Source organism: Chenopodium quinoa, unplaced genomic scaffold (genome assembly GCF_001683475.1).
Source record: "Chenopodium quinoa cultivar QQ74 unplaced genomic scaffold, ASM168347v1, whole genome shotgun sequence".
Classification (NCBI taxonomy): Eukaryota; Viridiplantae; Streptophyta; class Magnoliopsida; order Caryophyllales; family Amaranthaceae; genus Chenopodium; species Chenopodium quinoa.
In genome coordinates, this window is record NW_018743783.1 from 358,053 (window position 1) to 430,141 (window position 72,089).

Below are 72,089 nucleotides of genomic sequence, written 5' to 3' on the forward strand. Positions count from 1 at the left end.
CTTCCCAATTCATCAAATTTCAACAATTCCCTCACTTTTCTACAATTTTTCTCACCAAAAATCTAAAATTTCATCCTTTAAAACCCCCAATTTCGGTATTCCTCTTTGTGTGGCAATTTCTTTCACCATTGGAGGGTTCTTGGAGGAAGTCTTGATTTCTTCTTCAAGGGGATAGTAGGAGCAATTATTGGTATCCATTTTGGTATACATTTCTTCCTCACTCTCATTTACCTTTGAATTTGAAACATGCTTTTGGTTGAGAAATTGTATGTGTATGAATTTTCATGTTGAAATTTTTGATTGGTGCATGCCTATATTGAATTCATTCATCATCTTAAGCATTATTAATTGTTGAGTTGTTGTTTGTGTTAGTTTGTTCCTTGTCATAGATTGCTTGCTTGTGGGTTGAACTTGGTGAATCTTGGTTTTGGAGATTGTTGTAGTGTCATTATTGTGAGTGATTGTTTTGGAATTGGATTGCAATTTGATATTGGTGACAATGGTTTTCGGTTCTAAGAAGAGAAAAAGTGGGAAGGAACTCCAAGGTTCATCCTCTTCCAACCCCCAACAAAATGAACCTACACCCCAAACCGCTCCACCACCTCTACCACCCCTCAAATTCCACAACAAAAACCACAAACCCATCTATGACAACCTCCTAAACAGAAAACTGAGACCAACCAAGCATTACCATCACTCCACCACAACCAAGCTTGGTATCGGTGAGGATTGTTGGTTCTTGTTCAACAACCTCGGACTTGGTTCCTTTGTGTCAAGTGCCTATCGAACCTACAAAGAGCCTACCCCAGAGTTTCTTGCTTCCTTCAAAACCCATGCCGCAGGAGATAATGATCTCTCCATCTCCTTCCAACTCTTTAACAAAAAAGAAACCTTCACCCTCCGCCAGTTTAACCAACTGCTGGATTTCAACCCCGATGCCGATATGTTCTTCCCCGAACATGCGGGCCTCCATGCTTATGAGCCCCTTCACTGGTGGAAGGTCATTTCGAGAATGGACGCCTTCAACTCCAAGTACTCTTTAGCCAGTCAGATCATGCACCCGGCCATCAGACTTCTGCATCGAATCCTTGGGTACACGATCTTTAATAAACAGGACTTGGGGAAGATTACAACCAAGGAAATCCGACTATTATGGCTAGCTACGCAGCCGGAAATTGGGCACAGAATGAACTTCGGGTTTCTATTCACCAAATGCATTGAGAGTGTCCTGTCGGGTACAAGGAAAGGTGAAATTCATTTTGGAGGGATGGTAACTCGGATAGCCGAGAAGCTGGGGCATTTGGCTAAGCTCGAATCTTGCACCCCCGTAGGGAAGAGTGATGGGAGTGATATCTGGCTCGACCTCGACCAACTAAAAACCATGAAGTTCATCGCAGATACCGAGGATCGAGGAAAGACTTGGAGCTTACTTGTCTCCCAAGAGCACCACTGTTTCTTGCCCAAGCCGGAATTCACTTCTTTCACAAGGGAAGGAGTCAATTACCCATGGTGGGTAAAGAAGGACTCAGGCGTCCTTCCTAGTGCTAGGATGGTCACGGGGGAAGGGTCCGGCCAAAGCAATGAGGGCACAGAGGATGAGTTCCACCAACAACAACAACAGCAAGGATCAAGGCAACAACAACAGCATCATCAACCTGACTACCAACAACAAATGGAGGCAATGCGAGCCCAAATGGAAAGCATGCAACTCGGCATGCAAGGTATGTTTGCTTCCCACCAACACCTCTCTTACCAAACCAACGCCTTATATGATTTGAGTGTGCGTGATGTGGATTTAAACCCCTTAACTTAATAAAGAATCTAAAATCACACAAGTAAAATAAGCCTTTCGAATCTCCTTAGAAAATCGAACAACTTAAAGATAACAAACCGGATATGACTTTGAAAACGACCACTCCTGGAACGAATTCAACGCCTCTCAAATTACCTAGACCACTCCTGGAACTAAGTACTTTGATGAACAAAACTTAGACTACTCCTAGAACTAAGAATTGAACGTTCTAATTATCAAAACAACTCCTTGAATTGAAAATTAGCAAAAGAATTTGTAAGCAATTAAGCAATTAAGCAAAACAAACAATAAACTTGTATTGAATTTTCTGGTTGTGTGTACAAAGCCACAAACAATCCCTTATTTATAGACTAAAACTAACTATTCCTAAGTCTAATCGAACTAGGAAAAAACCCTAGCCTTAATCCCCAAGTATCCTAGATAGAATAGGAAAACCAATTCTAATGGAACTAGGAAACTAGTAATAAGACTAATTCTACTTAACCTAAAACTCCTTAAAACAATTCCTAATTAACTTAGAAATTCTTTTAAGCTAAAAACAATTCCTAATCAACTTAGGAACTTACTAAGCTAAAACAAATCCTAATTCAAATAGGAACTCACTTTGTCAAAAGCAAGTTCTAATCATCTTAGGAACTCACTTAACGAGAACAATTCCTAATTGAAATAGAAATCCTATGTGCTTAAAACAAGAAAAACCCTTTCAAGTGAAAGGTAAAAACTTGTAAGCAAAACTCTAAAAACTAAGTAATGAACTACACATCTTCTTCAATGGCTACGCATGTTAACCATTCGTGATTCTCCCCTCCAATTTCGAACCCTATAGGACTTAAAACCAATATGATTGGCTCTTCAAAAGAATTTCCCTCTTGACTCACATCAGTGCGTAGAGGGGATGTCACTCCCCCGGTCAACTACCCTTATGTGCCGGCCCAACAAGGGCCCGTGCCATCTTGGGGGGTGACAACCTACCTACGTACCCATACTGGCAAGGGACCTCGGACCCTACTGTGCCTAGGCGTGATTTCCCTGATGAGTCCGGTCATTATGATTATCGGGTTTTGGGTGGGAGTGATTACAGGGGTGATCCTAACTACCCCTATGTCGACCCCTCTCACCCCAACCCCCTTGTCCAGCCCAAGCCATATGACCAGTTGTCCGCGTCCCAGCTCGACCTTTTCAAAGGTCACTATGGGTGGCCACCTGGCTACTCTGGAGGTTGGGACCCCTATGGCCCCCCATCGGGTTTCTCCTACGACGATGGGAGCGCGGATAACGACGGTGCCGGCTCTAGTGGCCATTAGTTTCCCCCTTGTTCTTTTTGTTCCCTCCCTTTGTCTTCCCCCCCTATTACTTGTCCTCACGCCGCATCGAGGACGATGCTTTACTCTAGTGTGGGGGGGTGTCTGAGTCAAAGGAGAGTGTTAGGGAATTCTTGAGGTGAGTGTGGGGGAAGGCACCTAGGACTCAAGGAACTATTTAGGAGTTTTGGGTGTAGGTGTCGTTGGTAGCGTTGTTGTTGCCTGGTGTCTATGATGTCCGTTTCTATGATGATTATGATATGATGAAAATGTTTTGATGATGATGACTCTATAATGATGGGATGTTTGGGTAGTAGGTCATACCCAAAGAATTAAGTTCATGGATTTTTTCTCTCTCTCTAGTTCTAACGTTCTTTTCTTTGTAGTGCTTGCCTTGTTTTTCTTTGTTTTCCTCTCTTTTGTAGCTTGGAAGAAATTAAAAGCGACATGTGGAGGCACGGTAAATTGCTTGGTTGCTTTATTTTTTCTTCAAGAGACATTGGTGAGATCTTTCCTTTACTTTTATTTTCTTTTCTCATGTCGTGTTTAGTTTAGGCTTTAGCTTAGGAAAGAGTTGAATGGTTCGAGGATGTTTGCATGCGGTTCCAAGGAACCTGGGATTGTTGGTATTGAGACCGAACGATCGCTTGTATGTCGATTGGGATTTATTTGAATCTTTAAGCCTCTCATATGAACCTTCTTGATTCTCTCTTTCCTTTGTTCTACTTCCTTTTGTGTGATAAGCATAATTATGGCATGATGATATGAATGTGTTTTGGAACTTGCTTGCTACATTTGGATTCTATCTCCGTGATGATGCATCCTTGAATGTTTGTCCTTTTTCTTAACTATGTGATGAGGTGCACATTTCGAGATTTTTGTTGATTGAATTAGACGAGCCTTAGTTAAGGTAGCAAGGGTAAGAACTTGTGAGGGCGTTTGAACCCCTAGTTCGCGGGATGTGGTAAGATGGAGTTGCTCCTTGTAGTGGATTTGAAGCCCTCTAGTTGGTATTTGCTTACTTTTCTCATCCCTTGTGAGGTTCTCTTGTTCATGCCTTCATCAACTTGTTGAGCGGCGTATTAGGATCCTCGACTATGCATGTTTGAATCCTTGTGTTGACTATTAGCCCCCAAGATCACGACCTTGGACTTTTGAGGGAGGAAAAGGGCACCATTTCTCATTTTTGTTTATTTTCTCTTTTATTTAGTTACAAATTTGATTTTTCTCTTTGCATCATCCCTCTTGCCAACCAATTTGAGCCTAATGTTTTCCCATTCTTGTCTCAACCTCATTACAAGCCTAGCGACCTATGTTTACTAACCCCTATTAGTTAATGAAGCAATGGCTTTGCGAGGCGAGTGTGAAAGAGCGTCATGAATGTGAACATGAATCATTTGTGGAATTGGTTTGTAATTCTAGAGTTGAATATGTAAAGAAGTTTGAAAAAAAAAAAATAAATAAAAAAAATAAAAAAAATCTTTATTTGATGAAATGAGAAATTTATTTATCTTGTATATATACTTGAATAAAGGGTGGTGATGCGAATGAAATCAAAATGTTTGGATATTCGTTTGAGTTGTGGTTGTGTTTTGAGTTTTGACCTTGAGGATCCCCCTTTCTCTTGCTTCACTTAGGAATTACCGCCACTATTTCAAATTGAATATTCCGCCCTCTACCTTAAGCCGTGTCAGTACAACCCTTGTGAAGCCCCTTTGACTTTAAGAGTGCATGGTCAACAACCGGTGGAGGGAGATGGTTCTCAACCCTATGGAAAGAACGTGCATAGTTGAGATGTCGGGATGATCTTTTACCTCCTCAAATTAAATCTTTTTCCGGTTCCTTCGTGGAATCATGAGGAGCCATCTAAGGGGGCGATTTGAAGCTAGTGGGGAGAACGCGGACCGTTTTAGAGGGGATTAGGGCGGAAGATGACTCACTAGTTCTCTGTGCTTAGTTGAGGCTCGACTCTTGCAATCTCTAACATCTTGAGGCGTGTATGCATCACGTAGTTGAGAATAGCTAATATTCTTTGACGTTTTTGACATGGTTGAGCCCAAATAAAGCAATTGTTCTTTTGATCTCTTATGCTGTTTTTCCCAAAACCATGCCATATTATGTTTGTCTTTGTGGTGATAGATTTTTCTTTCTCTCTTTGTCTTGCTTGAGCACAAGCAAGAGGCAAGTGTGGGGGATTTTGATGTGTGGCATTTATGCCACCATTTTAACCCTTTTTACTACCGATTTCCCCCAGATTTGTCACTTGCTTATGCCTATTTTAACCCCTTTTATCTTGATTTTAGTCACTTTAGCCCCCTCTCGTATTTTTCCTCCCCTTTTGTCTTTTCTTCTAGTTTTTACCTCCTTTTTATGTGTTTTGACAGCTCCCAGCGCTTATGTGCGACTCAAGAATCAATAGCTCGAGTGGAGATGCCAAAGGAGCTTGCCAAAGGAGTGGAGATGCCAAAGGAGCTTGCCAAAGGAGTGGAGATGCCAGGATGGAGAGGGCGCGCTGTTCTGATGGGCCGCGGGCGCGAGCTTGTAAGCCGCGGGCGCGGACAGGAAAAGTCTGAATCCAGTACAAGAAAGTGGAGCTGGCGAGCCGCGGGCGTGGAGCATAGGGGCCGCGGGCGCGACAGAGAAGCCCCGCGGGCGCGACACTTTCCCCCGCGGGCGCGGCTTTCTGGGTTTTACGAGGCTATTTACCCAGCTTGGAGAGGGCGCGGCTGCCTGTTCGGAGAGCCCTCTCCCTTGCCCTTTTTCTTCCTTTTGGTAGAAGACTATAAATAGTCCCTTGCTTGATTTTCTTAGCATCCACTATTCCATTGGCCCCAAAAATCATTTGTAGAGAGAGAAGTTCATGGTTTCTAGAGAGAGAAAACACTAGTGTTCAAGATTCAATCTTTGTAATCAAATATTCAAGCTTTCTTCTAGATTGTTGCTACTACTTTGATGATTTGGTAATCTTTCATCTTTATAATATCAATCTTTACTTTTGTTTCTCTAGTTTTTGATCTTCTTTGTTTTATTGCCTCTTACTTAAGTTTATTTCCATAAATATTCAAGCTTTATTAGTTTCTTTGATTTTTCTTTCAAGTTAGAATCATGTTAGGTTGTGTTGGTATTGAATACATGCTTATGCTAGTTGTTATGGCTATTCCCTTCCTTCTAGCTTAGGTTTTTAGATAGGGAAGGGGGTGAAAATCATGTGTATTTGAATATCTATTGATTATTGATTGGGATTTATTCTTGAGTTGATGATTTGAGCTATAATATGCTTGGAGTTAGTGTGTGCACCTCTAATCCCAAGAATCTAGCCCTTGATTGAATGCATGAGAATGATTTAATCAAGGTGTGAATGATTTCATCGACTTGCTTGAGTAGTTGCATGAGAATGAACTATTTTAGGTAGAGTTTATACTCCTAGAATCGGTTTCCCTTTTGTTTTCATTAGTACTCTTTGTTCATGATTGAATCCCCCTCTTCCTAGTGCTTTTGTCATTGGTATCCCTCTAATCTTGTCCATTTATTTGTTTTTAAAAGTGTTTAATCTATTTCCCTTATTTCTAGTTTATTCTAGGCTCAATAGTAGTTGGTTTGTCCATAGAATTCTTCAAACACAAATACAAATACCCTCTTTTGTTACTAGCAATTTCTCCTCGATTTCGTATTAATTGTGCTAAACCCGCGTTTCCTTGGGAATCGACCCTAACTTACCGCTATCTAAAGTAAAATTTGATAGAGCTAGGATAGGAGTTATAAATTTTAATTTTGATCTAGGATAGTAAACTAACGACCCATTGTCCGCCGATCACCGACCCGACCCGAATGACCCGACCCGTGACCCAAAAGTTGACCCGAAAATGACCTGAACCCGACCTAACTCGACCCGACCTAAACCCAACCCCGAATGGAGTTAACCTGAACATGACCCGATGCCCGAAATGACCCGACTCGAAATTGACTCAAAACCCGAACTTGACCCGACCCGAAGTGACTCGACCCGATTTAAACCTGAATTGATTGACCCGAATCGACCCTACCAGAAGTGACTCGACCAGAATTGACCCGACCCGAAGTGACCCGATTCCTGAAGTGAATAGGGTGAAATGGTGAATTACTTATTTTAGGGCTTCTTTGTTTCCTAAGTAATAGGTACTCACGATTTTTTTATTTTCTTAACGATTTTACTTTATTTTTCCAACTATTTTTTTTAAGCGAATTAATTTTGGTGACCCTACCCAAACTGACTCGACCGAAATTGCCCCGACCCGAATTGACCCAACCTGAATAGACTGGACCCGAAATTGACCCGAAAATTGGTCCTAAAAATTGACCGACCCGACTTGACCCTATCGAACTTAACCAGAAACCCGAATTGACCCGAATCGATCCGAACCCGACCCAAATATTTGCTGACCCAAAATTGAATGGACCCAAACCCAACCCAAATGACCCGTTTGCTAGGTCTACAACCAAGTCAATCAAAATTCTCAACTGAACCAATTTACCAACAAAATTACGGCGAATGTGAATATGGTCCAGGGAGTGGTTTAAATAGTTCTCGTCAGTTAACACTCGGAGGAGGCGGGAGCACAGACAAAGATTATGCAGTTGATGACGATGAAGAAGACGATGATGAGGAGGAGGATTTGGATGTTCCATGCACCCAAATGAATTTCACCAACTCCTAACAAAGCCGACCTTCCAATCTGCACCTTATCCCACTGCTAAACCCACTGAAGAGCCCGATAAAAAATTTTGGGATAATGTAGAGACAACTGCTTTAATCTCTACGTACATAAACACAACCAACAATCAAATTACCGGAATCCATTGAGTTGGCAAATCTACATAAAATTATATTTAATTTTTATGTGATGCACTTGTGCATTCACATCATTTTTATGCTACGAAAGTGCAATCTCTCTTCATCAAAACGATAATCTTATTCTAAAACTAACAACTTTTACTCTTTCAAATAACAAACAGAGAAAATGGATTCCTACAAAATTAATATAAGCTCCACTAATAGCTCGGATGATGATAGAAGGGGAGCGCTATATCGAGAAAAAAGGGAAATAGATTACATGATTGACACAGTCACCTCCACTTACCTCCCAATCTTAGCCACAATGGCAACCCCTCTAGCCGGCGTTCGCGCAAAGATGTTCCTCACGGTGTTAGTGAAGGATTTATGTCTTTGTCAAGTGTAATTACTAGATATATAATGGATCAAATTATGGAGATAATTAATTTCGTTCTTTTGGGTCAACGTTATATCATAGCTAGAGGTATTGACAATTTTTGGGCTAGTAAAATAATGTAAAGCCCAACTAAACGGACCCTATAAGGTCACACAAAGAGCCTAGATTAGCATAAGAGGAAGAGGCCCATGATAGGCCTTCTCTCTCTAGGTGGCCGGCCATATGGAGGAGTTTAGAGGATTTGGGCTTTGCTTCCTAGTCTAATTATAATAAGATTATAAATAGACTAAGTGCCTAGGGTTGAACACACAATTTAGTGATCTATTGATCAAAACCCTAATTAGTAAACACAAACCCTAACCTCTCTCTCTCACACATCTCTCTCCCCTCCTTGCGTCAGTGTCCGTCCGTGATGGTTGTGGTGGTGTTCGTTGTGGTGGCCAGTTGTCCATAAAGGTGGTGATCGTGGTGTTTCTCCTTCACTCAACCAATCTAGTATTAGTGGACAGCTCATTCGAATCTCGTGGACTAAGTAAAGGAGCAACACTTAGGGCTCTATTCTCTCCCTAATTGTCAATCAACTTGCTACGTGGAGATCACGCTTCAAAGGTAAAACTATGTGATTCTTGTGTGTTATGCATGCGATCTTGTTTTAGGTGCGTATGAATATGATTCATGAAATTCCGCTTAGAGAACCTAAATCCCTTTAGTGGTATTAGTTAGCCTCTTGTATGAACACGCTTCATTATAATTATACGATTATTTGAAGTCCATGTTCATAATTTTATAATTAATTAAGAGGAAAAATTAATTTAATTACAGTTTAATCATTATATTAAATGTGATTTAACTCTTGGAATTGATTACATATGATTTAATTTGCTCAATATAAGCCATAAAGAGGACCGATTATTTCCCTATTATGCTCGAAAATTTCAAACACCCTAACCCTAATTTTCGAATTTTTCGAAAACCCTAACCCTAAATTTTGATTTTGTGCTTGAGTTTTTGTTTTGATTCACGCTTGATAATTTTAATTAGGTTGATTTATGTATAAAAATGTTTTATGTATGATCAATAATTTCATTTTAAGAGTTAAAATTAAATTGGAATTAATTTTATGATGAACCCTAATTTAAAATTGAATTGGGAATTTAATTTTATTCTTGGACAATTTTAATTTAATTTTACAAAAGTTGTTTAATTAAATTATAAACACAAAAAAAATATATATATTTAAAGTGGCCGGTAGCCACGACTGGGTGGCGGAGCCACGGTGGCTGCCAACCAGGGTGTTAGTCCAGGAGGGAGGGGAGGGAGGGGGGGCGACGGTCCATGGCAGGGGAGCAGCCATGGAAAGGGTTGCATGTTGCTGCCACGGACACTGCTGCCGCAAGGTAGTGGGCATCGTAAGGTACCAACCACCATGGTCAGCTTCGGCTGGCCACGCAAGGTGGCCAATGGCCGTTAGTGCTACTGTTGCACCGCTGCTTTGGTAGCGTACACCATCAGGTGTGCAGCCACCGTGGCCGGCTTTGGGTGGCCACACCACGTGGCTGGTGCTTGGCTATTTTCAAAAAAAAAAAAATTATTTTAAAAATATTTTTAAAATAAAATCAAATTTCAAAAGTCGTTATTTGGTTATCATCCATAATTAAAGTTATTAATTTTAAATAGGATTTGTTAGGAATTTTTTAGCATATTCCAAATTAATTTTAAATAATTGATTTAAATAATGTGATTATCCTATAATTAATTTTGGATATAATTGATTTTAAAACTATTTAATTGGCTAGTAATTAGGATAGAATCTCCTAAGTTAGTTAAGATAATCATAGAAAATACATATGATTTATTTTTCCATATTAAAATAAGATTTGATTCTATCGATCATGCCAAATTTAAAATATATTATATTTTATAGATGGTAATGAATAATATATGATATTATCTAATTACAAATTAAAAATATGAGATATTTTAGGAATTGCGTTGCCTTAATTTAAGAATTTTCGATATTTTAGTTTAGGCAAGCATGTTGAGTGATCTATTATATGGCACCTTTTATAATATATGATATTATTATGCTATATATAGAATAGTATGGCCCATAGATTCTAAATACGATCTACGCATCGTGATGTATTTTTGTAATCTAAATACGGTCTGCATACCATTGAGTATCTTTGTAACTTTTCATTTAAAGTAAATAGATTAGTTATTTAAATAGTTTAGTCCAAAGAACCCCATGAAGTGAAGGCCCAAAGGAGCAAGGTGGATGGAGATCCATGAAGGTTCAAGTGAGAGCATTTCAAGATTAGTTTCTCAGGACTAAGGGGTTATACTATTTCATGTTTTATTTTATGCATTAGTAGATTATGCATGCTAAGTTTTTATTTATGTTGTTGATGATGCGTTAGAGTTCACTAAATTAATCACAACATAATAAAATCTAGGTCCCGGTAATATTGAGATTGTTTTTCCAATTAAAACGTACCAACAACCCTTCCATAATTAATGATAGGTCATGCCAAAGTTGGGTGTCATTTTTATATCTTAGCTAACTTGGGAATCAAGTTTTACAATTTTAATTGATTGTGCTCAACAAGATTACCTAAAGAGTGTAGAATCTTGAAGCAAAGGGTAATAATTGAACATGAGATGGTTAATTATTCAACCAAGAGTTGCAAGAGTTGCAATCAGTATAGAGTTTACTCACCTTAAAAATGTAATGGTTGATGGTAGGGCCAAAGTTCGGTAAATTATTACACGAATAAAGGATCTAGGAATCACTTAATTCAATTGTGACCATTTAATATTGTAAAGCGTTAAAGTTACATATGAGTTTAATTTAGGTGCTTGAAAGATAAACATAGTTGAATTTTGGTTTTATTAAGTAAGATATATATATAGAAATAGGATCATATGAGACCACATCCCTTATGTGAAAACCTGGTATATGTGAGGACATATTACAACCATTGGATCAATTGCATCCAATGGCTACCATTTATCCCAGTCAAACATAATTTCAAAAAAAATAGCGTTTTCACTCTCCTCCTTCATTTTGCAAGTTATTTTCTCTCTCCTACTTCAATTTCTCAGTTCTCTTTGCTATTTTCTCTGATTCTTCTTCAAACTTCATCAATTCTTCGTCAAGGTGAGTTTCGCTTATGTTTTACTTTGTGTTTTTCGTTGATTTGGTTTGATTTTCGTTTTTTCAGTAGTAATTAAGTTGATTTTAGTTTTATTTTTTGCTTTACTTTTGTTATCTTTGAATTTCGGCTTGAATCTTCACCTATTACTAGGTATTTACCTGATTTCTATTAATTTGTGCTATTACGTTGATTTTAGTTTGATTTTTGGTTTATTTGAATAATTATTAAGTTGATTTTAGTTTTATTTGAGTAATTATTTTTTACTTGTGTTTTTACCTTGATTTTTGTTTGATTTTTGGGCTTAATTTCTTCAATTGTGTTTAATTTTTCTGGTTAATTGTATTAAGTTTGTGTTCTTGTTCTTTGAATTGTTTGGATTTTGAGGATTATTCTAATTGTTACTTGCAGGAACTCCAACTTCTCCATTTAAGTAATTTCTGAGTTCCTCTTCTAATCCATTGAAGTAATTCATGAGGTAAGATAATCTCTCGACCTTTTATTTTTAGTTTTTTCCCCCTATCTACTACTACATGTCGCTATGTTGCTGCGTCCCTTCTACTTCCCTGTTGTTTCATCCCTTCCTGTCTTTTATGGTGTTGTGCGGTTATGTGATTGTGTGCTAGTTGCACTTGGTTTAAATTATAGAGATGATGATTTTTATAAAGTTAATAGAATTATTAGTCAAGCAAATATTGTTTCTAGTTATATTGAATCCTGAGTTTTAGTCCGATTAAAATTATGGATGACTACTGATATATGTGTAATTGAGATTCCGAATGGCATAAATAGTTGATTTTTTTTACAGCTTTAGAGAATTTAGTTATAAAACTATATTTGAATTTGATTACTGAAGGTTCCCAACCACAAGTGGAAACGACCTATGGATCTCTATTATATGAACTTCAGGTGTAATTTGTGAATATTTTGATGCAATGTTGACAGTTGTATCGTTATGGTATATATAGGCAATTGAAGTTGTTTGTTATTTTATTGTGTTCAGATTATATGGGATGAGGTTGGTGAATCTGAAACCACTCGTGATAAGATGTTACTTGAGCTGGAGCAAGAGTGCCTTAAGGTATACGGGAGAAAAGTTGATCAGGCTAACTACTGCAGAGCTCCGCTATTGCATGCTATTGCTGATTCTGAGGCGGAGCTAGCCACCATTTGTTCTGCAATGGGTGAGAGGCCAGTCCATATTCGACAGGTAACAAATTCTAGTACTTGATCATACATGTATACATTAAATTGATACCCTTTTTTCAATTTTTTGTATACTTTTATTAGTCACCATTGTTTCCTCTATGCCTTTATTTAGCTCCATAGATCAGTATTAGATCATGTGGAGAATAGAAGTGTTGATACCTCATATGCAGAGGATGATGGAAGTGAATAGAGCTGGATGCTTAGGTCTTTATCTAATTCAAGTGTTGCTTGTATCACTAGAGACTTTGCTATGCCAAAATGTTATTCTTCAAATGGGTTTACGTTTGCTAGCCCCTGGAGGAATGCAGATACGTTGCACAGGTAATGTAACTCCTTAATAACAACATCTCCATGTTCCCGCTTAGGGTACTTAATAGTCATATAATATAGCAACATAATCTGAAGTTTTAATGAGACTTGATTATAACATATGTACATTGTCCTGCTGGAGGAATGGTCAAACACCAACTATCAGCACTATCACCTACTAATAATTTTGTCAGTATGGGTGGGGTGGGCAACCTTCATACTTGAATGAGTTTTAATCCCTTGTAGTGTAGTTCATAGTGATTTTTTAACGACTCTCAGAAGTTTTGATATTGGGGTAATTGTCTAGGTGGGTGCTAAAATGTCATGCCTGCCAGCATGTAACCGCTGAAGTTGGTCGAATCTTCTGTCCAAAGTGTGGCAATGGTGATACCTTAAGGAAAGCACCATATTTTAGTTCCTGGTACTGTCTTAACTGTCATGTTGACGCTACTGTATTTTGATCATTTTATATGTCGTGCTGATATTCATAGCATGTAATTTGCAGGAAAAGGTCTCCCCAATATGAGTTCCATTATAAAGCAATTTAGGGATGTGTTCGATTGGGTGGATGCTAATAGTACAGGCCGTATAATTCCTCTTGAAGGAGCTGATGTCGAATATGATTCTGCCAGTGAAAAGATTGAGGAGATTGAATCTGATTTGAAGAAACATATTGTGGAACAAAAAAAGTTGCTTGGCATCACATCGGTAATGGACACTTTATTAATTTAAAGTATAAACTTTCTCATCGTATCTTATGTGCTTCATTAATTTGTCTCCTTGTGCTGTTTGTAGATTACATATGTTACCATTGGAAAGGACATATATCTGTTACAAATGAGCAACTAACTATTTGCTCATTTGCTAAATGAGCAAAAAATTGATTGCTCATTTCCCAAATGATCAAAGAAATGTTTGCTTATTTTACAAATGAGTAACTAACTACTTGCTCATTTGACAAATGACCAAAATAATGTTTACTCATTTCACAAATGAGCAAAGAAATGCTTGTTGATTTAATGAATGATTAGCAAAAAATTGATTGTTCATTTCCCAAATGATCAAAGAAATGTTTGCTTATTTTACAAATGAGTAACTAACTATTTGCTCATTTGACAAATGATCAAACTAATGTTTACTCATTTCACAAATGAGCAAAGAAATGCTTGTTGATTTAATGAATGATTAAAGAAATGTTTGCTCATTTGACAAATGAGCAACTAACTATTTGCTCATTTGACAAATAAGCAACTAAGTTTTTGCTCGTTTGTTAAATTAACAAATAAGTATTTGCTCATTTGACAAATAAGCAACTAACTATTTGCTCATTTGCTAAATGAGCAAAAAATTGATTGCCCATTTCCCAAATTAAATGATCAAAGAAATGTTTGCTTGTTTTACAAATGAGTAACTAATTATTTGCTTATTTCCTTCAAAAAAAAAATATTATTTGCTTATTTGACAAATGAGCAAACAAATTAAATGGTTGCTCATTTCACAAATGAGCAAAGAAATTAATTGCTTATTTGACAAATAAGCAACTAAGTTTTCGTTCATTTGTTAAATTAGCAACTAAGTACTTGTTCATTTGACAAATGAGCAACTAACTATTTGCTCATTTGCTAAAAGTTGATCTTTCTTCATTGATGTTTACAAAAAAATACAGGTTATAAAATTGCTAATTAAAACAACTCTTTGCTCATTTATCAAATGAGCAAACTATTTAATGCTTATTTGTCAAATGAGTAGATAATTTTGGCTCTTTGGGTGCACAAGAAACCATTATATGTTGTTTGAATGGAGAGGTTGTATTTAATTGCCTCTGTAATATGAAATGCAGTGCTTATATAAGTCTGCAGATTTTAAACAGTACACTGTTTTGTAGTTTAAAATTTTGGAAAATTTTGGTGGGAAATGAAATTTCTCCAAATTTCAGCCTAGAACAAAATTTCGTTGAAATTTTGGGGGGAAATACAATCCCTCCAAAAGTTGTACAGGTTTTCCCACTACTTTTCTTAGTGGTGGGTCAAACCTTTCTCTCTCCAAACACTTTAATCACATTCAATTAACCCCACTAATATTTGCCCCTTAACTTTTGCCTCGTGAACCGCAATTTGCCCTAAAGTTGCAAATAAAATTAACGGAGGGTGTATATACATACATACATACATACATACATACATACATACATACATACATACATACATATATATATATACATATATACATATATACATATATATATATATACATATATATATACATATATACATATATACATATATATACATATACATATATATACATATACATATATACATATATGTATATACATATATATACATATACATATATATACATATACATATATATACATATATACATATATATATATATATATATTCTAGTTTTATAATTATATTTTCTCTTGATTGAAATAAAGTTGAGAAACGTTCTCAAAAGTTCAAAGATAATCCGTAAACCTTTATTCAAATTTTGCTAAAATGGTTCTAAAAGGTAAGTTTTAGAAACCCATGTCACGTGTCTAAGTTGGTTTTCTTCAACTCAAAATGTTTGAGTAAAACGCCAACACCATCTTCATTTTGAAAAGTGTTTCAAGGGATATAATGAAATGAGAGGTACGAACACTCTATAAGACTTGTATGGAATTCCAATAAAATCTCTGATCTTCAATGTGATTGAGCATAAGAAAGTAATTGGAAGTACTTGTGATCAAAAGTTGATCAAATAACATTATTCTTCATCCATTTCATATGGAATTAAATAGTTGATTAAACTCTACTATATGAATAATGATTGGATAGACTTAGTAAAATCATGAAAAGTGCTTAAAGAAGTTAAGTAAAGTATTATTTTGAACCTAAGAGAAATGTTCTAAGTGGCCCATAAGGGAAAGGTTTAAGAATATATGAGGACGGTATTAAGAAGCTATAGGCTAAGAAATACAAGCAAGTTGCTACTTCTCAAACCTAAACCTACTTATGCTAAAAGTTGTTGTGAACGAAAAATGTTTCCAATTAGATAGACCAATTCCAATTGATTAGAAACTACCTCATATAGTTGGAAGGTAAAAGAATGGAAATATTCCAATTTAAGAAGTACATTGTAGAAACTAATTTAGCATATTACTACTTCTTGGACATACGATGTCATGTTTAATTCTCTCATTGAGAATGTGGTTAAACTAAAGGAAGAAGTATGGCTAAGGGTGAAATAAATCTACAAGTTTAGAAGCAAATGTTGCTACTTCACAAGTAAAATCTACAAGTTTAGAAGCAAAAAGTTGTAACTTTACAAGTAGAACTTACATTTCACCTTACCTAGTAATTGTCTAGAATTAAATAAATGTTATTTATTCTTGCCATTACCAAAACACCAATCAATGTTAATAATGACTAAGCATTGAAGATTCAAAAATATGGAGTAAATGTAATTCTATGCTTTATTGAGTCACAATGTGTTTTAAATAGCTAATTAAATAGGTTTAAAGTTCTATATGGTAGATATAGATAACCCATTTCTATATATATAAATTGTCTCTAAAATGTCAATTAATTCAAATGAAAATGCACATTACATACGGAAGATCTAAAGGGATGGACTTTCATTACCATTAGATTATGAATCTATCGATATATGTAAATATCATTCTAATTTGACAATTTACAAAGTTATCCTTTAGAGAAATGATGACATGAACTCAAGGTCAAATACATATCGATGTAAGAAAACTTAAGGTTCAAAGGCTAGAGACGGACAATGAAACTTCATTTGTGATACGATCACTTATGCTTATTGAAGCATAAATGTTAAAGTTTTGAAAAGTTCAAAAAGTCCATAATTCAAAATCAACTTGACAAGATAATAAATACATAACAATATGAATGTAATGGTGAAAGTTTGAGTCAAGACATTTACTTGGCAATATATTCAAAGTATTGCGATATGATCGTAATAATGAGAATTCGAGCCAAGAACTTAATGAACATCCAAGAGTTGTGAAACTTTTTAACAACAAACTCCGAAAGAAAACTGTTAGGGGGTTTTTTGGAATCCCTCGAGATATAGGTTTTGAATATAGCCAGACGGTCCTGGAGACCTTCAACAAATATTCTGTTTGACGGAATATTCGCCTCTGACGATCAGGTTAGTGAGCGGAAAACGAAGTAATCTTAGAGAGAGAAAGTGTAGAAAAGTTGGAGCAAATTGCTTATGCAATGAATGAGATGTTTCTATCCACCCCTCCCATCATAAATGATTGGGTATTTATAGGGGTGAGAATGTGTGCCATCTAGGGTTTAGTGACCTAGAATGGTGTGCTCTAATTGGCGACGCAATCAGGTAGGGACAACTGGACAAGTGTCCATTGGGGGCGCCATTTTAGCCGCTTTTCTCGGGATTTGGGCCTCCTGATGTAAGGAGGCCTTTCTCTCATTCAGGTGCTCTTTTGTTTGACACGTGTCATCTTCCTATTAGGACACGTGTCGCCCTGCTATTGGGTCACGTGTTACTATAGGATTGGGCCACGTGTTGGGGGTATTTTTACCCTAAACATTTGCCTTTCATAGGGGGTGGCTCGTAACTTACGGGCCGCCTCCTCTGATTTTCAGTCGTCTAGGGATGTCTGAGTATAGGGCTGATGGAGCATCGTTATTAAAAGGAAGCGGACTGTACCTTCTGTTCATGGATTCCTTTTTGGGCTAACTGCCTTAGTCAGTCCGCCTAATTACATTTGTGGACTTAAGTCTTGAAATAAGTCGGACGAATGGTGCCGCCTGGTATCAGGTGGGACACCTGTCTTCCATATTTCTCAGGCCAATGGCTTGAAGTTGCTGACCTGACCGTCTATTTTGATGCGTCGTTTAGGCAACCGTACGTCTTCCCCGTCTATATTGACGGAAAGGTTAAATTAACCGTTTAGGCTTCTAGGTTAATTTTCAAAAAAATAATCGTTTGAGCTTCTAGGCGGGAAAAGCGGTTTTTCCATTTTGCCCCCATAAATTTGCCTATAAATAAGACTTGTTTGACTTTATCTTGTCACTTTGGAAACTTGCGATTTTTAGAGAGATATCAGAGCTTTTTAAAGATAGAGAAACTAATTTCCTCAAATCTTTAAGAGCTTCGCGGTGTCTTTAAACTTTCCGTTCGAGTTTCTTTGAATTTTCCGCTCAACCCTCGAAGATCTTCAAAGTCTTCAAAGTTTTCTACTTGTATAGAGGTAATCACCTGCTTTTTTTTTTCTTTTCTGTACTTGTTTCATTTTTTAAACACAAACTTGCACAATATTCGACTTCGTCCGTTTCTCCTCATGAGGTTGGTCGTTCGCCTGGGACTGAGGAGTCTAGAGTGGACGGAGACGAATCCTTCTCTCTTTAGAGTTGGTCCATTTGTAGTGCGTACCAACTCACCCCTACCTATTCTTCTCTGTCCCTACTGTCAAACATGGCGCGTACGAGACAAAAGTACGAGCGAGATGCCCCTAGATATCCAAACGGCAATATGGTGGATCCCCAAGTCCCTTTTGACCCAAGTAACACGGACGGGGAAAGTACGAGCGCCACAGTTGGTGGTAGTGCTTGTTCTGTAGTGGAGGTGACTGCCTCCATTTCTGAGCGACAAGCTCAACAAAACACTTCTCAGACCTCTTCTAAGCAGGCGTCCGGGCAAAATCCTGTACAACGCCTTTCCCAATATACCAGCTCGGTCCCGATGTCGTCCGAGCTGTCATCTTCTGAAAGGCATCCTTCAACAAATCAGGCGGACGCTAGGTCCGGCCGAAGGTGATCGTCCGGCCAAAATCCCCAACAACCCTCAATCCAAACCACCAGGTCGGCAGGCTTAGGAGTGGGATTCATGTTTATGAGCCGTCCGACCTGCCCCCTCGCAGCGCTCCTCCTTTAGGAAATCAAACAGACGCTAGGGGGAAGAAAGATAAGGGTAAAAAACCCTTGGTGCCAGAGGGCACCATTGTTATTGAAGCCGGCCAGGGCTCTAGGGGAGAAAGCTCGGCCGAGGCTGCTGCTTTGGACATAATGTTGTCTTCTGAGTTCGGCTCGGCCAGGGCCCCTGAACCCAGGCCGTCGAACAAGAAGCTGAGAATCCGGACGCGGATCAGGTATAATATGTGATTCTTTTCAATCAACTTGCTACGTGGAGATCACGCTTCAAAGGTATAATTATGTGATTCTTGTGTGTTATGCATGCGATCTTGTTTTAGGTGCGTATGAATATGATTCATGAAATTCCGCTTAGAGTACCTAAATCCTTACAGATAGACGATGTGAAGAAGGTCATGTGCGGTTGTACAATGATTACTTGTAGAAGTTCTAGTTTACCCAAGTGACCTTTTCTGACGTAGATTCAAATGCGCAAGCATGTGTTTGAACGTGTTATGTATGCAGTAATGGAAAATGATACATGGTTCCAATAAAAGAGAGATGCTACTAGGCGACTAGGCTTGTCTCCACTACAAAAGTGCACTGCAGCAATTAGGCAACTGTCTTACGGTTTAGCCGCCGATGCTTGTGACGAGTACACAAGAATAAGCAAAAGTACTGCAAAGTTAGCATTAGAAAAGTTTCTAGAAGGTGTTATCAACCAATTTGGTGATCAGTACTTAAGACGACCAAATGGTAATGATATGGAAATGCTGCTACAAATCGGAGAGGAACGTGGATTTCCAGGCATTATCGGAAGCGTTGATTGTATGCACTGGGAGTGGAAAAATTGTATGACTGCATGGAAAGGACAGTATCAAGGCAGAAAAGGGGTAGCCATTCTTATACTAGAGGCTATTGCTGATCGAGACTTGTGGATTTGGCTTCTTTCTTCGGGATATGACTTAAACGTGCTACACCGATCTGTTGTGTTTGAGGATGTGTTGGAGGGGCGTACTCCTCCTGTGAGCTTTGTTGTTAATGGTCATCAATACAACAAGGGATATTACCTTATTGATGGTATTTATCCCAAGTGGGCTACTTTTGTGAAGTCTGTCACTAGTCCGCAGACTCAGGATTATAAATTGTTTGCACAACATCAAGAAGCAGCGAGGAAAGATGTTAAGAGAGCTTTTGGAGTCCTACAATCTCGATTTGCTATAATTAGAAAACCGTCTCTTGCTTGGGATGTTCAAATACTTCACAAGATTATGTTATCGTGCATCATATTGCACAACATGATCGTTGAAGATGAGCGAGATATGTATTTGAACAACTTTGACACGTTTCACTTCATTGACAGCCAAAGTGGTTCCAACAAGGATGCTTTCGAGTATCGTAATGAGCGTGTGGTAGACATCAACATATACTTGCAACGAAGAACAGAGATTGAAGATACAAGCTCACTTGCAATTAAAACACGATTTGGTTGAGCACATTTGGAGGAAATTTAGGCGTAACGAGATCAATAACAATTAGATTTCAATTCTGTTAACGGTTAAGTATGTGTATGTCTAGTGCACTTGGGTGGTTTTTTTTTTCAAATTTGCAATTAATAAAAAATTTGTATTCCGCATTTAAATTAACGAATTAATTAATAACGCTAATTATGCTAATCGTAAACAATTAAAAACGCTAATTACGATAATTTTAGCTAATTTTGCACGTAAATAACGCTAATTGTAATTTCCTAATACTAAGCGTTACTAATCACGATAATAATAACGGTAATAAGAATCAATTATATATCACATGAAATTAATATATTGTTAATTATGTATGTATTTTAATTTTTATTAAATGATAAATTGAGGTGGGGTAGGTGAATAGAAACATGAACAATTTTTTTTTTGGTTCATGGTTAAGAGGAAGATGTTGGAAATTATTTGTGTGGTTTATGTATACGAGAGAGAAATTATTATTTTTTTTTGTGAATAGTAACATGAACAATTTTTCTTTTTTTTTATTCATGAATAAGGATGCTTTTATATTGCATACAACATCTGATAGTGTATATATATATATATATATATATATATATATATATATATATATATATATATATATATATATATATATGTCATTTACATATGGTTTCAAAAAAAAAAAAAAAATATTCGGTTACATGTTCTTACCTTAGATAATTCTTTTCTTATTCTAGATAATTTTATCTAATTCTAGATTTTTCTAGATTACTATATTTTATCATTCTCCTTTTATCTAGAAAAATCTTGTACTCCAAGATATTTTTATGCCCTTGTCATCAACAACCTTGCTTGCATCACCAACCATCATTTCATTATTTTTTATCGTCTTTTCTTTTTGGTACCCATATTATCAACTATCTCACTGATGTACATGCATGTCCCCAATCATCTTCTCAAATATTTGTTTCTCCAAACTTGTGTCTATATTGTCGCATGTCACCAACCATCTTCCAAAATATTTATATCTTCACATTTTTGTTTGTTGTCGGTACCCATGTCACCAACCATCCTTGCTAATGCTCTTTGTTACTAGCAAACTCCGAATAACAATCTTCTTCAAAATAAATATTCTTCTTGATCTTATGTACCACAATTAGCAACATTACTCTTCTTGAACCTACAATTTTTTTCGACATGACCGAACTTCTTGCACTCTCGTGGTTTTCCTTTGAACCAATAATTTGCACTATCATGGTTAGTCTTTTTACAAATATTATTGCAAGAAGGTTTGGCTTCCAGACCTTTGAAATTTGGTGAGTTATCCCCATCTTCGCCCTCAACCTTCCTTTTTGAAATCCTTCCCTTCCTAGGCCTTAAATGACACTTTTGCTGTAAGAGCACTCTACTTTGCCTCTTTGTCGACATGACAATTTTACCTTCTTTAATACGAGTCAACTACTGCTTTTGCTAGCCTGGGGACAGGTTCAATCTTCCGACACGGGTTTTTGCGTTAACCAATTCAATGGATGGATGAACTGACCCTCATGGAATCAGACTTCTTATAGGTCGATCCGGCCGGGGCTGAGGTGCAAAGATAAAGGAATATGGTAGGTATAAGGAATTCACAACTTTTTTTATCCAAAATATCTTAGAATCTAAAAATGATGTTGACCTAATTCCAATTGGGTTGAAAGTAGACATCCAAAGCTTTCCAACAACATATTATTTGTCTTAATTCGAGTTTGGGATAAAAAAAAAATAAATAAAAAAAAACATATGAATAAAAAAAACATATGAAAACAACAACTACAAAAAAATTGGAGAAGAAACGCCTAGTTGAAATGTATGGCAAGAAATGCCTAGCTCCCCTGGAATTTCGAAATTTGTAACCGTTTTCTCCTTGGATTTTCGAAAAAACTAGCCATTTGGCCTCCACCTAAAAAAAAAAAAAAAAAAAAACATGACTTAAACTCCGGCGATGACCTTGCCCTCGGTCGATGGTAGATGTTAGGAGAATAGAATGTTAGATAGAGTTAGAGGGAAGAAGAATATAGAATACACGTGAGGGTACGTTCGTCCATTCAAGTTTAATTGCGGGCGTTACCTGGTAAAATGAGGGCGTTGTTTAACAACCCTAAAATTATCCCGTTGAAAACTGAACACTATGTATATTTTCTCTCTACCTTCAATTTCTTTTCTCTGTTTTCCTCATTTCTTTAGACCGGTAAAAAGAACTTCCATCACCATGCCCCTATTCCCAATTCTCTCATATATTTTTTATTTTCACTAGTTTAACGGCGACACTTTATACTTAGAATATTTAAGAAATATAAATAATTTAAAATGTCGTAATTACCCCTTATTAAGTTATTATATATTCGCCTCATCCATAACAATTCTCCGTAATTTATTACTATTTCCTCATGAAATAGAGGGAGTGACTATCTAAAATTTATTACACTTCACACGTCATCAAAAACAAAAAGGATTTTTTAGCCTAAAATTTATACGAGAGAAACTTCAAATTCCATTTCATTCCGCGCCTAATCATCATCTATAAAAAGGACTTCTAGAGAACCGAAGAGCGAAACCAATAATCTTAATTACAATTTCTCTCTCTAAAATCCTCAATTTTTCTATTTCTTTCTCTATATAGCTCAATCTCTCTCCTTCTCTCTCTCTAAAACTACACTTTCTTCAAAAAATCGTCGGAGTTTTCTCAATTTCTCTTTATAATGCCAGAAATGTACGCACTCAAGTAAGTTCTCTTCCAGAATTTGCAACTGGAAATTCACTGCAAAATGATACGAAGATCTTTTACATGTTGATGAATTTTTGAATTTTCGCGCAGATCTGAAGAACAGAGCCAGCAGTTGCAGCTTGTTGAACGAGAAGAAATCGAAGATGAAGAGGACTTGTTCGAAGCTATTGATAAATGTATGATTCTGTTTCTAAATTTATAGCGTTTTACTTGTAATTGGCTTGAAATTTGAATTTCATAAGAAATTGCCGAAGAATTCCAGAGTTTAATTCCAGTTGCATAAATTTGGAATACAGAATTGATACTCTGTTTTTCTATCTGTTATTGTTAGATTTTGTTGAAGCCTGGTTAATCGCTTAGTTCATATAGAATTTTCTCCGATGTTATCTGAAAGTTTATGTTTCTAGTTTTGATTGCTCGGTAATCTTGAGTATGAAATGCTTTTTAATACGTAGTATTTTTTTCGAGCTGTTTCGTATAATTTCAAAATTTTACGTCATTCGATTTTTCTCTTGAAATGCGTGCAAATTTGAATTCCTTAGAACTTCAAATTATGCGGTTCAATCGTTAATTTGTCGTGAAGCTGAAACAATACTTTGTTTTTTCGCGCTAAAAACGCTTAATTCGTTTAATTTTGTGTGTATAAATTTTTATTAAACAATCGTAAGATTACAGTTGCAAAAATTTTAAAAGTAGAATCAACACTCTGTTTTAGTTTATTTTAATTTTATGAAAAAAAAAATTTACGAACAAATGCTGACTTAATTAGTTTGTTTGAAACTTCCTCAAATTTTTCGTTTAATTTTTTTTTTTTTTTTTTTAAATTAAAAATCCTTAAGAGGTCCAGAGTTCTACTCTTTAATTGTTTAATCATCGTTAAGCTGGAATGATAACTATTGCGCCGATACGCTTAGTTCGTTGGAAATTCAAAAAATAATCGCGACTAATGCTTAATTCATCCAAATACTTCACAATTTTTGGCGCATAACACTTAACGTTTAAATATTGTTTTTCACTAGTGATTGCACATGGAATCAATGCTGGAGATGTTAAGAAGCTTCAAGATGCTGGAATATACACTTGTAATGGCTTGATGATGCAGACGAAGAAGGTATTCCATCAATTTTATTATTACTTTTTTGAACCTTGATTTTGAATCCAGTATTCTACAATTTCCTTTGAAACTTCTTAATTTATCTTTCTGACTTTTTGTGTGTGTGAAGAATTTGACTGGAATCAAGGGATTGTCTGAAGCTAAAGTTGATAAGATATGCGAAGCTGCTGAGAAAATAGTGGTAAGTGCACTGCAATCTGAATTGTCAATCATTCAGTCTCTCAGATTAATTTTTGAAGCCAATCAAATAGTAATGTTGTGCTTTGATTTATCCAGAATTATGGTTACATTACTGGAAGTGATGCTTTGCTCAAAGTAACATCCCATTCTCTATAAATTTTAAATTTCAGAATTCAAACTGTGTAGTTTTAGTTGTTTTACTACTTCTAACTCGATCATAATTGCCGTTCGCAATAGAGAAAATCTGTGATCCGCATAACTACTGGAAGTCAGTCATTAGATGAACTATTAGGAGGTGATATAATGCTCTTCTGATCATTATAAGTCATTGGTTTCTTACTCAAATCATTAGAATCTTGGCATTAAAGTTCATTTATACGTTTAACACTCTTATTATGCTTCATTGGAAAAGGTGGAATCGAAACATCAGCAATTACAGAAACATTTGGAGAATTCCGGTGAGGACCATTACTGTTGTGGCAATATTTTCAAGGTTTCTGATTATGTTGAACCAATTTTTGCTTATCTGGTTGCCTTTTGAAATGGTTACTTCTTTGCTTGGTTTCAATAGCTTAATGACAAAATTTTGCTACACTTTGTGGTTGATTATATACTTAGCTTAAGCAAATTTAATTATGTCAAAATTGTTGATCAGTTACCTATATTTTTTCTGACCTAATGGCTTGATGATAATTCTCAGCTCTGGAAAAACTCAGCTAGCACATACTCTATGCGTCTCGACACAGGTAAACCTTTTATATTATGCCAGATTCATGATCTTACACGGTTATTGTAGGCAGTAAGTAGATCAGCTTACTAAATAAGAAAAAATTCACTGGTTCAGACTATATTTCTGTTGGGATTTGGGAATGCAGTGTGATGGAAGAAGAAAAAGTGCTTGTGACTTCTTTCTGAGCTATATGGTTGTTAGCAACTTAGCAATCTGGTTTAAGTTTATATGCTACTTCAATTGAACATTTTAACTTAGCATTACCTCAGTTGCTTTTTTAAGAGGGTGAGAAATGGTTTCACGTGTTCTGTTAATGAAGGATATAGTCCTTGCGTGGATTTGATGTAAATTTGTGTTGTGACTTTTTTCAGATTAGAAGTCTCAAGTTAAACTGGTAAATTTTATTTACTATGCAATGTTTAAATGCAGCTTCCGACCAGCATGAAAGGAGGGAATGGGAAGGTTGCCTACATCGACACTGAAGGAACTTTGTATCCTCTCTTGTCATTGCATTTATTTTGGTTTACTGAAACGAAATCAAATTTCTGCGTATGAAGTACATATTAAATATGTTTTCTCTTTACTTACTACACTACAGTCGACCTGATCGTATTGTGCCAATTGCTGAAAGGTTTGGGATGGATGCTGCTGCTGTCCTAGACAACGTAAAAAGCAACCTGACAACTTGATTTTGTGTCTGAATTTTATAGCATATATGACAACTTAATTTATATCTTTCAATTTTTATAGATCATATATGCACGTGCATATACGTATGAACATCAGTACAATCTCCTCCTTGGTCTGGCAGCAAAAATGGCTGAGGAACCCTTTCGATTACTGGTGAGAACTCACAACTTACCATAAAGAAATTACCAGCAAAATCCTGTCAAATATTTTTGGCTAACATCATTTTTCCATTGAATTCCCTAGATTGTAGATTCTGTCATTGCATTATTCCGAGTGGATTTCTCTGGAAGAGGAGAGCTTGCAGAGCGACAGGTAATTTGTTGAAAGATTTGAAACAGTCTCCTTTAGTGAGCACTATCCAGGATACACCTTAAATGTGAATGAATTCTGGAATGATCTTCATGATGCAATGATTTCCCCATTATTTTTTCTGCTTAATTCATACCATGAATGAAATTAAATTGCATTTTCAGCAAAAACTGGCCCAAATGCTCTCTCGTTTGATGAAGATTGCTGAAGAGTTCAACATCGCTGTATACCTCACTAATCAAGGTAATAATCTATCTTTCATGAACTAATTTTCAAAAATCTGTAACCAACTTGACTTGGATTATCAAGAAATTTTCAAATAATTTATTTATCAAACCATTTAACTCCAAGCTAACTTGTCAAATATTGCTGCAGTTATTGCTGACCCAGCAGGAGGAGTTTTTGTTACGGACCCAAAGAAGCCAGCAGGCGGTCATGTCTTAGCTCATGCATCAACAATAAGGTTGATGTTCAGGAAGGGAAAAGGTGAACAGCGTATCTGCAAGGTGTTTGACGCCCCAAATCTGCCAGAGGCAGAAGCTATATCCTTTTACTATTGATACATTCTGCATCATCACAAATGCTCATTCATCACAGTACTATAAATATATGTTATCACCTTGACAACAGCACGTATTCCAGATTACACCAGGTGGAATCGCAGATGCAAAGGACTGAAGCTAGTAGACAATCAAATCAATTTATCTGATATCACTATACCAGACAGAGCAAAGGAAAAGTTGCCTCGTTTTCCTACTGCCATTAATTAGGTTTAACTCTTTAAGACATAGTTATCTACGGCCAGTTTATTAGCTTCAAGGAAAAAAGAAGCCATCTTACTAGTTTTTGTTGTAAAGTTGTTTGGCGCACAGCTATATGTGGAACGAGAAACTAAATCAAACGTGTAAAAATTTGCTGCAGCTTTAATGAAAACAGTTATCTTTCAAGGGTAAATCAAATTGCACACTGCTATTTTTTCCTTTCCCTGCTTTAGTGGTTTTTTTTTTTTTTTTTTTTTTTTTGACAAGAGCAAATGTATTCATAAAATCAGAGTTTACAACCTACAGAACAAGAACTAAAACTTAAAATATGGCTTTTAACACTAAAGCCGTTACAACAACTTTTGAAACTAAAGACGAAAATAAACTTGAATTGGCCGGATAAGTCGCAGATTAGGGACTCCTTACAAACCAAGGAGAAAAAACATACTACACTCCATGAAGAGAGCAACGGAGAGGATCGAAACTGTTTGACCATGGCTAGCAAATCCTTACCTGGCGGGATCAACTCATCACCAAGTAAGGTCATCAAACGGGTCACTTGAACTAGTGACCTTCCAATCAATAACTTTCCTTGTTGGCAAAAAAGCTTTGACAATGTCGAGGCTCGAGAAACTCCAAAACAAAGTTTGGGCGCCTGCTTCAGATAATAAGAATCAAGAGTAATGACCAAAAAAATCATTTCATCCGAGGGAAAAGAAACCAAACCCATACCACTCCAACAACGTACACACTTCACCTTAGCCAAGGCCAATTTCTTGTTCAAACCGCCAACAACCGCACCTGTAACCTCTCTTACCAGAATAACCACACCACAGTCCTTAACAAAGGATCTTAACTCCCACTGCACACAACCATCCAAAAAACTATAGCCAAAACAACTAAATAGCCCGGAAAACAACCAAAGGGGGCTAAAACATACCGTAACAAAAACTAAGGCAAGTAAACTCTGATAAATACTAAGAACAAACATACTTAAGAAAGGGAACAAACCAGAGGAGAGCACCGTCCAAACCGAAAACCCGAAACCACTTACACTAGGAACCTCGAAACCCTATCCCTAACTTCACCATTTCCGTCACTAACTACTCTTAACGTCGGCGTTAGACCTAGCCCTCCAGCGCAAGGACCCACGAAACCCTAACCCTAACTTTACCGTTTCCGTCACAGTCAAAATTATCGATGACCTTTATGATAGCGGCGTTAGGCCTAGTCCTTAGGCCTTGTTTCACCGGCGGAGAGACCCTTTGAACGAACACAAACCTTCCACACAAAGGTGGGCAACGGCGACGGAGGTGGACGATCTAAACACTCCCCTCGGAACCTTCGAAACTTAGAATAGGCTCTCACAAACACCTCCAAAAGGAATAAAATCAGAAGAGGAGGGGGGAAGAAGGCGAAGCGGCGGAGCTCCGGCGGTTCTGAGTTTGAAGCCGCCTCATAGCAGAACGAGGAGAGGAAACGATAAAGGAGGACAGAGCCTCGCTCGCCGGCGACCCTCGCAGATTAAAAGAAGAGAGAAGGGAGGAACCTCGCCGGATGCGGTGCCGGATCACCGGCGAGCACCTAGGTTTCCAGCAGAAGGTTTTCTTTGGAGGAGGAGAGAGAACAGAGAGTTTTGGAGGAGGAGAGATAACTTCGCGTCGCCCTTTCTCTGCTTTAGTTGGTAAGTAAAGAAATCAATATTGATGAAAGATGTTGATGATAGATAAACCATGCACAATCATGGTCAAGCTCTAGCATGATTCAATGAAACTTGTTCTATTACGAGCGAAGGTAACAAGTCTGTAACAATTATTTCCTCATATATGCTACTGCTAGGACTTTCAGTTTCGACACAGCATAAAAGGCAACTATCCTAGCTGGTATTACAGATGGTTTTAAAACCCCTTGTCATAAAGTCATTCACAGTAAAGGGATCTTAAGATATTATTACAGATCAAAAAACCCCTGCGATCAGTAGACAATCAGTAGTTTGAGGACCAGTCTGCAGCACTTCCAACCCTTGACATACCAAGTGATTCCTTCTTAGTTTCTGCATCAACCTTAAAGTTAGCACCACAGACTTCACCAGAACTGTCAACTCTGGGCACTGGCTTTAACTCGTTACGTGGATGCTCGTAACTTCTCAATCCTCCGGAACTTGTAAAGAAGCAACCTGGCAGTAACAGGGGTTAGTTTAAATACAGTCAATCCAAAGGCTAGAATAGTCAACATAACTTGAAAATTAATATTTTAAACAATTTATTAAAACAGGAATTTTTAAAAACTCAGAGTAGGCAGACAAGAGAACCATCTATCCCAATTTAATCTAAAGACCAAGGCCTTCAAAATTCAAGCGGCATTCACAACTTCAAAGTTTACTCAACAACAATTCCCCTCGATATCCAAAATAATTAAAATAAGAAAGAAATGCCTGTACAATTTACGGAGCTTCACAGCTTTTTGCATAGGTCTCAAAAGTAAAAGAAAAAGTTCATAAAAAGTAGCCTTGTTACTCTCATGGAATGTGGTAGGTAAGTTGGCCTTCACATGTTCATCAGAATCATCACCAAAAAAATATAAAGATACTCCCTCCGTCCCATAATATTTGACATAGTTCCTATTTTTGTCCGCCCCAAAATAATTGACACGTTACTAAATATGGAATGGATCCACTAATAAAAAAAATATTTTCTCTCTCCTCACCCCACTCCCACCCCATTTGTTGTTTTTTTGCAATATAAAAATACAAAAGAAAATCTTTTATACAATAAACTTGTCTTAAACTACGTGTCCACCCCAACATCCCAAGTATTATGGGATGGAGGGAGTCTATCCTAAAACCTCTGTGTAACTTAAAATGTTTTTTTTTACTCTCCAAACAACTACAAAAATAATTTTCAAACAGCTTCTATTTTCATACATACTCTATGCTAGTGAAATGTAACAAGGAGGAGGTAGGATAAGAAATTTAATCAATTAATAGCTACTTGAGACCAATTCCTCTACTCATTAACAACATATTCTAGTATATTTCATATAATGTTTCCATGTACCATATTGATAATTGGATATAATTATGATATTTAATTACATGTTTTACATTAACATTTTGACTATATCAGCATGTTTAGCCATCAAGGTTCGTGTTCTGCTCTCTTAATTGTTTCATCATGTAACTTTCTGAAGTTCAAGAAAAAGGTTAATCATCATAGAAAGAAAGTTGGAGTTTGACTTTAGAGTTGAAGGGAAGCAAAGGGGGAGAAAAAGAGAGTATACAAAGGAGTCACACAACCTTGGTGGTGTAATCAAAACAACCCTTTCTGGAATGCCTAAGAAAAAGAATTCTGGTAAACAGAACCAGAGGCGTTAAAGAACTTGATCATACCATCATCCCAGTTTACATTCTACTTCTATTCTTAGATTTCATTAAGCGTCATGCTGAGATGGAGATCAAGGTTTACTCTTCCCCTCATTAAAATCTTCCTTTTGTTTTATATACTTTTATACTTTATGCATGGAGTGAGTAATTCTTGTAAATATTGGGCAAATCATTATCAATCTCATTATTTATATTATTTGCTAAATATTAAATTTCTAACACTATTTGTGCTAGTCATTATGTTAAGCTTCATAATCATTAACTCTAAGATACCAGTTGAAAGTAGGCTTTCACATTGGATCCTTCATTTTGGAACCCAAAAAAAATCAAACCGTAAAAGAACATTTATTATGTGGGATATAATATTGGATCAACTTAACTCTTAAAGAGTCTTTACTCATTACCGCAAAGGGTAAAACTAATTGGTTTAGGGACTTCAGTTGTACTTTGAAAGTAGATATTATGAATGGAAGAATAAAATAAAAAAGAGTTGTAGGGTGTGGTCAAGGGGTTAACGCAAACATAGATGAGACAGAAATATTGATCTAATTATTTATTATTACCTGTAACATATTGTACAAAGCACTATTGTTTGTAAATACAATAAATATACTTTATATAGGTTTGAACACTTTGGAGTATGGATACTGAGGAGAAACCAAAGTATGTTACAGTAATGTGATCTAGAGGTATTCATGTACTATTTGACCTATAAGTTTTTGCATTCTTTAAAATCTAACCTAACTTTCTGTCTCAGATCAGCATTAACCCCTTGTGCATACCACACATATGCAAACTCTTTTAAATGTTATTCTCCCATACCTAATGAATATTTAAACTTTCCTATTCACCTTTCTTTCAAGGTCCAAGATATTTCATTCAACAGTTGAATCATTATATCCAAATTCTACAACAGGTTAAAACCACAAAGATAGATAAAAACCAACCCCTGCCACACACTAGAAATTTAATCCACCATAGATTTAACATTTAAAAGGTCATTTCCAAGACATCAAAATCACAATTGCAGTCTCACCAAGTGAGACCATCCATTTAAGGGACTTTTAAAAACATCCAGCATACGCAAACCAAATTTCAGCAACACTAATCACCAATAGCACAAAGAGGCTGCTCGTCGTTGTTATACTTTTCCTTTATTCACTAAAATATTAGAAAGTGGGAAAATGGGAGATCATAAGATGATGAGAGGTAGGAAAACTGGGGCTATGAAATATAGAATTATAAATATAGGTCTAGGGAGAAACACAACCACCAGTGATCTCCATACGGACGCAACCACTGCATAGATTAAACCCTTGTCCACTATCTCTGAATTCTCTCAACCATCACAAGTGATTGTAATTAATTGGTGCATAAAACAGAGGGGTGAAGGTCCACCAAAGGTTTCTGATTGATGAGAGTAAGGGCCAATATGTTTGATACAAAAAGAAGAAGGGTGAATAAAAGCAATGTATAAGACTTTCAGTAGAAATCAAATAATTTAAATTCTCTAGTTTTAATATAAAATGTGACTTTTACTTTCTTGTAAATTCAGAGTCAATTCATAACAAGTCATCTAACCACATGAGTTCAGTAAGGACAATGCCTATGTTATTCTACTAAATCAATTAATGCATTTCTATAAAGTTAGAGCACTGTCATGACATAACATCAGGAAAAAGATATGAAACAACTAGAAAAAGGAGGGAAACAAAAGACAGATAGTATACGGAGTGCACCTTTTGGAAATGGAGCAAAAGATTTGCCACATCCCTGCTTAACAGTCTCTGCATCATCCGATACAACAAGATGACCTTCAGAATCAGCTCCCCAGAACAATGGAACACTCCCATCAGGATCCTGCATTAAATAACAATGGTGCAAGCTCAGATAGGGTTGGGTACAGCACAGCCAGGGACAATTTCAACTGCAGATAAAAAACTCACAGCAGCGACAAATGAGTTCTTTGAAGCACTGTCATAAAGGATGAAAGCAAATTTCCCATGGATATCTCTTATAACGTGCTCTATAGGATAAGGACCTCTATCCCTCAGAGATCTATAAGCTTCAATGATAATGTTGACTTCATTGCCTGTTTTGCTCAATCCATACTGCTGCTTAAGAGGAGCAAAATTCTCAATATGGCCCTGGAACAAGCAGAATATGTCGTCCACTACAGCAAATAGTCTGTTCAGACCAAACAATGATCAGCTTATAGACAAAAAAATCATCACATTAACCGGAATGCTGGTTAGTTGCTCCAAAATTAAGCCAAGAATATGGTAATACAGCATACAGAATTTTGTAAGAGTCAGAAATTTTGAAACGAATTATGTCATCAATCAAAACATCGTAATGCCATGATTTCAACAACCAAAATGGAGGCTAATCATCAACGGTGCATTTCATTATTTTAAATTTCGGACTAGTTTACCCAAGAGCTAAAACCATAACCAATATTGATGACAAGCATTAGACTATCACATCATCAAGTTAATTTAGAAAATTAAAAGATAACATACTTTCAAAATCCAGACAAAATTTTCATATTGATGGTTCAAATTAACACTTGCAACTCATTTATAAAGATAGAGAGAAGGTACAAAATGTTAATTCCATTTCATAAACTGAACTCAATGATTTACAAAGGGAATCCATCCAAAAACTATTAGCTTCTTATTTATCAAGATTAACATCTTTGAATCGCTAATCACAATTTTTTTTTTTTTAAATGACAACTAAAATATGTCTAAAAACAACGGAATCAAAAAGGTTTCAAGAATAAGACCCTACACTTCGCGTTAACAGGAAAACAACAGCATTCTATTACGACAAAAGATAGATGTAACAAGATAGCCCAGAAAAATAGATTACTACGTATTACTTCGTATAATCAAAACAATAATAAAAACAACAAAACCTCGTTTTATTACGACAAAAACAGATCAATCACATAAATGATGACAACAATAACGTATAAAAAGAAAAACCCATTTGCAAAAAAAAATCAATCACATAAATAATACGAAGTAACAAAAAAAAAACCATAAAAGTATCAAAACCCAAGTGCAAAAACAAATCAACCACATAAATAATAACAACAAAAACATAAGATATATAAAATCAAATGCAAAAAAAAAAGATAAAACCCCAGAAAAAAAAAATGAGGGCAACATAATAGAAAAGAGAGTGAAATAACCTTGGAAGAAGAGGGTTCTGTTCACCGCTGGAATAAGAAATAAACCCAGATTGAGCAAGATTAATGGTGACAGCATTAGGATGAACAGATGAGAAATGTTGAGCCAAATTTCCATCTTTCAACGCAAAAACAGATTCTGGGTTTGGACTCTTTAATTCATCAGGAGATTGTGCAATAGATTTATCGAAAACTGCCAACATTTTTGCAATTTTTTGTCAGAAAATCGATCGGTTGAAAGATGATGATGTCTGAATGAAGAGAGTTGGTCAACGTTGGGGAAGAATGGAGAGAAAAAATGAGGGTGATACGATGGTATTTATGGTTGAGTGTAGGAGCGTGATTCCCGGTAATTAGCGAGATATTAGGGTTGAAATGGATAATCTAATTAATACGGATTAGATAGATAATCTCTTAAAAATACGGATTAGTGGATATTTAAAATGTCTTTTCTGTCAAGGAATGGAGAAAAGTGGATAATCTTTTTTTTGTCTTTTGTCTTTTTACAAAAATTATAATGAGCACTTTAATTCACGTGGAGTTTTATGCGATTGAGTTATTGGATTTGCTAAAATATTTGTAAGTGGGGTTAGAGTGAGGGATAGCTCAAGTGGTTAGAGCTTTCCTCCCGATTTCAAGTGATCCTGAGATTGATTCTCATCAGTCGCCCTTGTGACTCTCTTAACACCAAAATATATATATATATATATATATATATATATATATATATATATATATATATATATATATATATATATATATATATATATATATATATATATATATATATATTTATACTTGGTGTAAAAAGGTACATAGGGATGGCAATTCAATTCGAGTTTGAATCGAGTCCGACCCGATCCGAGCTTAAAAGTCCGATCCAAGTCCGAAAAAATAAAATTCGAGTTTGAATCCAATAAAAAAAATTCCGAATTTGAATAGGATTCGAATCGAACTCGAACCTTGCAAAGCATCCGACCAAGTCCGACCCACGAGGTTTTCAAGGTACGAACTACAGTACTAAGGAGCAAGATTAGCGCAGTCTTGTCTTAAGACTTTAATCCATTGCCACATCAAATATTCTATTAAATTTAATTATTTTCTTAAAATTTCAAATTATGTTAAGACCCTATAAGACTCAACTAGATTTATCTCTTTATTCCTCATACTCATTTTATATTTCTTTAAAATATTTATTAATTTTTTTCCCTTTTCACATATATATTTAATATAAAAATTCACGTTGGTGTTACAAATTGCTAATCTGTCATAGCTGAAAATTAATAGCTAAATAGATCATGCACAAAAATCAATTATAATGGAGTTGAGGATTGGGGGTTGAGATGGAGCTTGAAGAAAGTTGGCTAAATTTTGCGAATGATGATTTTGAGAATTCTGCATTGGTTGTGAGACTAGATTTTGATTTTGGGTGTTTTGAATCAAATTCATACAAGATTTCAAATCAAAATTTTGAATTGGACATATTTAGAACAAAGCTATAGTATTGTACGTTCTTTAATTTATTTCTTTTTTTTGTAGGCGGTTAAAGGAGACAAATAAACGATAAAAAAATTCAATAGGATATTTAGTTTTTATAATACATACATAGACTTATTATATTATGACCAGGTACATCGCACATCGATATTATTTATATATTAAAAAGCGTTCCTAAAATTGTTTATATGCTACGTCATTCCCTCCTTAACAAGCATTATGCCATGTCATCTATCACTCAATAAGTATTGTGCCAATAGATTAATATTAAAAAAAAAAAAAAAAAAACCTATCATGGGTTTCAAACACTAAACCTTAGCGAAACAAGATCAAACTCCTTACCATCTTAGCCAATAATAAATTATGTCATCTTTATACATACAAAAATACAACTATAAATGGCAGGCGCAAAATAAAAAGGAAAAACTGAATATGCAACTTGGGAAAAAAATTAAGAGGAATTTAATCAACATTTCCCAAATAATAGAGAGTTAAAATTGTCTTCCTATGCATTTTGTTAATTAATAGCATTTTTGTAACAATGTTAATTAGTAACATTATCGTCATTATGTATAACATTTGTGCACAACATACTCAAACAACCTATGCTTTATCAATTCATAGATAATCATAAGGCCAAATTAGAAAATAACACCTGCAAAAAGACCCGATTTTGTTTATAACACCTTAACATTTCGAAATTTTATTATAACACCTAAAAAAATCCCAAAATTTTGGTTTCACCACCCACTAACGGATTTTTGGATGGAAACCGTTAGTGGGACACGTGTCAGTTGTTTATTGGCTTAAAAATAAAAATTAATAAAAAAAAAAACCCTAATTTTTATTTTTAAGCCAATAAACAACTGACACGTGTCCCACTAACGGTTTCCATCCAAAAATCCGTTAGTGGGTGGTGAAACCAAAATTTTGGGATTTTTGTAGGTGTTATAATAAAATTTCGAAATGTTAAGGTGTTATAAACAAAATCGGGTCTTTTTGCAGGTGTTATTTTCTAATTAAGCCTAATCATAATACCACAAATATAATACATATTTGACCAAAAAAAAAAAAAAAAAAAAAAAAAAAAAAAAAATAGGATGATAAAAAAAATTAATCAAAGCGGTAACCCAATGCAACATTCGGACCACACACTAGTGATAAATATTAAAACCAATAAACAAACAAAAAATAGGATAATTAAAATATAACAAACAATAAAAAAAAATAGGATAATTTAAATATGTTAAATAAACTCATGATAGGTACATAATAATTAAGAGAACAATAACTTTTGTGTGCGGCTTGCCACACCGCGTGGCTAGCTGACACACACCAAGTAACCCCTGACCGAGTAACTCCTGACCGAGAAAGTAAACTCTGATCGACTTAGTAACCCCTACTCGAATTAGTTACCCCTGATCGAGTGAGTAACCCCTGACCGACCGAGTAGCCCCTGACCGACTTAGTAACCCATGAATGAGTGAGTTACCCCTATAGCACCAACAAAGTTACCTCTATAATGGTTGACCAACACGGTGTGGCCAGCCACTTATAAAAGTTTGTGTTAAGATAAAATGAAGCAAATAATATGATATATAAATAAATAAAAATAGAAAAATAATAATTTTTGTATATAAAAATTAAAAATTAAAACAACGTACATATAATTTTTGTATATAAATCAAATTATTAATGTATTTAAAAAATAAAAAGTTAAATATTTTTTTATCAAAACGTTGTGTTTTAATGTGTTTATAGGGAAAACACTGTGTTTAGAGTGTGAAGTTGAGTCTTGAGTTTTCAAACTCCACTTCAGATTTTGTTAAGACTCAGCAGCTTCTTTAATGCATAAAAAAAAATAAAAAATAAAGTTTTGTCTTAAGACCAAAAAATTTAAAAATGATGATGTCATCATAAGTCTTAATTTTATTCATTTTATTATTATTCTTAAAATGTTTATAAGTTTGATGAATGTTGGTTATCAAATGCGCTAGAGTTCACTAATTTATAACAACATAATAAACTTAAGTCCGACAAATATTGAGGCTCGCTTTTCCAAATATAAAGTACTTATTAAACCCTTGATTAATACTAATAGGTCATACCTCCATAGGGTGTTATTATTAATATTGGGAGGTAAGGTGAAATTGCGAATTTTGCACACTTAATTTTTTTGGTTATCCTCAACAAATTCATCAAAAGAGTTTTGGATTTTGAAGCAAGGGGTTAGTTGAACATGTGATGTTATCTATCCAACCAAGAGTTACAAGAAGTTGTAATTAGTAAAGGAGTTTACTTACCTTGAAAATGTAACCTTAAGAAAGGGCCTACGTTCGCTTAATGCTACATATATAGGGATAGGATCTTGGAATCACATTATTCATAAAGGGACACAAAATGAATATAGTGTAAAGTAGCTAAAATGATTTCAAATGATGTTTGATAAACATAGTTGAACTTTGTATTTATTTGTATATATTATCTCTTTATTGACAAACTTTCGTTTTATATATGTTATCTCCTTGATTGAAAGAAATATTGAGAAATGTTCTCAACACTAAAAGAATATCCGTAAACCATTATCCAACTTTTGCTAATAGGTTTTAAAGGCTAAAAGGAGCATTAGAAACCTATTTAAGAATGTCACACGTCTAATGATAGCTTCCAAGAACTCAAAAGTTTGAAAAATTGAATGCCTACACCATTGTCAATTTTGAAAAGGTTTCAAGGAATTAGATACGATGGAGAGGTATGAGACCTCTAAAGACATCTTGAGTGCGACTCAAATGAAGAATCCAATAAAATTTCCTATCTTCAACATGAATGAACATAGGGAGGGATTTGGATTTTCATACCGTCAAATGTTGACTAAGTGGTGATATGTTCATTTTATATAGTGATTTACCCCCGTCCCTTGGTCATTTTTAGGAGTATTATGGGCTCTTCGGAGTCACTTTTATTACTAATATGCGTTTTCTAGTGTTTTTGTAGTTTTGGTACTGTTTTATAGGAAATTGCAGATTTGGAGCATTTTCCCGAACTTATGATAAGCCACTAAGAGCATTGGAGAATTATGACCATATTTCATAGCCCCAGGATCGGTTAGAGTCATCAAATTGGTGATTAAGGGCTCGGCAAAGAAGAGATCGAAGCAATGGACCAAGTATTCAAGACCTAAGAGGAAATTCGGAATTGGGCCAAGAGAAATAGCCCAAAAGTGAAAAGGTTCAGCTTGCCCGAACACTCGCCCGACCGGGCAAGCCCTCTCCCTGAGGCGCGCCCGGCCGCGCGAGGCATATAGAAGAAAAAGAGGCTTCGCCCTGACGCGCGCCCGACCGGGCGCGAGTGAAGACTAAAGGATAAAAAAGGCGGGCCCGGTCGGGCGGAGCTCTGTCGACCGGGCGCGTGTTTCTAAAGAGTTTAATCATTTAATTTGTTTTATCTTTTTAGTCTAAGCATAAGTACGTTTTATTTTAGGAAGTTAAGGACGTTTTTTTATTCTCATTAGTTAATTTCTAGATTTTTTGTTTTAAGCTTTTGGTGAATACTCTTACTTTCTCTCGATCTCTACACTCTTGAGATTTATACAATTCATCATTTTTGTTTATTTTGGTAACGATTTCTTCCCTTTTTATTTTCAGTAATTTAATTGCTTTGATTAATTATGTCTTGCTTAATTGCTTTGATTAGTTTAGATTTAATTATGTGTGAGTAGTTTAATTCTAGGGTTTGTGGGGATCCATAAATAATATGAAGGGGTAGTTTATTATTGTTGATTGTAAATGCTTGATTGATTTCCTATTGATTGATTTAATGCTATGCAATTAGATTAGGCCTGGTTTAATTGTATGAGTTATGCAATATTGATTCGAGATTCGAGAGATGAGAATTGATGTTTAGGCTTAGTTTCAATAGGCAGATTAATTTATAAATGGTTAAGTCAAGATTCGAGAGATGCGATTTAATACCGGTAGATTAATTCTGTGATCGTAATACGTAGCGAAAGCCCTTTATGATCTGATTAATCTATGCATTGATGATTGATTGTTATGTTTTACCCTGGAATATTATTTATTGGTGAACCTATACCCTAGGCCTTTTATTATTGTTTTCCTCCCTTATTTAATTTGCTTTAGTTTAGTTATTAGTTTAATTCTCACCAAAACAATTTGGTAATTTAGATTAAATTAATTAATTAGGAATAGAAGGACCTGTTTATCTGTGGATTCGACCCTACTTCCCTATCTATATTAGTTAGTGGTTTTAGGAATTAATTTTGATTAGGTGATACGACTATAGTATATCAAAATTTGGCATCATTCTTCACTTATTGCATGCGGCGTTAAATACAGATCGATTAAACTCCAACATGAATTGTGTTGAATGGATTTAGCAAAATTATGTAGGATGCTTAAAGTAGTTGAGTATGGTATCATTTTGAGCTTGAAGAAATGTTCTAAATGGTTCAAATGGGAAAGGTTTAAGATGGATGGGGGCGACAATAAAAAGCCAAAGGCTAAAGAAAAGACAAATAAGTTGTCAATTCTAAATCCCAAGGCTACTAAAATGTCAAATGCTATTATGAATAGCAAATGTTAAAATTGAAGACTAGTTCCAAGAAATTAAATAGAAACTATCCCATAAAGTACAGTTGGAAGGTAAAGAATAATGGAAATGTTCCACATCAAATATTATAGAAATTGATTTAGCAAAGTTCTACTTATTTGACATGTGATGTCAAGATTAACTATCTCATTGAAGAATGTGGTTGAGCTAAAGAGTTGAAACTTGGATAAGGGAGAAGTAAATCTATAATGTGATAAACAAATGTTGTTTTACTTGTATGACTTTAACCATATAATTTAGCATTGAATTAAATAATCGTTATTACATTCTTGCTATAATCAAAACATCATTTCATTACGGTTATCACTGAATGTCAAAAATTCAAAAGCGTGGAATAAATGTTATCTTGCGCTCAGTTGAATCAAGGAATATTTTGAAACACTAAATAGGTTAAAGAGTCTATATGTTAAATATAGATGAAAATTTCTATATATAATTCATCTCTAGAAATGTCAATTTAATCAAAATAAAATAGAATCTCATACGAAAACTCCAAAGAGATGGACTTCTAACATCATAAGATTATGAATCCATTGATGTATGTGAATCTTATTGTAGTTTGATAATTGATAAGATCGTCTTTTGGAGAAAAGGTGACATGAACCTTAGGCCCAATACATAACGATGTAAGAAAACCTAAGATTCAAAATTAGAGATGAACATTGACACTTCATTTGTGATGTGATCACATATGCTTACATAAAGCATAAATATGAAAAGAGTTCAATAAGGTTCAGAATGAAGGAAAAGAAACTTGACGAGACAATGAAAGCATGCGATATGATCATACTAGTAATTTGAGTCAGATTCTTAACTTGACAAGACATTAAAACATTGTGATATGATCGTAACAGTTTACATTTGAATCAAAATGTTAACTTGGCAAGAATTCAAAAGCATTTACGATATGATCGTAGTGATGACCATTTGAGTCAAGAACTTGATGATCATCCCGAGGATTGTGAAATTTGTTTACAACCTACTTCATTTAGAAAAAAAATTTCCGACTAGAGGAATTAAACTATATAATATGTAGTATGATTCAGGATGAATCTTACCTATCTTCCAAACAACCGTTCTAAGGATATACTTTTAAAAATGAGTTTTTTCACTAAACAAGACTGGGTCATATCACAATGTAGATAAGACTTTATATAAGATATGGATAAGAAAAGTTCTTATTTTCTCTTTCTACAAATTTAAGAATAAGAAACTTGTATTAAAATGTTTAGTGCAATGTTGAATTCTAAAGCTCAAGGGTACTACAACCACAAGACGTTTGAGAACATAATGTTTTTTGCTCAAATTGGTGCCTTTCTGGAAAGGATGTCATTTCCAAAAGGACAACTGAGAGTAATTTATGTAAATCTCGAAAAGTTCGTGAAGAGCAACAAATGAACATGGTTAACTAACCTAATGCTAAAAGACCCCTTTCATAAGGCAAGTGGGAGTATATGAATCTCGAAGGTGTTTAGAGAAGCAACAAATGAGCATGATTCTCAGCATGTTAAAAACGACAACACATGGTCTCATTAAGGTTATGGGATACATAACCATGTATCAAGGGCCACATTCCATGTATACCCCTCTTATGTTGTTCTTAATTGAAAATAAGTTTTCACTTGTTGTGTATAAACCCACAAAGACTAGTAGATCTAAACCGTAGCCAGGGAAACAAGTTTGATGGTTAAGAAATTCTGAAATATTAATTTGGAATGTAAGGATTGTACTGGTCACACGTATACGAGTAACAACCCTAAAATAGCTTAATACCATGAAAATCTAGAATGATTTCCATGTTTGAAATTAAGTGTGAGACACTTAGTTGATTTGCATGAATTAGGTGAAACTCATTATATGCAAAAGATTAGACAAGGAAGAAAAGTATTTTCTAAGCAAAGATTAGTTGCTTAAGGATTCAATAAATTCATAATATTGACTATGATGAAAACTTTCGTTACTAATATTGCTTAAACCTATTAAGACACTTTTACTGATTTCTACCTCATGTGATTTGGTAGATGGAGTTCAAAACACTTTCTTGAACTACAAGAAAATTATCTTTTTGTAGCGATTGTACATTCACTATAATATGCACATATGTTTGTGAAATAGTAGAGAAATCCGTATCATTTTACAATCTATATAGTAGACCCATATGAAATTGATACGAAAAACGTAATAATATATATTTACCTTTTTTCTACACATTTACAAAATTATGAAAAAGCATATCATTTACAATCGCCACAATAACCAAAAAATTGATACAAAAAGCCTGTTTTATACTAGATTTTAAATTTTTGTTTGACAAAGTAAACATAAAATATGTCATAGCTTATTGGAAAAACATCTAATATTAAAGGTTAAGGTTGCATGTTCGAACCTTGTATAGATCATATGTAGGGATTTTTTTTTATTTTTTTTTTGTGTAGAAAATGAGTTCAACATTTGTAGCGATGATAATAACTACAATAATAACTACGACTAAATGTAGTTTTTCGTACTGATTAATGAGGACAACCCCAGCGAAAGCGAAAAAACACTACTAAAGGTTATGGTAACGGGGGATGTTGAATAACCATTCGTTGGGATTTATTTTGGTAGCAATTACAATCGATACCAAATGTTAAAATAATCGCTACTAAAAGGTAATTTTCTTGTAGTGGAGAATGCGTATGTGATACAAACAAGAACGTTTTGAAGATCCTGAAGTCCTAAAGATGCATGTAAGCTTCAAAGGTCCATTAGTGGATTAAAGTAAGCATCATGGAGTAAAATTTTCGATTTAATGAGTTGATCAAATTGGTTGATAGTCTCATAAATGAAGAAACTTGTGCATACATGAGGTTTAGTGGGAGCTACGTAGGCTTCTTGGTTTTGTATGTAGATGACATACTTCTTACAAAATACGATGTTCCCATACTTAAGTTGGTTAAGTAATGGCTAATGAATTGTTATTGTATGAAAGACCTCAAAGTGTTAAATGAGTACATCTTAGGAATCAAGATTTATAGAGATAGGTCTTAAAGGGCAATTGAACTTGATTAAGAAACTTATATATATGAGGTTCTCTCAATGTTCAAACATGAAAACTCCAAAAGAGGTTTCATTCCCATGTAACATGACACATTGCTTAACAAGACTAAGTGCAAAGCAAGGACTAATGAGTTTTAGCGAATGAGTGAAATTCTTTGTGCATTTGCAAAGGATTTGTCATGTAGGCTATGCCTTATACTCGTTTAATGCACGCTTATAGTATATGTGTAGTTTTTAATTGAATTCTAATATATGATATTGGAATTTATACTGTTAAGAGTTTCCTAAAGTACTTGGAGAAGAACAAAAGGCAACGTTTAGGTATATGGAGATACTATTATAAAAGAAAAGGTCGCAAAGCTCATATGGATAAGAATGACTCAAAAACTTTTTAACTAAACTATTTTAAAAGGCCTAATTATGAAAGTCATAATAGGCTCAATGGAAATCGAACATATTGGATGGCTTTTGATTGTGTACTGGACACAGTTGCAAAACTATCAATTATGTTCTCCCTATGTTTATCAATATCAATATAAAGTTTCATACTTATTTAATCATGGTTTAGTATTGTAGGAAATATTTCAAACATCAACTTTGAGCCCCACTGTGATCATGCATTTAAGCATGGTGGCGTCCAAAGGGAAAGAAGCTAGAGATAAAAGAGTCGCCAACAAGTTTTAGGAACTTGTAAACCGTTCACGGGTGTGAAGGTTATACCCCATTCACGATCACGGAGATCGCTAACTCCAGTGGTCCAGAACCATGACTGGATATTCGGGGATGATGGTACGAATCAACCTAAAAGAGAATGAACCCTCCCTAAATCGACTTTTTCTTAATTCTTATGATATTCATGTGCGCTTTTTGATCAACATACATACAATAAATTAATGGCAAAATTGGCCGCAACGCTCTGAAGTATGGCTTAAGTGCACTAAGCACCCTAAACTTTGCGTAGTAGCCAAAACACCACCAACTATGGTGTTAGCTGCAACACGTGCCATAAATGAAAATTTTCGGCAACTTATTTCACGCGTGCCAAAACACCTCGAGTAGCTCACAACATCCATAAGTGAGATTCCACACCTCGGAAATCACACCAAAAAAGGTGTCCGTGCCTCGGGACACAATTGCAAACCTCTATGCCTCAAGAAGTTAGCAACAGTTGACGATTCTCCACGCCTCGGGAAAAATGTCTGATGATGAAAGATTACAAGTTTCTACGCCTCGAGAAACTTGCAATGAATATGTATGAATAGTAATCCTCCGCGCCTCGGGATGATCACTGAATATTGATAAATGTGCCTTCAATTGCCTCTGAAGAGAAGGGATGTTCAATTGTCTCTGAACAGAAGCTGTGGATGATGATAATAGCGCCTTCAAGTCATGTGCGTCTGACTGTATCGGCGTTGACGGTGATGATGAAATGTCGATGGGGGGCACCTTTAAGTCATGTGTATCTGACTGTATAGGAGTTGCTCGATACCTTCAAGTCATATGCATCTGACTATATAGGTATTGGTGGAGAAGAGGGTATGACATTGTTCGATTGTCCCCAAACAGAGGCTATAGATATGTTTGCTCGATTATCCCCGAATATAGGTTGATAATATGATTGCTCGATTGTCCCCAAATAGAGGCCGAAGATATGATTGTTCTATTGACCCCGAACAGAGGCTGATCGCTCAATTTTCCCCGAACATAGGATGTACCTGAGACCTGCAAAATGGGAATTGCCAAAGGACTCGTGTTGTCGGTGATTTACTCAAGACTGAACCAATTGACTTAACTTGACACGACTTGACATGTGCATGACTTGTGATCGTGTGTGTATGGTGTATTAATTAAGTGTGTGCGTGCAGACACAAGCAACTGAAAATGCAAGCACAAAAAATTTCCGTCATTTTTTGTCGTGAGTGGAGGGTACCGACTTTCTCCTGAAAAAGAAAGACATAAAAACAAAAGGTTTGGAAAAAGTTTTAGAACTTCCTCTAAAGAAAAAATTTCAGAAAAGTTTTGAACTTCCCTAAAAGAAAAAAATGATGAAAAAATGGAAGAAGTTTTAAACTTCTTCGTCGAGTATGATAGAGCGGAGCAAAGTGAATCTCATGGATATTCTGCTTGTCAAATTGAATATCTCAATCTTAGAATAATGTATGCATGATGAATGTTCTTAGGCCAGGAGACTAAGGACAATTATGTCATATGACATGATCATATGAAGTTTATGTTAATAAACGTTCTTAGGTCAGGAAGCTAAGCCCGATATACTTTATATGATCAAATATTCTTGTCGATGAATGTTACTTAAATCTGGAAGCTAAGCACAATATGAAACAAATGTATGAGAAAACGAATCTTGATGAGTGTTGCTTAGGTCAAGAAGCTAAGCAAGTGTACAATCATGCACGGTATTGAACCAAGATTTCATAATAAAGGGTTCCTAAGGGAAGGGTGATGTGGCAATATATGTGTGAATGATGTGTGTGAAATGATACTAAAGGTTGGTGCAAAGGGTGTGCTGATGGAAAGAATGTGTGAAGAGTCAGTGATGACTCTTTAAGCTAGGTATGTTAAATGATGTGGGTTCAAGCCCCCAAGTCTAGCTCTAGATGGATAGGGATGAGCATTGAATATTCTTTGACTCGATCATCCATGAATGTGAATATGAATGTGGCTGCACCTCGATATGAGGTTGCCTATGTATTCGTTAGGAATAAAGTTGAACGTAGCTCTAGCCGAACTTTGCTCAAGTACGTGTAAACCTCAAAGAGGTCTTTTGAAGGTTGTAACGTGGTTAAGCTGATGGTTAAAGAAGAAAGGGTAAAAGGATCAAGACCCGAGAGAAGTCCCCCAAGATGTGTAATTGTGTATTTGAAATTTGAACTTTGTAAGTTTTAGTTTTTCATTTTGAGCTTTGTTTATGCTTTTGTACTTGCTTTTGAATATTAAGCCAATTACACACCTTCTATCCCAAGATTAGGTGAATGTGGGTTGAACAAATGAAGGCCAAACATTAGACGAGGCTCAAAGTGGTTAATGAAGAAACGGAATATGTGTTTGGGTGGTTTAAATTAAAGGGGAATAATGGGTTGCAAAGGGTGCCTTAAATCATTGGTATACCTTGTGCCTGGTTGAACAAAAGTTTTTGGTTTTTTATTTATTTATTTTTTTTTTTTTGTGAATGACATGATCGAATGCAAAGGAAAGAAATGCTCATTGATGGAAAAGGTAAGAAACATGACACATAGACCCATGGATAAGGAGAACCCATGCTAGACTTAGTAGGGGGAAAAGGTTGAAACAAAAGAAGAAAAAAGCATGAAATCTTTTATGGGAAGCTCGTCTCGTGCTTGGTCTTCATGGTTTCTTATGAGTTACTTCTTGCCGCCAGGAGGGACAAGAAGTTTGTTGTTGCTGATGCCTTGATTGGAAGAAAAGAAAGAAGGAGTGTCGTTCCCCTTATTCTTCCAACTGTTGCTTAGTGATTCTTGAACTCAAGTACTGTGGAACAAAATGAGCTCACTTAATGCATTGACCCAACACTCGGATTGGAAAAGAAGAGTGTGTGAAAGTATTTTGAAAACAGATGGGAAATACTCCACTCATTCCTATTATGACTGAAAACGACGCATGCGTGGTCCTAGCTAGTATACGATCATAAACAATATGGTGCATGACTCGATGACAAAGTGGGTGCAACGACTCAACAATTGTGTGATTAGGTGAGTTTATTAAGACTTGTGATATCATCGTATGGCTAGACATGAGGACTGTGTGAAAAACGACGAACCACAGACCAAATAGCACGGAAGAATAAAAAAGAAACTAACTCAATTTGTTTTTTTCAATTTTAATGTTTTGTGTTTTACTAGGTGAAACGGTCCATTGGAAATCGTTAGTCATCAACTACAATAAAAGACAAAGAACACATGTTAAGGTTAGTACAATAATCACAAAAGAATAGGATGATGGACTAGCTAGAATTCTAGAAGAAGTAGACTCATGACTTGACCAAGACACGAAAGATAGAAAAAAAAAATAGAGAGTAAATGAGGATAACAATATTAGAATGGTTGGGTAATGAGAGAATAAAAAATAGAATTAAAAAAAAAAAGAGGATAGAGTTAAAATACATGGGATAAAAAAAAAACTAAAAAAAAGACCTACAGTTGGACTCTTAAGGGTGGAAAAAGATAGAAAAAAATAATAAAAAAAATGATAGGAATATGGGATGAAAGAGGAATCTTAAGATATGACAATAAGAACCGGACAATTCTAAATATCTATCTTTTAAGAGTTTGACGTTGACTAGGATTCTACAAGAGTTGAAACTCTAGGATTCTACAAGAGTTGAAACTCATGGGATAAGAAAAAAAAAAGTAAAATAAGATAAAGAAAAAATCTACAACTCTATCTTATGGGAGTTTGACATGAATTAGAATCCTAATGAAGTAGAGGATTGGTTATGAATTAAATCTAGACGAGGTTGACACGAAAAGAAAAAAAAGTTATCCTCCAATACAAAAGATAGAATTTCTAAATTGGATAGGTTGTAATATTTTGATCATAACTTTTGATTTGTGACTCCGAAATGGACGGAACTAGAGCCAAATGAAAGGAAAAATTCGGGGCTATAGATCCATAGGTGTCACGACACGTAACTATTTCTAGAACTCCGGCTATGACCAAAACAATGTGACACTTGTACAATATACGAGAATAAAAAATCGGGTTGACTAAAAAAAAAAGGAACTATGACACGACTCTAATAAAAAAAAGAGGGTTAGATAAGAGAAAAAATAATAAAAAAAATTCAATAAAAAATATAAACATATAAGCACATTTTCACACATGATGCAATGAAGTTCGCAACCTAGAGTCTTGGTTCTATGTTTATGCTAATGATGGGCTTATTTAGGTGTCAAACGGTACCATGGTTAAGAGTTTGGACACGTTAGCAAGGCATCATCCCTTGAGGGTGTATGCTTACGGGTGGCTCCACGAGTTCGTGATGAAATCGAACTCAACTCCATGGTTTGGGTGGATTTAAAGACTCGGACGAACCCTTAATGTCATGAATGTTTTCGGATTGGTAGAGCTTGAATCCCCTTGGCTAGCCAATACGTAGAACACGTACTATTGTGGCAAAATAGGTAAGCTAAAATGCATATGCATATGTGACAATGCCAATTAAATTGCAAGAATACAATTCAAGAATCTTTCAAGTCTCGCTCATCCACTCATATCAATTAAATACCGATCACTCAAATCGATAAATAACCAAGAATCCTTCCCAGCAAAGTCGCCACATTGTAGGCGTTGATTGAAGCGTGCCTACTTAAGCATGTTAATATGCTTGGAAATCATAAAAAGCGAGAATTGACATTATACAATTAGGGACAAGGAAAGTAGAGAGCCACCAACAAGTATTTAAGGAACTTGTAAACTTTTCACGGATCATTTTAGGCAACCACGAATAAGGGACAACGATAGGCAACAACGATTAAACTGTGAAGGTTACACTTTATTCATAATCCATGAGATTACTAACTCCATATGGTCCAGAACCACGGAAGGGAGATCGGGGATGATGGTACGAAGTGAGTCATGTAGTCACATTCGCCCGTATTGGCCTATACTCGATTCATAGTGAAAAGTATTTCCTGCAATCTCAAAGGCATACAAACAAAAATTCAATTTGCTCTAAATTAAATTAGGCTAAATTTGTTAAATATTAATACACACATAATTCTAATTATTAGTGATCACTTGATTAAACAACAAGATTAAAAAAGGAATCTAAACCGGTTGTCCAAATTATCTTATTAGGCGTGATTCAATTACATATTCCCTTCAAACATGCAATATAGTGATCAACAAAACAATAGAATAACAATAATATTGGAAGCAATTAAACCATGGCATCGTTAGTTAAATCATCAAAATATTAACAATAAATCTAATCATGAATTAATTAGTCACGTTCCGCGCTTCTTTAAATTGCTACATCATAAATAAATCGTTAGTAACTTCAATAAAAATATAAATTGAAAATAACTTAAATTAAATTAAAGAGTTAGAAAAATTGATTTCACCCTCGGGATTATACCTTACACGCCTTAGTAAAAAAGGTAGAACTTTCGGATCTTGTTTTGGACTTTGAATTACTTGAATAGGATTAGAAATAAAGCTAAGAACAATAGAAATTGTACGTCAAAGCTTTACGTCTAAGCCTTTTAAAAAATATGGGGATGAAATATAATTGTCGGGATCTCAAATTCGCCTTTTTCAGAAATCAGAAAAGATCATGGTATTTGTGGGCTTAGAAACGAGTGAAGATAGAATTTTACGAAAAGAATGAATTTAGAAAACGCGTCGCGCGGGTCAGTGCTTTTGCGGTTTTTGTTTTTATCATAACTTTTGATTCAAAAATTGGAATAAGATAAATAATATATCTTTGTAAATCTATATAAATATACTTTCCAACTCAATTGGGATCAGATTTATATCTTTTGTATAATAAAAGATATGGCCAAAATAGTGGGACAGTCTTAGTTTTTGTTAGAGCTTAGTATTTTGATCATATCTTTTTCGTTATAAATCAGAATTGGGATTATGGTATATCATTGGAAAGCTTATTTAATGGGCTATCAAGCCAAGTAGGATTTGGATAAAAATTATAGGGCATGAAAATTAGAGCTCGGTTTTGGAATGCAATTATAAAAATAGGAAATTGGATGAAGGTTTATGGATTTTGGGTTACAAAGAAGGGTTTGGGTTATCAAAATGGATAAAATGGCTTAGAAATTAATAGTGGGCTAGAACAAAAGGTCTATTCAAGTAATTCTTAGAGCCATTATGGAACTGGACCAAGTTAGGCAATGAAGGTTGTTCAGTCATCGGGCTTTGGTCGAGGAGACATTTTTAGGTGTCTACAGATCTACACTTGTGGACCAATATTAGAGGATCAACAATTGGGGCTCTAATCTCCGCAAGAAGGTTGAAAAAAGCTTGGGGATTCACGCATCAAATGTTAATTCTAAACTATCACTGCTACAAAATAGGTATTAGGGAACGTCTAAAATAGGCAATATAGAACGCCTTAGAGGCATTCTTCAAGTGGGGTGCCTTATAAGTATATAAGACGCCTATTTGAGGCATTCTATATCTAATACAATATAAAACGTCTACGTTGAATAGGCGCTTCTTCTTCTATGTACAAAATATATAGAAAAAAAAAACAAGGAAAAGAGAACAGTCATCTTAGAAAAGGCATAATAATTATGTGATCCTTTATTTGTATATGCATGAGATTCTGTTTAGGTGCGTATGAATGAGATTCATGAAATTCCGCTTAGAGTACCTAAAACCCGACAGTGGTTTCTAGAGCAAGATTCACTACAAAAATTTGGCCTTTTAGCGAAAGGTGATATTCGTCTCTAATTTCTAAAAATCCATCGATGGACATAACTAGCTAAGGATATATCGACAGAATCACTCTGTTGGTAAAAACCTTGTCGCTAAATGGATTCGGAGACAAAAATAAAATTTGTCGCTAAATTTAGCAACGGAAAAATTTCCGTCTCTAAACTTAGCAACAGGAATATATATATATATATATATATATATATATATATATATATATATATATATATATATATATATATAATCCGTCTCTCATATCAGCAACGAGAAAAAAATCCATCTCTAAATTTAGCAACGAAAAAAATCCGTCGCTCATATCAGCAATGGTAAAAAAAAAAAAGACGAAAAAAATATTTTGTCTCTTAAAGTAGCTGCTATTCGGTTCGACCTCACTCGGGTCAACCTGACTCGGCTTTGCATGTAAGGATCCTTGAATCCCTAATCTCAAGAATCACAATTAGTAAGAGTCGAACGCGTGACTTCAAAATCACATAGTGAAACTCTTACCAATTATACAAAATATTATTTGTTTACTTCTATGCACATAATTGATAATAAGTGAAGGAAATATTACAGACGGATTTAGAAACGGATCTTCAAATCCGTCTTTAGTTTACATAATTCGTATAAAGACGGAATTAAAAATCCGTCACTTATATCAGCAACGGAATTAAAAAAAATCCGTCTTTAATTTTGCAACGGAAAAAAAAAATTCATTTCTAAATTAGAGACGGAATTTAATTCCGTCCCTAATTAGAGGCGGATATTAATTCTGTCCCTAAATTAGAGACGGATTTTTTAATTTAGAGACGGGTTTTTTCAATTCCGTCGCTAATTTAGAAACGGATTGAATTTTATTTCTATATGGACATTTGTTTGTAGTGATTAGCCCTGGGTCTTAAGACTCTAGGTGAAATCATCAATTTCTGAATTTTTGGTCTTAAGACAAGACTTTATGTTTTTTATGCATTTATGTGGCTTGGTGTAGGAAAACTTTCAAACTCAATTTATAGCCCCACTATGATCATGTTTTAAGGCATGGTTGCGTCCAAAGGGAAGGAAGCTAGAGATAAACGAGTCGCCAACAAGTTTTAGGAACTTGTAAACCGTTCACAAGATTGTTAACTCCATAGTGGTCCAGAACTAACCATGACTAGATGTTCAGGGATGATGGTACCAATCCAACCTAAAAGAGATTGAGCTCGCCCTAAATTGGCCTCTATTTAATTCTTATGATATTCATGTGCGCTTTACAATCAACATACGTACATCAAATTAATCCTAAACCTATTTAATCTATGTTGGTTGATTATTAATGCACAATTAAATCTATTATTGGTGATCACTTGAATTCAAATTATAGATCATCTTATTAGGCGTGATTTCAAGTATAAATTCCCTTTGAACCTGCAAGAAAGGGCGTGATCAAGCAATAACAATAAATCATGAATAATCAAGCAACATATAATTGACATAACAATCATCATCATAATAAAATCATTGAAACATGATTAGTAAGATCTTAGGCTTGATACTAAACAGATTAATAACAAACCTTAGCATGTCACTAATAAAAATCAAAACTTTATTCTAAACATGACACTAGATATCAACATGATATTTGAAATATTAGTTAACACCTAAACATGATACTAGGAATCAAAATCAACACCCTAATATGATTCTAGAAATTAACATAAGATCCTTAGCATGATTTCTATATCGAAAGGGATAATTAAGTAATCAAATTACTTACTTTAATGCCTCGTATTTCGTTCTATCAAAACAATACACACGTTAGTAAACTTCAAGAAAGATTAAAAAAAATCAATATGAATTGAGATTTAGATTTGGGATCAAATCCTTATAACTATCAACTTTTCACGTCGAGGGCGAAGATAACGTCGAGTATGGTTAGGAGTATTCGAATCTCATGAAGGAAGTATGATGTTTAATCGAAGAGAGTGTCAAGGATGTGTGTTTAGGCTAGGCTAAGAATATGAAAAAATAAGAGGGAGAGAGAGAGAATAATATTAGAGAGGGGTATTAATTATGATTGTTGGTGATTGAAAATGGGGTGATAAGACCTCTATTTATAGGATAAAAAAGAGGGTCGAAGGATCAGAAAAGAGTCAGAATTCATATCAAAGTAAAACAGATTTCATTGCGGCGCGACAGCTTTAACGCGACGCGACAGGTCCATCGCGGCGCGATTGGACTATCGCGACGCGATGGTGCTGCCGCTCAGCGATGGTTTGATTCCCAATTGGATTGGGTTAACCAAATATCTGTACGTATTTTATTTTGACTGGGATTAGGATCATTGAAAAACAGATGTTTTATCCGATGTAAAACTCTAAAATCTTTATCTTTTCGAAAACAGGATAAATTAGAAACTTCTAGAGGATTCTAGAAGCTCAAAATAAATCCTAATCGATTTAGGATTTAAGACAATCTTCTAGAAGATTCTAGAAGCTTGTAATAATTTCTTATTGGTTTAGGAATTGGATTAAGGTAGATGGACCCTCCACATGATCATTGGGTCACAGGTAAGGCTTGGTTTGGGCTCGGTTTAGTATTTTGGCCATAACTTCTTTGTTATAAGTTGGATTCGGGCTTATAATATATCGTTGGAAAGCTTTTTTCAAGCCCCATCCAACCATTCAAAAATTGGACCAACATTGTGGACCAAAATATATAGACTAGTTTGGAAGTTTTTATGAATTGTACACGAAATGAATGATTTTGGTTTAAAACATTTAAGGAAAGGCTAGAAATGGTTAAGGCTTAAAGGAAATTCACGAGACTCTTCAACCCTTCATCTAACTCGATAATCAAATACGTGAAAGGTACTCATCACTAGGTTTGGTTTTTGGGGAGACACAATCAGGTGTCTACAAAAGCTCCCACTTTTATTAAGTTTGGAGAAACGTAAGTTTCGAAAACAAAAGTCAAAGTAGATCGATAGGGACGGATAATGATTCAGAACGTTCTGCGATCCTAAATTATTCTTTTTAACGCCGATACCTACAGAGTTCTACAAATAAAGGAGTTAAGAAACACGTATATGGGTTTGTCGAGCACACATCTCTAAGTGACATCAATTTTGCTGAATCTAAGTTATTTTGTTCGACAACCTCCAATGATCAGGGAGTGCTGTCTCGTGACATTTTCTCAAATCAAGGTGACAACCTCCAAATTATCAGGGAGTGCCATTGAAGACCGCTTCTCCTCGAGCCGTCTTGAAATCAAGGTGACAACCTCCAAATTAACAAGGAGTGCCATCGAAGACCGCTTCTCCTCGAGCTGTTTTCAAATCAAGGTGACAAACTCCAAATTATCAGGGAGTGTTGTCGAAGACCACTACTCCTTGAGCCGTCTTCAAATCTTCTCGCCTTTACGCCTTAGAAGTGGTAGCTTCTCTCTCCTTGTAAAATCGACCGTGAAACGAACCTTATTCCTCAAGGTCTTACCGAGCTTCAAATTGAATTCTGCAGAAATATTCCATCCTAGGAATCCTTGGTGATTATGATCAATCACTAATCAATCAATATTCTCAATCAATGCTCAAATTTGCTTAATCAATAAGGTGATCGTCATCAGGTCGATCATCAATCGAAATTGTAATCGGGCTAATTACTAATTAAATCAAGTTAAATATTTATTAATTGCTCATTATGAGGCTTAAAAGCTCAATTGTGCATCAAGAAGCTCAAATGGATAAACATGAACCAACAAATCAAGTTGTGGGACCCTCAAATGTTGACGCATGCGAAAATCAAAACCATTGCGTGATGACAAGAATATCGTGCCGCGTCAAGTTCATCACGCTGCGATAGACCTGTCGTGCCGCGATGAATTAGCGAAATTCTGAATTTAAACCTTTCTTCTTCCTCTTTTCGCTACTGCTACTCATTTTGTTCATCGCTCGCGGAACTTCAAGTGGTTCGTTCTCCTTCATTTCTCAACCAAATTCACTCAAATTTGTCTCAAATCGTTGCATTTTCACTCTAGTACACCGATCTATGTAAGTTTTACTCAACCTCTTTGTATTTTGGATAATTTTGAGTGTTTATTTTGCAGATTTCGAAAAATCCGAAATATATTTTGTTGTTTCCTCAATTTTTATCAAAATTCTTGTCATGAAATTGCTAGTATGTGTTTGTATGTTGCTTTATGAATAATTTGAGACTATAGTTGCTTGATTTGGTGAAGAAATGAGCATTTTTCCATTGTTGAACACTCTAGGTTTGTGAGTACAATGTGGTTTGTTCTTGATGATTTTTCTTAATCTTTGTGTTTAATTTGTTGCAATAATTGTCGTAAACTTCCAAGAAATTGTTTTAGTACTCAAAATCTTTGTTTTTGTGCTTACAAAAATCATGCTCTGTTTTTTGCATTTTTGTACTCTGTTTTTGACGAACATAATATCATGCGGCTAGGCGAACTAGATACTATAGAACACTTAATTTACTGTTTCTATGGCAACAATAAATAGTATGGCTCGACATCGAGGCTCTGGGTCACATTCCTGCTCTTCTCAACGAGAGGATGAGCTAGTTGGAGAGGGGGATGGAGCCTCTACTAACCAGATGTGGTCGCTCCCTCCTTGAGATGAGCACACCCTGGCTTTTTAGCCGATTCACCACATCTCCCAGCGGGTTTTGCTGGGTCTTACTGAGGAGCATGTGCGTTGCCATGGTTCAGATAACGACACCATTTCGTCTTTGTTCCGCCACCACATTGCTGGGGTTGAGGTGGCGAGAGTTCTTTGGGAGTCATGTGGGTTGACTCCCCTTCTACGAGTTGGTAAGTCCTTCCAGTCTTTCCGGGAGAGCCGCTTTATTGTTCGGGGTGCCCTGGAGTACTTTTGGGACACCTTTCATTTTTTGTGGGGTGAGATGACCATCACCTTTTATTAGCGGTCAGGAGTTTCGCCCGGATCGAGTTCCTGCGGACGAGCTGCTATCGTTGACTTCTTTAGAGACTACAGCTCTCTGGATCCGATTACACATAGGGCTACTGCTGAGGCCAGGGTGAGGGCCTCGAGCATAAGGTCGATTCATACTCAACTACTAGTGGATGCATTTGATGATGATGCGACTACGCTAGAGCAGCGGGTTTGCATTTTTATTCTTATTCTCTTGTCGGGGACCATCTCTCCCAACAGGGGAAGCCGTGCTTTGCTGTGCTATCTTCCTGCGCTGTGCGACCTTCAGCGGGTCAGCACATATGATCGGGCTAGCATTGGCTATGCTGACCTCCTTTCGGGGCTGCGGCTAGGATGTTTATTGGATCTTAGATTTCTTGTTATTTCGCAAGTTTGGCTCTACGAGTACATTCCCTCGCTGGCTCCGGCGAGGCCTAGGGCTAGAGGGATTCCGGTAGCCGTCAGTTGGCAGGACTGCCGTGCCGGTTTGTCCTCCGCAGCTGCTGTCAAGGCTGCTATCCTTGACGTAAGGATATTCCTTTTTCTTATTTTCTCTAAGTTTTATCATAAGTTCTTGGCTTATTTCTTTTTTTCAGTGCTCTGATGTTCAATATCATCCATGGGCTAATTTGGGTGATTTCCGAATGGCCTCTAATACACAGCTGAGAGGCACTTCTTCTGGGGTACCTACCAGGTGGTGTGGTACCTGGGTGAGAGAGTGGTTGTCCAGCACTGAAAGGAATGGTGTCCTTTCAACAACTGTATTATTCCGATAGAGGGTTCAGAATTATCAGACGTTAGATATTGAGCTTAGAGCGTCGAGACCGAGCTTAGAGCGTCGAGACCGAGCGTCGCAAGTCGAGTCGAATTTAGAATTCGACGAGACGTGAAATCAAACAAGCAACAAGTTCGATCCTAGCCGTAGCCTCGCATTGGCCTAGCCATGTGAGTGCTAGGCTAGACAAGGTCCCAAGCTATGCGTGCCTAGCATCCCCTAGCACACGCACATCGCATGGCACAAGCATCGCAAGATGCATGCATGAGTGTGGTGTGGCTATGCATGGCTGGGCGTGCTAGCATAGAAGCCCAAGACATCGCATCATGCTAGGGCCACGCACCAAGCCTGATGCTAGCTTGCAAGCATCGCAAGGCCAAACAGCATGCTAGGCTTGCTAGGCCTTGCTATCGCAAGCAACGCAGGCATGGTGCCTTGCATGCTTGCTAGCGTGCTAGGGTGTGGCGCATTGCAAGCAGTAGCCTCGCACATTGCACAACACCACGCACCAGCCAGCAGCGTGCTAGGCATGCTGGGCTGTGCGTGTGTGCTAGAAAGCATCAGCCTCAGATAGCAGCGCCTAGCAGCACGCACCAAGCAGCAGCGAGGCATGCGTGCTGGCTGGATGTGTGCTGGTTGGCTGCGCATGCATTACGGGCTGGCTGGCGATGTGCTAGCTGGCTGGCAGGGCTGCCCAGCCTTGGTGCTAGGCGCCAGCTGGCAACCTTGGCAGCCAAGGCAGGCTGCAAGTCAGCCATATGGAGAAGTGGTCTGGTTTCTGTGTAGGGACCAATGGTTGGTGTTTTCCTTGGGGAGCAAGGTGGATTGGTCCCCTCCCTTGGTGGTCCTCACCTTCTCCCTCTCCTCCCATTGCCACTTGTAACTTGTTGATTGATTTAGCATTTCTATTTTGTTTTTAATTAAAATAATAGGGAAATTGCAAATCTCCCACATTGATTGAGAATAGGAAATCAAGGTTCATTTCCCTATAGATACCCAAGTTTTGGGATTTGGGAAGAACACTTGAGTGGAACTAAAAAGGCATCTCCTTAGAAAAGTGAGAAAACCTTAAGTTCGTAATACTCTAGTTTTTATTGGTCAAGTCCCGACTAACCTTCGGGACTAGGACCGTTCGGGTCGGGTTCGTGGGTACGAGTCGTTGGAGACCGTCGCGCTTGCGAGGTTTAGCTTCTCAAGTAAGAGCTCTGGTTCGAGCAAAGCACGCGTCAAGGGTAAGAATGTCTTTTCTCTTTCTCTTGTTTATTGTTTAATTATGTGATTGCATGCTTAGTTGCCTTAATTAGTGGGCGGGTCTTGGGCGAGTTTCTCTTCCGCGTAGAGTCGGACTCTATGAAACCCAATAAGCACTCCTTAGATGTTCCCTTGGTTCCTGCAGATCCTCTTTCCCAGATGATGAGTCAGGAGAGACTCCGGTTGCACGCTATGGATAGTGCCATAGGTGAGGACTTTTGGAGGCATATCTACCAAGACCGCTCTTATGAGGAGGAGCTACTCCCTCGTCTAGCTTGTCCACCTTACTACGAGGAGGTTTGTAGATCTTTATCAACCATTTCATCTTTTCTATAGCCTCCAACGGTGCCTAATCATTGGATCATTTTACAGGAGAAGAGAGAGCCTAAGGTGTTTGAGCCCCCGCGTAGGTCCATTCACTATCAGGGGGTCCACGGTCCCATATAGGAGATGATCCTGCCAGTCCTGGAGGAGTGGTGATTGGTGGAGCGATAATTCCCTCGCTTTCAGAGATGGGTGAGTTTTTATCTTTTCCTTCGTTCTGTGCATGTATCACCCTGTTTCCTAATCTCATTTGATTGTTGTAGTCCCCTCGAGAGGTGGTGTCGCAGATGGCAGCTGTTGTTGACGCCTGTCGATATCAGCTGGCGCGGTGGAGCCATCGGGCGTCATGTCGACGTACGGAGGATGTTGTGCCGGTATTTCCTTATGCATTTTTTACCTGTTCATCTATTTTGCCTTTTTGATGACTAACTTGCATTTTTTGACTTTGTTGCAGCCTGGTCCTTGACCACATACTCGTTCAAGGCCAGAGGGCTCCAGAGAGGAGAAGCGAGGCGTCGGCGCACCTCGTTGGAGATCCCAGGTAGGCGGGAGGTGTTTGGCCATGCGGAGAATGATGATGGTGGCAGCCCTAGTCACGGGTCTTCATCGACGGATATGTTCTCACCCGGTTACGGTACTCTAGTGGTACGGCCTCACGTGGTTCCAGACATGTTTGCAGCTGGTCCATTGTCTCAGTTTGGTGGTGGAACGTACGAGGTTGGCTCGTCGTCGCAGCAGCCTGGGCCTACTCCCTCTGTAAGTGGGAGTTTCCAGCAGCACGAGCCTTAGAGAGATTCACAGTTCACTTAGTGGGCAGGCCTTACGATCGTGATCCCCACGACGGGCGGTGCTAACTCTACTTAGGTGTTGACTCCTCGATCGGCGTTTTTCTATGATGCGATGGGCATTTCTCGGGAGCCTCGTCCTCCAGCACCCTGGATTTTTCCTGCATTATTTTCTTTTTTTGGACTATCATTTGGACTTTGCTCATGATGTATTATATATTTTATTGACACTTTGTACATATGTATATATTAAACTTTATCTACCTAGACTCTATTTATTTAGACTTTATTTATCTATATTATTTGTACACTATCTTTGCGTGCATATGCGTGTGTGATTTTGTGACAAATTTTGCGTAAAAATTCCGTCATTTTTATTATCATTAGAGGGTATTCGACTTTCTTCCCCAAAAAGAAAAAAAAGAAAAAAGGAAATAAGGAAACATAAGTTTATAATTAATTAATTTGAGATTCTAAAGAAATTCCAAATCAATTAGGATTAAGTCAAAAGGGTTGAGACATCATAGGTAAATAAAGCTTGGATAGGGTAGGAAAAGTGAAAAAGTTGGATAGAAATCCGGATAATCAAAGTACGAATTCGAATCAAAATCAAATCAATGAATTAATCAAGACACACATTTCGTCGCGGGCGTGAAGCCCGACTCTGAATAAAACTCGATTTCTGCTTCAATTTTGCTTATAAAAAGCCCCCGAATCCGTCATATTTTACATAATTCGAGCCATTAGCTTCTATAGTCTCTTAGCTTCCATAATTTAGTAATCATGTCTAAGAATTCTGTGAAATCACTCGTGAGTGGTGAAGGTCTCTGACCCCTACTGAGAGGAAAAACTTGAATACCGCAACATGAATGGTCTATTGGGTATTCAGGGTGTAGACTTTGACAGTGACTTTATTCATACCGAAATAGAATATTGGGACCCTAACACTCACTGTTTTAGGCTTGGAAACGATGAAATTAGCCCCCTGCTAGAAGAATTTGGTGCTATTTTTGGCTTTCCCTCTTTGCATCTTGCCGTAATCCCCACAATATGTGAATATGATTATAAGGATTTTGAGCGCTTAAATCTTAAGGAAACTGATTTAAAATCTATAGTTCATGGAAAAGAGGTAGAGGTAAGAAAGTTTGCATCTTTTTTCTTTTAATAGACCTAAGTCTAACTCTTTTCACATATATAGAAGGAGAGCTTTTCTTTTCTGTATGTTTAGCCAATTCTTGCTCACTAGTGGTAGTATCCATATGGGTCAGGCTATATTAGCATTTGTCATGGAACAAATTGACGCTGGAAAAAATCCAATGCCTTTAATTGTGAGAGAAACAATGATGAGTTTAGATGAATTAAAAAAGGATCCTAAAACACTAATTTGAGGATCTCCAATATTAATACAGAAAGAAAATCAATATTCTTAATTATAGAAATCAAAAATATTTAATTTTGTAGTGTAATAACAACTTATCTCTATTCTTGCAGATTTGGCTAATGGAAAGATTAGGATTAATCCATCCTCCATATCACATTGAAAAATACACTCCTAATTGCCTTGTGAAAGAAAGAAGCGATTTTCCACAAAGATGGGACGTCAGGAGTGGAGCAAAATATTTGAATCTCGCGACTTCTCTATCAAGTGGGTCATGCCTTGGTGGAAAATCAAAAAGATTATTGGAGTCAATACTCAAGCTTTCTGCCGTGTTCCAAGCTTTTCAAAGTTGACCTTTTATTTCCCTTCTAGGGTAATGAGACAGTACAGCCTTGCTCAAACCATTCCTTTTGGTGATGATCGTCGTCCTTATGAATACTCTATATCAAAGAATGTTGAAAGGTTCGACGATTATTGGTATGGTAGACCCTTGTGGACTGTTATATCTGATAGAGTCCCTCCTCCATTGTATAGGGAGTATAAAAAATGGTTGCTTACTTGAGATCGAAAGGACAAGAACAAGATTCAAAACTTAAACTCGAAAAGTGCAGGGAAGAGTAACATAAAAGACCGCCTAGGGGACAAGAAGGCTCCTCAGCTCCTAAAGATCATCTGGGTTAGTTTAAGAGTTGAATTCAAGACTCCTATCATGCCTAAAAAGAAGTGTGCTCTAGAAGGCAAAGTGAAAAGGAAAGCTACCCCTATAGAGAAGAAAAAGAAATCTTGGGTTTAGAAAAAGGTTGGGGTCTTTGCTAAAGGGAAAACTTCTTCCTCTAAGGTTTCAGTTCGCTCCTCTAAAGGTTCACTCTTGGTCAAGGAAATGGCGAGGATGAAGATACGGACAAGAATTGGAAAAGAGCTCGAAAGGAAATGAAAGATTAGACTTAGAATATTGTTTTGCCCTTAAATTTTTTAATTTCAAGTTAATTTTATTTTTAAGCTTTTAAATCATCAATAATGTAATTCCAATTTCAATTCAATTATTAATGTAATTTTTAGCTTTCAATTAAATTAACTTTATCTTCATAATAATCCTTTATTAAAAATAAATGTTTCAAAAAATGAAAACAACTTGAGCAATTTCAAATATAATCCGAGTACGGAAGTCTAAAAATTTTCAAAATTATTTGAAACTGTCACAATTAATCGCAGCTTTCTTCGTAGGAAAACCAATTTCACCGCGGAGCGATGACTCTGATGCGGCGCATTGAAGCCTGATTTGTCGTGATGCTGAAGCTTCGACTTGATTTTTTTTTTTCAATTCTGTGTTCAAATGCAGGATTTTGAAATTTTAAAGTGGTCGCACCCTACGGAAGGGTTGCCTACGTATCCTCATTAAGGAATCAGAGCCAAACGGGAGCTCTCTTGAATACGAAACTTATCAGATTATGGGTAGAACTTCTTGAGTTGGTCAAATTTTTCATGTTCGAAAATTCAATACCATCCATATCTGTTAACTTGGTTGCGCCTCCAGATAGGATGGTTTTGATGATGTATGGTCCAGACCAATTAGGCCTAAATTTGCCTCTTAGATCCAGAACATTCTTTCTAAGTGCTTTCAACACCAAGTCTCCTTCTTTGATGTTTCTTGTCTTGACCTTTTTATTGAAGTGTCTAGACATATGGTTTTGGTAGCACTAGACATGATGCAAGGCTTCTAATCGCTTTTCATCGAGTAAAACTAGCTCTTCATATCGAGCTCTTGTCCATTCAACCTCATCAAGTTTGCTTTCCAATGATATGCGCAAGGAAGGTATTTCTAGTTCTACAGGTTGTACGGCGTCCATTCCGTAGACTAGGGAGAACGACGTAGTTCCTGTGGATGAGCGAATTGATGTGCGGTAACCCCAAAGAGCAAAGTGGAGGTTGTCAGGCCAATCTTTGTAATTTTCTGTCATCTTTTCGATGATTGTCTTTAGATTTTTATTGGCTGCTTCTATTGCACCATTTGCCTGAGGTCTATATGGAGAAGAATGATGATGTTGAATACCATACTTTTTAAGTAGGTCTTCACACTCTGCTTGAAAGCGAGTTCCATTGTCACTTATTATTCCATGTGGGACTCCATATCTACATATGATATTCCTTTCAATGAAGAGTGCCACATGCTTTGCGGTGAATTTTACGTACGATGCCGCTTCAACCCATTTAGTGAAGTAGCCTATGGAAACAAGAATGTATTCATGACCTCCTAATCCAGGGGGAGTGATCTTTCCAATGATATCTATTCCCCAAGTTGAGAACGGCCACGGTGAAGTGTAAGTGTAAAGAAGAGAAGGTGGAACATGTTGCAAATTGGCATATATATGGCATTTCGCACAATTTTACACATATTGACGGCAATCTCTTTCCATGGTAATCCAATAATAGCCTTGGAGCATGATCTTCTGAACTAGCATTTTACCATTCATATGTGTTCCACATGTTCCTTCGTGGATAATTCTCATTGCCTTTTGAGCTTCCTTTTTGCCTACGCATAGGAGAGCTCTACCTTTAGGTACCTTTTTGTGAAGTTCACCATTTATGAGTACGAACTGTGAAGCTAAGAGTCTCAAAGCACGTTTCACTCTTTTGTCAGCATTAGGTGGATATTCCCCTTTGGTGACATAATTGAGAATGTCTATATACCATGGTTCTTCTTCATCTTCAATAGCTTGAACATAGGCATGCTTATGCCTTTTCTCTATTATTAGAGGCATTTGCTCAATTTCCCTTAGGAATTCTAACCATCGAGTCTAGTCTTGCCAAGGCATCAGCAAATTGGTTTTCCTCTCTTGGTAGGTATATGTATTCTACCTTTTTGAGTTGATCAGTGAGGGTTTCCAAGTAGGTTTGATATGGATCTAGACTTTCACTCCTTACCTTCCACCTCTTAGAAATTTGATTGATATTAAGGGACGAATCTCCGTATATTCTAAGTTTCTTAACTCCTAGTGCTAACGTTGTTTCGAGGCCTACCACACATGCCTCATACTCCGCAGCATTGTTGGTAACGTCAAAGTCAAGCTTTATTGATATTGGGATATGCTCTTCCTTGGGTGACACTAATAAGACTCCTACGCCACATCCTTTTTGGTTAGATGCATCGTTAAAGTATAGTGTCCAAGTGTCATCCTCAATGACCATTAACTCTTCATCTGGAAAGTCCTTTTCTTGTACTAGTGTTGAGTCTTCAATCGGGAAGTCTGCTAGGAAATCAGAGACTGTGAACCTCTTAATGGACTTTTGAGGCATGAAACTTAGGTCGAATTGAGCTAAGTTAATAATCCATCTTGATATTCTTCCATTAAGCGTGTATTTCTCAAACAGATATTTGAGAGGATCCATTCCAGACACCACATGCACTATGTGAACGAGCATGTAATGCCTTAACTTCGTTGTGGCCCACACAAGTGCGAGGCACAACTTTTCAAGTGGTGTGTAGTGAACCTCATATTCAAACCTCTTTTTACTTAGGTAGTAGATGGCATTCTCCTTGCCTTCCACTTCTTGTGCGAGCATTGCCCCTATTGTTTCTTTGGTGACTGTTACGTATAGATAAAGAGGAATATTTGGTAGTGTTGGAGCTAGTACAGGAGGATTTTCAAGGTATGCTTTGATCTTATCAAAGGCTTCTTGACATTCATCATCCCATATCACTGGCATATTCTTCTTGAGTTTCTTGAATATTGGTTCACACACCATGGTGAATTTTGATATGAACCTACTTATGTATTGCAACCGGCCAATGAATCCTTGAATTGGCTTCTCAGTCTTGGGCGGTGGCATGGACATGATAGCCTTGATTTTGGTGGGGTTTATTTCAATTCCCCTAGAGCTAATGACATAGCCTAGGAGTTTTCCTAAAGTAACCCCAAATGCACACTTGGCTGGATTTAGCCTCATGTTGTACCTACGAAGTCTTTCGAAGAATTTTCTTAAGGCTATTTGATGGCTAGGGCAATCCTTAGATTTTACAATCATATTGTCCACATACACCTCGACTTCTTTATGCATCATGTCATGGAGTAAGGCAGTTGCTGCTCTTTGGTATGCGGCACCCGCGTTTTTCAACTCGAATGGCATCACCGTGTAGCAGTAAGTGCCCCATAGTGTTATGAAGGTAGTCTTTTCCATGTCTTCTTCTGCCATGAGAATTTGGTTGTAACCTGCGTACCCACCCATAAATGAGAGAAGTGCGTGACTGGCTGTGTTATCTACTAGAATGTCGATGTGTGGTAGAGGGAAATCGTCCTTTAGGTTAGCCTTGTTGAGATCCCTGTAGTCGACACACATTCTTACTCTACCATCCTTCTTAGGAACTGGTACCACATAAGCGACCCATTTTAGATACTTGGAAACCTTGATGAAACTTGCAGTTATTTGTTTTTGAATTTCTTCTTTTATTTTAACTGCCATGTCAGGTTTCATTCGACGTAACTTTTGTTTTAAAGGTTTCATTCTCGGAATTAGTGGTATAGTATGTTGAGTAATTTCTCTACTTATACCCGACATATCTTCATATGACTAAGCAAAGACATCGATAAACTCTGCAAGTAGATTTATTAACTAAATTCTTTCATCTTGATTTAGTGTTAAGCCAATTTTAACTTCTCTTTTAACGGTGGGATCTTTTAAGATGTTAACATTTTTAGTTTCTTCGGTTACTGTTGTTTTATTCTCAAGTGCTTCCATCACTTTAATTATTTCTTTGTCATTTTCATTATTAGCAAAGTAATACTCATCATCTTGGGTAAGGGAATAACACAAGAAGTGGAAGAATGTAGGGTTTCGTAGAGACCGTCTCTACGCGAAATAGAAACCCCCCAAGACCCGCCCCAATAATTAAAGAAATCAAAGCATGCATAAACATAATTAAACAATAATTGAGAGAAGGGAGAAAGAAGTTATACCCTTGAAGCGTGCTTCGCTCGTAAACCAAGCTCTTACTTCGAAGCTTAAAGCCTCACAAGCGTGACGGCTTCCAACGGCTCGTACCCACGACCCGACCCGAACGATCTTCGTCTAGAGGGTTAGTCGAGACTTGACCAAAGATAAAACTAAAGTTTTACGAACTTAAAGGTTTTCTCAATAATAAGAGATGCTTTTTTTAGTTCCACTCAAGTTGATTTCCAAATGCCCAATCATGGGCTATTTATAGGGAAATGCAACTTGCACTCCCATTCATGATCAATGTGGGATAGCTTGCTTTTCTAACTAATTTATTTAAATCAAAAATAAATTGATAGATAATGCAATCAACAATCAACAAGTGGCACATGGAGAATTAGTGATTAGGTGAGGACCATCACCAAGGGGGGGAACATTGCCTTGCTCCCCAAGGGATGGCTCCAAGCCTTGGTCCCCACTTCTCCAAACCGGCATCAAGGCATAGGCAAGCTAGCAGCCTGCCTTGGCTTCTAAGGATGCCAGCTGGCGCCTGGCACCAAGGCTAGGCAGCCTGCCTTGCTAGCCAGCCAGCCAGCACAGCACAACAAGAACGCACAGCCTAGCCAGCGCATGCGTGCTGCTAGCGAGCCACGCATGCTGCTACTGCTAGGCGAGGCCTAGTGCACTGTGCTTGGTGCTGCCATGCGAAGGCATACGCACACACACATATAATGTAAGAACACATAGCGTTCTACTACGCTAGCAAGCAGGCACAGCACGTTGCTACAGCTGGTGCTGCTTGGCTAGCACAAGCATGCATAGCGAGCTGCTGTGCGAGTGCTATGCTGCCATGCGAAGTGCCTAGCAAGGCCAGGCATGTTGTGCGCGCCAGTGCTAGGCGATGTTGGGCTACTAGCTCCTAGCAAGCAAGGCCTAGCCTTGCGATGCTTGCTGAGCTTGCTGTGCGCCAGCGACTAGCATGCTAGCAAGGCCTAGCCTTGCGATGCGTGCTGGGCTTGCTGTGCGCCAGTGTTAGCAAGGCCTAGCCTTGCGATGGCAGTAGGGCACTAGCGCCTAGCACGCATGGCATGTTAGGCTTGCGTCTAGCAATGCGAGGTGCATGCTAGCTTGAGCTAGCCTAGCAACCACATGGCTAGGCCAATGTGATGCTATGGCTTTGCTCGAACTTGTTGCTTGTTGATTTTGTGACGCTCGGTCTCGACGCCCTAGGCTCGATATCCGACGTCTGTGTTCGTAATACTCTAGTGACTCATCAAATCCTTTGGATTGATTCGTCGGTTCGGATCGGAAGTTCGCTTGGGTTCGACCCGAAGGGTTCAGTCAAGACAAAGCTGTAATATTAATTGTTCACTAATATTACAGATCGGAAGCGGCCTCCACCCAAGCATTCCGATCACTTGATCTCACTGAAGAATTAGCTTCCTGATAATTTTGAACCCTCTATCAGAATAATACACTTGTTGGAAGGACACTATTCCTTTCAAAGAAGTCATACTATTAAATTCTTGAACCATTACATCAAAAAGAGAAAGGTGTGCGGGGACCTGGCTACTAACTATTCTAGGGGTAGATGCTAAGCTAGTTTAATAGTAGGGGGTGTAACTACAAGAGACTTGGAGGACTTGACAATAGAAGACTCAAACTCAGACTCAAAAGACTTAGATTCATCAAACATAGGGCCTTCTCTCATGGTTATAGATATCTTTTTTCCCCTTGCCGTAGTCACTCCTTTTGCTGGAGTGATGAGCTTGGAAGGGTGACGAGGGTTAAATCGGTCGCTACAATCTAACTCTCAATCAAACAATACTTATACGAACACCCTATAACCAAGTATAATGGCAAATAAAGGTTCGGTCCACGAGGAACGAGAGTAATTGCACATCAATCTTAAACCTAAGCTAGTTCGAAATCAATGGAAAATGGTGTTCTAAAATACTACTAGTAAGATGGAATAAATCAATAAACTAAGACACTAGGGAGAACGGGAATCCGCCTAACCATTGGTAACTAAGCAACAAGGAATCACAGAGACAAACGGGATATGCAAAGACTATAAGTCTGATCAATATCATGTGATAGGAAGACAACGGGCAATACTAAGCTTGGATTTCTCATGCACTTAACATTACTCGATACATAATCAAACCACATTCAATAATAAAATACTCAATTCACAATCTCTTGTTCAAATCAAGAATATCATGCAATCAAATTCAAGATTCTAGGTTAGCTACTCCTATTATAATGAATTAACATGCAATCGCATATAATCAATTTAATGACAATCCGTTTATCAAAATCAATCCTCAATTACATAGATTACCTAGGTCGGGTTTCATCCCGAAACCCTAGCTAGGAGACTACTCACACATATTCATAATCAAAGCAATAATGAATTCCAAAAGCATAATAGATATAAACATGAATTCTGATTAAGGAATAATAAAGCTTGATTAATAAACAAGAATGACTAATACCAATTGTATTGATGCGAATCAATGGAAAAGTTCAGAACTTTGATATCCGTCGTCAATGAATGATACAAAGAACCTTCGCAAATCTTGCTTCAAATCAATCCAAGAAAACTAAAATCTCTAGAAATATCTCTAAGAAAACTAATGAATCTCTAATACTAAGAACGTTCTCCAATAACTCTGTACAAAGGCTCTCAAAACTATCTCTAAAACTCTCTCTTAACCCTTACAATCGGGCTATATATATATATATGTTTTAAATCGGAAAGTAAATCGCAGGCTGCCCTTGTGAATCGGCACGGCCGTGCTGGAAGTGGCACGGCCGTGCAAGCATGGCAGTAGCTGATCCGCAATATCTTCAATTATGGCACGGCCGTGCTAATGCCTGGCACGGCCGTGCTGAATCTGGCACGGCCGTGCTAATGCCTGGCACGGCCGTGCTGAATCTGGCACGGCCGTGCTGAATCTGGCACGGCCGTGCTGAATCTGGCACAGGCACGGGCATGGAAATTGGCTTGGCACGGCCGTGCTGAATCTGGCACGGCCGTGCTAATGCCTGGCACGGCCGTGCTGAATCTGGCACGGCCGTGCAGCATAGGCAGGAAGGTTGCAGGCACTTTGGTCTTCTTAAAACAGTCACAACTTCTTATCCAGAGCTCCGTTTGAGGCGTGCAATATATCGTTGGAAAGCTCTTCAAGTCTACTTTCCAATGCAATTAGAATCACTCCATTATCATTTGTATACCGAAAGTTGTGAGCAAAATAGTGAACAGGTGTCATATTTGTTAACTGTTCTGCCTTGCCTGCTACTTAACTTGCCTTTCAAGGCCTTGAGAACCGCAGCAAAGCCTTAGCTTGGTGGACTAGGATCGATAATAGCCTGATTACGCACCAATGGTTCGGGACTCGACATAACTTGGTCAACTATACCTGTTAACACACCAAAAACAGACCGAAACCCGTGAAGCACGTAATATGAAGGAAACGAGTGTAACAAGGCAATAAACGACCAAAACGGGCCTAAATACATCCAAAATCACCCATTTATATGTGTTAAAGCGCGCCCTAATGTGCGCTTGTCAAAATCCCCCAAGCTACACTTTTGCTAGTCCTCGAGCAAAACTAAGGGATACACACACACACATGATCAAATAAACTATTGCCATTACATATAAATCCAATTTAGCACGGAATGAAGTCAATAACTTGCTCAAGCCAACTATCGATCATTATTCTTGATTTATACACAATAAGCTCAAACAAACCTTGCGAGGTAAACACTTCACAACTAAGGGTTGGTAAAACATCGGCCATCGGGTTTGTAACATGGGTAACCAAGAATGGAATTAAAGGCTCAACATGGTTAGCAAGTAAGATGATGTAAAAAGAAAATTAATTTGTAACAAAACAAAAGGAACAAGAATAAGAAAAATGAAAAAGGTGCCCTCTTCCTCCCTTAAAAGTGTCAAGTCGGTCTTGGGAGCTACAAGTCAACACAAAGATCGAAACATGCGTAATCAAGGATCCAAATATGCCACTCAAGAAGAATGATGAAGGCTAGAACAATAAAACCTCACGGAATTAAAAAACAAAGCAACTACCAATTAAGGGGATCAAATCCACAAATGGGAAGCGACTCCATCTTACCACAGCCCAAAGGCATAGAGTTTCACATGACAAAAGTGTTCTAACCAACTACCTTCGCCTAGACTCGTCTACATTGATCAACAATAGACTCAAACTGTGTATTCATCACTGGCTTAAGTAGAAATAGATATTCCACACACATTCATTCACGTTTCGAATCCAAATATGAGCATTATTCCAAAAGTTTATGCAATTAGACAAGTTTATCATGATCCAAAAATATAGGAAAAGACTATGAGGCAAATCATATAAACTAGACTACACATTCTCATAACAGAAGCTTTTCCTATATTGCACACAAAAAAAAAAAAACTAAAGGAACAAGGGAAAGATTTCACCAAATGCTTCTTGAAAACACACTAAGACAACATGAGATGCGGCGAAGCTCCTAATGCTACCTCCATGAGTCTTCATATCTGCACAAGTTAGATAGAAACAAACCAAAACGAAACCAAAAGAAACTCGTTTTTATTTTTATTTTTTATAGGAATATGAAGAAAAACAAGGGAAAATCAACAAGGAAACCATTCACCCCCCCAAGCTAGTATAGACATTGTCCTCAATGTCAGGCATCGAGAGACTACCTAGAAGGCAAAAAGGGAAAGAGAAAAGTACCTCATTGACTGGGTCTCGAGTTGCCTCCTGGAAGCGCTTCTTTAACGTCATTAGCTTGACGCAACACATGGATTACAGGTTACTCATAATCAATAGTTGCCATTGCAGTGGAGATAAGCTCACCATTCTTATTCTTGACAATAGTCACCGCCCCTTTCTTAGGTACTACAAACACAGGGGAAACCCTTCCTTGATGTGTTGGAAGGGGTTTAAGCTTTACCTTTGGTGCTTCATTAGCCTCCTTTGTAGTGGCCACATCTAATGCATCTAGAAATTGCTCCTCCATGTCCCTGTTTTCCTTGTTCTCATTCAACTCAAAATCATGATTAGTATAGAATAATTCGTTACGCATATCAGAGACAATTGAATCAACAGTGTCAACCATCATGCAATTATCAGAATTAGAATAAGGATATTTCATAGTTTTATTTAAATCAAAATCTAAAACCTCCTTTCCTACTTTCAATGAAATCTTGGCACCCTTTACATCAATAAGGGTCCCCGAAATAGCTAGGAAAGGACGTCCTAGAATTATAGGTATATGAACATCCTCATCCATATCTAGGACCACAAAGTCAACAGGTATGACAAACTTCCCCACCCTTAGGGGAACATCTTCCACTTTACCCTTTGGAAATTTGATCGATCGATCGGCTAATTGAAGGGATATGTTAGTGGGAAGAAGTTCTCCTATATTTAATCGTTGATAAACAGAATATGGCATGAGACTAACACTAGCTCCAAGATCACACAAAGCATTATCAATATTCATTTTGTTTATAGCACAAGGGATTGAAAAGCTACCCGGATCTCCTAACTTAGGAGGCATTTTGTTCATTATTATAGCACTACAGTGTTCAGTGAGGTTAACAGTTTCTACCCCTTCACAGTTTCTTCTACCACTCAATATATCTTTTAAAAACCTAGCATAGTTAGGCATTTTCTTGATAGCATCAGTGAATGGTATAGAAAGGTGGACTTCTCTCAAGGTCTCTAAAAACTTCCCGAATTGGGCATCTAGCTTATGTCTCACATATTTTTGGGGGTAGGGGAGTCTATGTAATAGGTCGGGTTCATTGGTTTGTGCTCCCACCTGTTCCTTTGGGACCTCATTAATTTTATCCTTTTCTCTGGTCCTCTCATCCTCACTTCCTACAACATTATCAGTGATAGGTGGAGTCACAGGTTGACTCCTAGGGGGTACTACTTCATCGCTCCCCCTCAATGTCTTTCCACTCCTAGTGGTGAAAGCATTTACAGAGTTTTTAGGGTCAATACCTTGAGGCGGTAGTTTTGAAACTCCAACCCCATCTTTTATAGCACTAGCCAACTGAGAAATCTGGGTTTCAAGCATCTTATTATGTGTCATCACTTCACTAAACTTTTTATCAGTGGTGGACATAAAAGTGTTGAACATTTTGGCCTGAGACTCCATCATTTCCTCCAAGCTAGATCTCTGTGGTGGTCCATGAGCATAATAATTATCATTTGTAGCTCGGGAACCACGCACATTAGATTGTTGGGGATTTTGATTAGAGTACCCCTTATTATTATTCCAGTTTCCCCTGTTATTAATGCCGTTTCCCCCTTGATTGAATTGCCCTTGGGAATTATGATTCATTTGATTACCCTGTTGGTATTGGTTTTGATTTCCAAAACCACCATGTTGATTATAGGGTCCTTGGGAATTTTGGTCCCTTTGGCCCCTATTTCCCCACTGGTTTTGATAATCAAAATCATTACCTCCCTGATTATAATTGTTCCCTCTTTGATTAGGTGGCAGATATCTATTATTGTCATTCCTAGGTCCGTTATCATAAGACATAGAATTGACATGTTCATTATTATATCTATTACCATCATTATTATTAGGATCATATGAGGGTTCAAAATTAAAAGCATTAGTATAATGATCATAAGACCCACAGTTTTCACAGAAAATACATCCTACGGGCATATTAGAAACGGAAGGATTAGGATTCATACCTCTCCCCTTAGATTGGGAGGGAAGATCTTGCAATGGCACGGAATCGAGCTTGGCTTTAATCACTGACATCTCCTTCCCGAGGTTCGTAATTTGTGATGTCAGGTTGGTAATGGCATTGAGGTGGTCCACTGAATAGACCGCTCCTCCACTCTTGTTCACAGCATCTCGCTCGCCGTCTTGCCAATCCATGTGGTGTCGTACCACATCTTCGATAATATCTATGACTTGCTCTTCAGTTTTGTTCATTATTGGGCCACCTGCTCCCGCATCCAAACTGGTCTTCCCTTGAGGACTCAATCCTCCATAGAAAATCTGTAAAACTTGATATGTTGGGATTCCGTGGTGTGGGCACTCTCTTTGGTACTCCTTGTACCTTTCCCATGCTTCATAGATCGACTCCCCACTCCTTTGCCGAAGCCCTTGAATCAAGGCTCTAGCATCGGCCGTCTTCTTTTGAGAATAGAATCTTCCCAAAAATGCTGTCGTGACATCATCCCAAGTGTGTAGAGAGTTCGGCTTCACCTCCTTCTCTAACCATTCGAGAGCTCTCCCAATAAGTGAAAAGGGGAAAAGCTTCAATCTCACGAACTCTTGATTCACCCCATTAACCTTGATAGTATTGCAGTACTTCTCAAATTCGTTCAAATGAGCCAAAGGGCTCTCATGCTTGGCACCACTAAACTGCCTTCTCTCGATAAGGGTGATCATAGCTGGCCGGATCTCGAAATCATTGGCCTCAGTAGTGGGTGGAGCAATCCCACTTGAAGCTCTGTACGCCCCAGGAGTTCCCAACTCCTTAAGGGGTCGTGGTGCTGGCCGATTGGGTTGCCGCGGAATGTCTGCCATTGGAACCTGTTGTGTGTTGTGTTCCTTTCC

General features: G+C 37.1%; 3 protein-coding genes across 5 annotated transcripts; 2 read left to right on the forward strand and 1 right to left on the reverse strand.

Moving 5' to 3' along the window:
• Window positions 1-11,322: 11,322 nt before the first annotated feature.
• On the forward strand, window positions 11,323-27,116 carry LOC110684796 (meiotic recombination protein DMC1 homolog). 3 transcript variants are annotated; one of them, XM_021861228.1, is made up of 21 exons: window positions 11,323-11,481; window positions 11,888-11,954; window positions 12,480-12,686; window positions 12,926-13,006; window positions 13,302-13,415; window positions 13,500-13,702; window positions 21,850-23,136; window positions 23,230-23,315; window positions 24,159-24,250; window positions 24,363-24,434; window positions 24,530-24,568; window positions 24,671-24,728; window positions 24,846-24,891; window positions 25,134-25,179; window positions 25,593-25,654; window positions 25,762-25,828; window positions 25,914-26,006; window positions 26,097-26,165; window positions 26,327-26,405; window positions 26,538-26,704; window positions 26,796-27,116. In XM_021861228.1, exons 7-21 carry the CDS (start codon window positions 23,114-23,116, stop codon window positions 26,838-26,840), a joined length of 1,044 nt encoding a protein of 347 aa, XP_021716920.1. In that variant the 5' UTR covers window positions 11,323-11,481; window positions 11,888-11,954; window positions 12,480-12,686; window positions 12,926-13,006; window positions 13,302-13,415; window positions 13,500-13,702; window positions 21,850-23,113; the 3' UTR covers window positions 26,841-27,116. The 3 variants fall into 3 exon arrangements, with proteins under 3 accessions (XP_021716920.1, XP_021716922.1, XP_021716921.1); XM_021861230.1 differs by having other exon boundaries at window positions 11,327-11,481; window positions 21,850-21,985; XM_021861229.1 differs by lacking the exon at window positions 21,850-23,136 and having other exon boundaries at window positions 11,327-11,481.
• LOC110684798 lies at window positions 15,448-20,965 on the forward strand. Its single transcript, XM_021861232.1, has one exon. It carries the CDS (start codon window positions 19,656-19,658, stop codon window positions 20,382-20,384), a length of 729 nt encoding a protein of 242 aa, XP_021716924.1. The 5' UTR covers window positions 15,448-19,655; the 3' UTR covers window positions 20,385-20,965.
• A 1,567-nt stretch (window positions 27,117-28,683) lies between the features above and the next one.
• On the reverse strand, window positions 28,684-33,866 carry LOC110684797 (stem-specific protein TSJT1-like). Its single transcript, XM_021861231.1, has 4 exons — window positions 33,505-33,866; window positions 32,252-32,492; window positions 32,045-32,165; window positions 28,684-29,099 (listed from the first exon to the last, which is right to left on the reverse strand). Exons 1-4 carry the CDS (start codon window positions 33,702-33,704, stop codon window positions 28,909-28,911), a joined length of 753 nt encoding a protein of 250 aa, XP_021716923.1. The 5' UTR covers window positions 33,705-33,866; the 3' UTR covers window positions 28,684-28,908.
• Window positions 33,867-72,089: the final 38,223 nt, after the last annotated feature.

What these genes read in the sequence shown, in the direction of transcription:
- LOC110684797 (XM_021861231.1), bottom strand. Translation starts at nt 33,704, where the DNA reads ATGTTGGCAGTTTTCGATAAATCTATTGCACAATCTCCTGATGAATTA. An exon ending in AGAACTCATTTGTCGCTGCT is followed by an intron (nt 32,166 to 32,251) that starts GTGAGTTTTTTA and finishes TATTTAATGCAG; the next exon opens with GATCCTGATGGGAGTGTTCC. An exon ending in TTTTGCTCCATTTCCAAAAG is followed by an intron (nt 29,100 to 32,044) that starts GTGCACTCCGTA and finishes TGTTACTGCCAG; the next exon opens with GTTGCTTCTTTACAAGTTCC.
- LOC110684796 (XM_021861228.1), top strand. Translation starts at nt 23,114, where the DNA reads ATGCCAGAAATGTACGCACTCAA. An exon ending in GTTCGAAGCTATTGATAAAT is followed by an intron (nt 23,316 to 24,158) that starts GTATGATTCTGT and finishes GTTTTTCACTAG; the next exon opens with TGATTGCACATGGAATCAAT. An exon ending in GAAGTGATGCTTTGCTCAAA is followed by an intron (nt 24,569 to 24,670) that starts GTAACATCCCAT and finishes CGTTCGCAATAG; the next exon opens with AGAAAATCTGTGATCCGCAT.
- LOC110684798 (XM_021861232.1), top strand. Translation starts at nt 19,656, where the DNA reads ATGGAAATGCTGCTACAAATCGGAGAGGAACGTGGATTTCCAGGCATT.